The 60,948-nt window shown below is 33.8% G+C and overlaps 4 protein-coding genes across 6 annotated transcripts; all 4 read left to right on the top strand.

Annotated features, from left to right (window-relative positions):
* The first annotated feature begins 1,185 nt into the window (after positions 1–1,185).
* Positions 1,186–1,860, top strand: LOC132274995 (NAC domain-containing protein 83-like). The gene has a single exon (XM_059776379.1). It carries the CDS (start codon positions 1,186–1,188, stop codon positions 1,858–1,860), a length of 675 nt encoding a protein of 224 aa, XP_059632362.1.
* Positions 1,861–2,738: 878 nt separating this feature from the next.
* On the top strand, positions 2,739–17,229 carry LOC132301458 (hydroxyacylglutathione hydrolase 2, mitochondrial-like). Of its 2 annotated transcripts, none has more exons than XM_059798714.1 (8): positions 2,739–2,895; positions 3,985–4,167; positions 4,746–4,949; positions 8,086–8,209; positions 11,961–12,061; positions 14,807–14,881; positions 15,002–15,124; positions 16,858–17,084. In XM_059798714.1, the coding sequence occupies exons 1-7, from the start codon at positions 2,836–2,838 to the stop codon at positions 15,113–15,115; spliced, it is 861 nt and encodes a 286-aa protein (XP_059654697.1). In that variant the 5' UTR covers positions 2,739–2,835; the 3' UTR covers positions 15,116–15,124; positions 16,858–17,084. The 2 variants fall into 2 exon arrangements, with proteins under 2 accessions (XP_059654697.1, XP_059654693.1); XM_059798710.1 differs by having other exon boundaries at positions 2,740–2,895; positions 15,002–15,100; positions 16,858–17,229.
* A 2,933-nt stretch (positions 17,230–20,162) lies between these two features.
* LOC132301444 (3beta-hydroxysteroid-dehydrogenase/decarboxylase) lies at positions 20,163–32,429 on the top strand. Of its 2 annotated transcripts, XM_059798702.1 has the most exons (13): positions 20,163–20,524; positions 21,587–21,676; positions 21,782–21,915; positions 22,023–22,193; positions 22,636–22,752; positions 22,854–22,933; positions 23,494–23,692; positions 27,672–27,789; positions 28,611–28,785; positions 29,357–29,513; positions 31,420–31,486; positions 31,581–31,794; positions 32,010–32,429. In XM_059798702.1, exons 1-12 carry the CDS (start codon positions 20,287–20,289, stop codon positions 31,784–31,786), a joined length of 1,752 nt encoding a protein of 583 aa, XP_059654685.1. In that variant the 5' UTR covers positions 20,163–20,286; the 3' UTR covers positions 31,787–31,794; positions 32,010–32,429. The 2 variants fall into 2 exon arrangements, with proteins under 2 accessions (XP_059654685.1, XP_059654680.1); XM_059798697.1 differs by lacking the exon at positions 32,010–32,429 and having other exon boundaries at positions 31,581–31,960.
* A 3,375-nt stretch (positions 32,430–35,804) lies between these two features.
* On the top strand, positions 35,805–52,480 carry LOC132301435 (flowering time control protein FPA-like). The gene is made up of 6 exons (XM_059798686.1): positions 35,805–36,425; positions 41,573–41,818; positions 42,393–42,533; positions 42,896–43,905; positions 44,907–46,307; positions 52,201–52,480. Exons 1-5 carry the CDS (start codon positions 36,126–36,128, stop codon positions 46,285–46,287), a joined length of 3,078 nt encoding a protein of 1,025 aa, XP_059654669.1. The 5' UTR covers positions 35,805–36,125; the 3' UTR covers positions 46,288–46,307; positions 52,201–52,480.
* The last annotated feature ends 8,468 nt before the right edge of the window (positions 52,481–60,948 follow it).

Genomic DNA, 60,948 nt, shown 5'->3' with positions numbered 1-60,948 from the left:
TAAAGTTAGGATCCAAAGGTTTAAATTAGTCAATAATTTTTTATTTTTGAAAATTAAATTTATTTTTGAGAATTAAAATTTACGAAGGGGATTTTAATTTATGATTTTATTAAATTAGTATTGAATGAGGAAAGGTTTAAATTAGTTACTAATTTTTTATTTTTAGAAATTAAATTTTACAAAGAATAGGAATTTAATATTGTGTTTGGAGGGAATAAACTCAAAGTGACTTACCTTTTTTAGTTTTACTTTTAGTTAAGAAGTTTATTATTTTAGAATTTTTTAAAATAATCCTTTGATGTATAAAATTTAAACAATATTTCTTTACGAATCTAATATATATATATATATATATATATATATATATAAATTTTTGAGCTTACAATTTTTAAAAAAATAAAAAAATATTAAAATTACATTTCTATTATTTCAAAAATTATATAAATGACCTTTAAAATAAATATGAATATTGAAAACATTGTGTATGTATAAGCACAGTAATAAAATACAAGTGAAATGATTAACCATCTCTTTTAAATTGTTATTTAACTATACAAGTGGAATTTTGGTATTGGTCGTACGATGTCCACGTGAATTGTTCGCGTACGTCGTCGTAATGTCAACAAATTACTCCTCTAGAATTTAATTACTACATAAATAAAGCGTGGCGGTAAACTCTCTCTCTCTCTCTCTCTCTCTCAATTGGCAAAATAACAATTCAGAGTGTGTGCCATCAACTCACTCCTGCCTTCCTCTTTCTCTCTCTACAATGATCTCAAAATGATGCAGATGGCCTCAAAAAATCCTCTGCTGTCATCGATTCCTTCCCTTGTTCTAGGGTTTGTGTATCTATATAATCTATAGACATAACCTTATATGATAAGTTAGTCTTAATCCTATATGGTAATCTATAGACATAACCTTATATGGTAAGTTAGTTTTAATCCTATATGGTAATCTATAGACATAATCTTATATGGTAAGTTAGTCTTAATCCTATAAGGTAATCTATAGACATGGCCTTATATGATAACTTAGTTTTAACCTTATATGGTAATCTATAAACATAACCTTATATGATAAGTTATTTTTAACCCTAGTCCTTTCTTTTTATATATTCTCTCTGTTTTAAAATAATTTTTTTTTTTCTTTTTTAAAGTAGGATAGTAAACAGTTGAAGTAGATATGGCTAGAATACCATTAGGGTTTCGATTTGCTCCAACAGATCAAGATCTGATCATTCAGTATCTGCGAAGAAAGGTAAAGGGAGAATCATTGTCTTCAGATGTCATAATTGAGCGCGAAATTTATGACAAATCCCCATGGGATGTATTCCAGGCGAAAGATCCATGGCACACGACCAACAAAGACAAAAGAGAATTTGTTATCTACGCGTTCACGAGATTGAAGAAAATTGGCGCCAAAAAGAGAGCTTTGAGGAGAGTTGGGTGCGGGACATGGGATGGCCAAACCCAGTCTGAGAATATTTATAATCGACAGAAACAGCTTATCGGAGTCAAGAAGATGTTGGTTTTTGAAGCGAATGTGAATACACATGAGTGCTCGATTATGCCGCGAGGTCATTGGATTATGCATGAGTATTCATTGGACGGTGTGAGTTTGGATGGACTGGGAAAAGAAGGCGATCGTGATTACGTTGTTTGCAAGATAAAAAGAGACGATTCTAAATTTCTCAAGAGAGCAACAAAGCGTGTTCATGGGGGTGGTCATGGAAGAACTATTGATGATGATGATGATCATGGTTGCATGTCAAGTCTTTTGGGATCCCATGAAGAAAACCCTACTCATAAGAAGATGCGATATGTCAATGCTACTCTGAAAAAAGAAAAAAAAATTTAAAGTCATAAATTTTAATTTTGTTTAATTTGTGTTTGGGGTAGTAATTTTTCTTTAATTTCACAACCTTAGATTTTTGCACTGTATTTTTTTTTTTATGGCCAGTTGATTTGGAAGCTTAGGCCTTCCCGACTTTATTTTACAACTTTATTCTACTGAAATAATTTTGATAAAGATGATTTAACTAGTGGGTTATGTTCTGGATCACTCAATCACTCGAACCAATTCATGAATTTAATTGGGTAGTTTTTATTTGGATCCCTGAGTATGTCTATACGTCACATTATTATTTTATTGAAGAGCAAAAGCTAGGTAAATGTTTGAAAATTCAATTAGTTACTAATTTTTTATTTTTGAAATTAAATTTTAAAGATTAGGATCCACCAGGAAAAGATTAAAATTAGTCAATAAATTTTTATTTTTGAAAATCAAATTTATTCTGTAAATTAAAGTTTACAAAGGGGATTTTAATTTCTGTTTTTATCAAATTAGGATCGAATGAGGAAAGGTTTAAATTAGTTACTAATTTTTTATTTTTGGAAATTAAATTCTACAAAGAATAGGACTTACTCAAAGCTGACTTACCTTTTTTAGTTTTACTTTTATTTAAGAAGTTTATTATTTTAGAATTTTTAAAAATAATCCTTTGATGTATAAAATTTAAATATGAATCTAATATATATATATATAAAATTTTGAGCTTACAATTTTTTTAAAAATAAAAAATATTAAAATTACATTTCCATTATTTCAAAAATTATATAATGACCTTTAAAATAAATATGAATATTGAAAACATTATGTATATATAAACACAAGTGGAATGATTAAACCATCTCTTTTAAATTGTTAATTAAGTACTACATAAATTAAGCGTGGGGGCAGACGTTCTCTCTCTCTTAATAGGCAAAATAACCATTCAGAGTGTGTGCCAACTCACTCCTGCCTTCGTCTTTCTCTCTCTACAATGATCTCAAAATGATGCAGATGGCCTCAAAAACATCCTCTGCTGCCATGGCTTCCTTCTCTTGTTCTAGGGTTTGTTTCTCTCTCTTCCAAATCTTTTTTTTTTTTTTTTTTTTTCAATATTTCTCTTTATACGTACATATATATACTGTTTATATATTGATCTCATTCCTGGAAATCAGTTACCCCTCTCGATTTTGTTGGAAGTTATCTGAAACGTTTGATGTATGAAAATTTTGTACCCATTTGAAAAAATTGCAATATGAAGTGGTAGTATTGTAATTGATGTGGGTTTTAGGTTTGGGAGAAGGGTTGGTAAAAATGAATGTGTTGAAGGATTTGGTCTTGTGCCTTTCTAATTGGAATCGTTGATTAGAGGCTTTTATTCATTTGTTTATATATAATTTTTTTTTTTTATTTTGTATAATTTTCAGTCGTATACTTTGTACATGTTTTGCCTTTCAAAGAATGTCACTGTTGGCAGTTATGGGGTGTGGTAAAGTGTATGCAGTATGCTAATTTGTGAATTCTGAAAGTTTAAATTGATATGACCAATGGGCATTAGCCTAGATGGCATGATCTCTCCTCTCCAGAGGGGCAATATTGTGTGCGCGGGGCGTTTGCTTGAACTCCCAAATCTCTCTCCCCCCCCCCCCCCCCCCCCCCCCCCCCCACCCCCAAAAAAAAAAAAAAAAAGATTTTAATTTGATATGGTTTCTCTGTAAGGTTATTATTTCAGTATCATTCTCTGTCTACATGCATTTAGATCCCCTTTCTTAAGTTGGAATTTTAATTTTCATTGAATTTTGTATTTATGGTTATGCAAATGGTTCCGATAACGACTGTGACTTGGGCCTGTTTTTATGTGAGTTCAAAACTTATATTCATTTTATGATCCAAGTAGTGGGTTAAGGTGTGCTTGAGTTTTCCTCGTCATATGATATTTACCAACAGTGGCTTTTCCTGTCATAGATGCTTGTTTTCACACATGTTCTTGGCATAGTTGACAACATTTCATAGGAAAGTAGTTTTTACTTTAGCATTTTAGCTAAGCAATCCAGATTTTCTATGGTCACCAATTCTTTTTCTGATTTTTTGCCAATGCTAGTTCACTTTTTATGAATGAAATCTGAACCCTCTCCCTTTTTTCAATTGTGTTAGACGGGGAGGGAGCTTTGCATATGGCCAAGCATGAGGCAACTTTTCCTTAGGAAAAATCTCTTATATGGATTTGTGAAGTTCCTGTCGTTGCCATTCAAAACCTTGCGGGGAGTCGGTCGTTCCCTTGGAGTTCGTCATTTATGCAGCGTTATCAATGTTTCTTCTACGTTGCAAATTGAATTGGTGAGCAGATGTTCCTTCTTCTTTTTTTTCCCCTGGTGTATAATTAATGATTTGGAAACTTTGTGGCCGCTATATGATCCATTTTTTGAGGTGCTTAAATATTGGCAATATTTCTTTATAACTATTTTGCCATTCCCTTTATAATTTTCTGTCAAACTTATTTTTACTTTTGCAAATGAAAACGTTATGTGACATTAATTATGAATTTTCTATGCCTTAAACATTTTCAAGGATGCAATGCATCTGAGATATTATTATTTTTTAAACTAAAATAACTTTCCATTTGATATTATATGTTTTACAAATGCAACTGAATTTATGATTTTTTTTATCGTATTAATTTAATATGCAACATTTTCTGCACAAGTAGGGTAGTGTCTCTTGTTGTCTTAGATGTGTGCTTCCTTAATTTATTCTAGCTGAATTTATATAATTTCATCTGCTTGTGCATGTGTGTTCATATTTATGTAGAAACTTGCACACAATACAGAGACACACATTGTATCATCCCAGATTACGAGCATTTTGCATATGTTTCCCTGTCCTTGTTAATCTTTGATCAATTTTCCCGTCAGCAGGTACCATGTCTCAACGACAACTATGCATATCTTCTACATGATGTGGATACTGGCACTGTTGGAGTCATTGATCCTTCTGAAGCTGCACCTATTATAGACATCCTGAGTAGGAAAAATCATAATTTGACCTACATACTGAATACTCATCATCACAGTGATCACACTGGTGGGAACATGGAATTAAAAGAAAGGTATGGTGCAAAGGTATGGTGAATTTATCTTCAGGTACAATTTATATGTCAATATTTTATTTTTAAAAGGTATATGTTAGATATTTGAATGTTGCTTGAAAGAACAGTAACTCTAAAGAATAGAATTATCTCAAGTCCAATTATTGTTTTATTCGTTTTGTTGCTAATTAACCATGCTGCGTGGAGTGTTGGAACTTTTTGCTTTGGTCAATGTTACCCCCATCTGCACAATAATGCTTGCATGGAGGAAGATCTCGGATTACTGTTTATCTTGAAAAAAGTAACTGATCTTCTCTTACCCTTTGAATACGATAGTTCCCAAATTCTTCCAATAACAATGTACTACTCTGTGGCTATTAAAGATTTCAGAAAGATGATTAAATGCTCAATTAGAAAGATAAATACTTGAAACAAAAGGGGACGGTAACCTTAAGTGAGTACATTTGTCTTGGAAAATTTCACATGTCAATTGGTGTGATTTTCTCAAGTACAAAGCTGACTAGCAGCCTTCGTCTAACTCTTGTTATCAATTGTCATCTTACCACATATATGGTGACAATTAGTGTAAAGTGATTACCAGTTGTTATCTTAATTTTCATTCTATTAGAGTTAAAACTACACTTTAAGGCTTCTTTCTACGAGCGTTGCTACAATTTTCAAAAATTGACTGAGTTTTGATGCCTTGAACAGAAACTTGGTGCTATTAGAATAGTTTATTATACTTCCTTTACTTGATAGGTTTAAAGTACATTGAACTTTGCGTTCTTAATTATGATATTCAATTGATCAAAACACATAGGTTAAGCATATACATGGGTAACATGATGTTGATTATAGAAGACAGACCCTTTGGCCTAAATTTGGGGCTGCAGGGCAATGCCAGTAGGAGACATTTTTGGCTCAAATGAAGTAGACAGTGGTAATTGTTTAGCTTATTAGCTTTTGCAGTACTGTAGTTCTGACCTCTAATCTATGTTTTACCAAGAAAAAGTTATCTAGAATAGTATGCTAAACATGAGTCCTGTTACTTTCTAATGGAGTAATGTTTTTTTTTTTTTTTTTTTTTTTTTTTTTTGTTTTTTTGTTTTTTAAGTGGCATACATATTGCCACCTTAAATTAATACACGAGGAATAAGAAGTGAATATCCTTAGGGGCCATTGCTTGGTATTGGTAAAGCTTGGTCTGTTAAGCGTGAGAATGTTGGTTTGAATCCTGGGTGCATTTACTTTTTGCATTTAATGCTAAAGATTAGGTCTCCAGGCACCCTCGATCAATGGGGATCGCACTGGATAATGAAACTCTTAAGTAATTTTTATTCAAAGTGACACAAGAACCAAGAAAACAAGACTCTATGTATAACATTGTATTATCTCATTTAAAGGGATGTTTGGAATGAATGTAAATTCCTTTTTTTTTTTTTTTTTAAAGATAACTGAATAATTGGAAGTTAAAAAAGTTGTTTTTGTTTGTTTCTCATAAAATACTTTACAATTCTTACTGTTGAGAACGAGAGTATCTTTCTATGACTCTTTCTAAAGTAATTTTGAAAATTGATATGAAAACTGCATGTTTTTTGATAACATAAAAGGGTTATTGCTTAGTGCAATGTTAAAAACTCAGGCTAGCTCGCACGGGGACACAGTCGAATATGAGAGCGATGACTTTGTGCAGGCATGATTATTTGATAATGGCCTCTATTTACTTATTTTATGTTTCTAGAAAAGATCACAGTGATCTTTAGGGAAAACGATCAAAAATTACAAGATGATGTATCCTTTAAATTTCACTATTTCCAAGAAACTGTTTAAGAATTATTTATTTCCTTCCTTTTTCTTATTATTTTTTAACTTTCTTCTTCCCGATTGCTTTCTAAGCATTCTTCTCTTTGCTACAAAATCTCTATCTTCCCTGTTTGAGATAGATTATAGCTTCTAGGGTTTAAGTTGTAATGGATCATCTTAACTCCATGTCTATTGTCTATTGTTTCACCCTGAATGAAGGAGATGTACGTTTTATTGGGACATTCACCTTGATCTTAAAGTCTCATGCTTCAAGAGCTGTAACATATATCGAGGCCTGAACTATTTTGGATTATGATTTCCTAAACAACTACTAAGTATATAGGACTTAATTTCAAGGCTACCATAGTTTAAAAAGTTTATTACACCTCAAAATCTCTACTTGTAATCTAATAAAATTGTACCTTACTAAAATTAAAAAGGAAAATCCAGCAATATATGACCTTGGTTGGAACTTGGAAGTCTGCTAAAACTTGAACTAATCAAAACTGTATGAGATAGGGCACAGGATGGCCTCACTAGGTGGTGTTGAAGGGAGGGAGATTTGATGTCTGCTCCTAAAATTGAGCCTTAGGGGGAAGACTCCTTTTTTATCGTTGGTTTTTCTTAGAAGGTTAGTTTGCTTTCTATAATATATGCATAAGAAGCACGGAAACTTTCAAGAGAAAACCATATCTCTGTTGGATACTATCCTGTGTGGATACTAACATTCCTTGGACACCCCCAGATGTGTTCAATGCATTTGTGTCCTTTATTTGAAATCAGAATTTTTAGTTTTGGAGACATTGCCGACATTTGTTGGACTTATGCTAATCCGTTATGACTAAAAAGTGAATGTGAATAAGAACCAAAACAACCACACTTATGACTGAAAAAGCATCATCTAGTCCTTTCCATCCTGCTGCTTTAGTTTTGCAGATTGTGGTAGGTTATTAGTAGGTTGACAAGTTTGAATTTCTATGATGTATTTACTTTAAGCCTATATAACTCTCTGGAGGGCAAAAAATTGGACCAACTGAATCAGGTTTGATCTTGAAAAGCGCTTCACCATATAGTTTACTTAAATTGTGGTAAGGCTGTTTGAATTCCTCTTTAAAAAGAGGATATAAAGTTTAGTGGAACCTGGTTTCTTTGTCTAGGCAAATACACTTTAAGCGCGTTAGATTCGGATATTACAGAATATATTTGTTGATACAAACAGTTGCAGTGCATATTTTTATAAGTAATTTTTCTCTATTTATTTTTATTTTATTTTTACATGGTTTAGTTTACGTTTTTTTGGGGGGTAAGTTGGTTTAGTTTATGTTGCTTACAATTGCTTTGAAATTTTCTATTTTTGTAATTTTTAGGTAATTGGCTCAGGAATTGACAAGGATAGAATACCTGCCATTGATATAGCTTTGAATGATGGGGACAAGTGGATGTTTGCTGGCCATGAGGTGCTTATAATTGAAACTCCTGGTCATACTCAAGGTTGTTTTCGTTGCTCACCCATTAGATATTTATCTGGATGAAGTACTTGAGAACAGTTTTTATTTTGAATTTAGTAGATGAAAACATATCATATCATTTTTTTCTAAAATCATATTTTTTTATCATTATATCACCTTCACCTTGTTTTTTGTGACTAGCCACTGTTCAAACTTTATGTTTATAATGTGCAGCATGAAATATTCTAGGTCTAAGATCCTCTTTGCATAGAATTTTCATGTTCTTCAAATCATTTATTGCAGTGTTGAACATTTCTGTAGATTTATGGAATGCATCATAGGCGACTAGAAACGTCCACAAGTCATTTTTGTGATCATAACTTTATACACACTTATATAGCGAAAGGAAGATATGTGAGAGAAAAAAATTATTGGATTTTGGGAGGGTTGGATGAAGTGGTAGATTTCGAGTTGCACTAGGCAACTAGTGCATACTTTCCTAAAACAAGTAACTGTATTGTCAGACTCGTGCCTATGTTTTCTGTCAAGGCTGGATTTGTTGGACATCTGGGCAGTTTTTTTTTTTTGATAAGTAAGATTTCATTAAAGGCACCCAAGGAAAACAAAAGCCGCCCATGACAGTACTATAACTTAAAGCTATCCAAAATATCCAAAAGAATATCCATAGAGATACAATTCCACCCATTGACCCAAAAGAATAAAGAAGACAGTATATTGTGTTTGAGAGACCAAATAGGAGACTCCTCACCGTCAAGGATCTCCTATTTCTCTCGCGCCATAAGTTATCAAGCTTATACTTTGGCATAACTGAGTGGCGCATACTTGTCACAAAAAAAAAAAGAAAAAAGAACTGATTGTTGCACAAACTACCATTAATTAAGTTTAGTAAGATGATAACATCTGGTATAATTCAGGGAGATAGAAGGGAGCAAAAACAATAGTTGTCTAAACAGGCTCTCTCTCTCTCTCTATATATATATATATATATATATATAATATGTAATGTCTGTTAATTATTTTGGACATCATGTTGGTTGTGGTGTGGATTCACGCATCCTATGGATTATGTCACACCAACTCTTTTAAAGTACATGAGGTATCCATGTCAGACACATCACTCCGACATGGTTATGGAATATATATCCAACTCATTTGGTTAGACAAGCATCTAACAAGAATATCCAAGTATTCAGTTTTATTATTTAATTGTTGTAACGCTTGAAAGGCATTTGTTGAACACTATGTTAAATAAGAACAGTAATTTACTCTAGAAATAAATAAATAATGACCAAATTTTAAAAGTGTCCTTGTGGCTTCTTGTTTGGGGATTTCATACGTCCAACATTTACACATACCCACACCCCACATGCTTACCCAAGTCTTAGTAAAATAGCTGAAGGAGACCAAATGTTTAAGGGCAAATTACATTTACCTCCCCTCTAGTTTACTTAAACTCCAGAGACCTCACCTATGTTATAAAAAATGACAGAAACCTCCCAACATTTGTGTCCATATAACATTTTAGTCCTGTTAACGGTCAGTCAAGGTCAACGTGAATAAGTTCTGATGTCAGCCAAATATGTCATTATAATACCTATTTTGCCCTTAAAAAGTATGTAAAGACAATGGTACCCTCAGTAACTGCTCTAAAAAGACTAAAATAACCCCAGTTTGGCTCATTTGAAATTCCACATTTGTCCTCTCACCAAATTTTAATTTACTATTACATGCTTCTGTCTGATATACACTCTCTAAAACTCTTCTTCTCTCTAAACACGCACTTTTCTGAAAATAATCTATATATATATATTCGTAAGATAATAGCCTCATCGTCTATAATGTTCGGGACTGGTTTCGTTCGAATTTGGGTTTGAAACAGAGACTACAGTTGGAAAGGATTGTGAATTTTGGTTGTTTCGAACCCAAATTGTAAACTGTAGAATCAGCCAAAGATACATCGTCCTCGTCCATGGCGGAATCTTTGTGATGATCCAACGGTTCCCCCTAACCACTAACCCTAGAAATGTAGGGATCTGAAATGGGTTTTCTGGATCTTGGCTAAATGTGTTGAATTGGGCATATTTCCTTAAATTAGGAATGTTGTTAATTTGGAAGATGAGAAGATCTGGAAGAGAAGTGACAGAAAATCTCTTTTGCAGCAGAAGTGTGTATAGGATTTAGAAGAAATGAAAGGGTGTATAAACCAAGAAAGATCAATCAATCAACCTTCTACATCACTAATCCTTCTCTCAGTGTTAAATCCTTCATTTGACTCCATCATGTACCAAAAGTCCCTTAATTCACTTTTAATTTGTTGATTCAGTTAATTATGAGAGTATATGTAGATATTTAGCGAGAGATGAGTTTATTGCTTGGATTGGGTTTATATATAACTTATTGTATACACACACACACATGTATGTATAGTTATTGTGATTGTATACAAGAGCATAAACACTTACATGTATGAAGAGATCAAACGGATCTCTGATACTGATCAAACCGAGGGTGTATGTATAGGCATATATATGTGTGTGTAAGATTGGTTTTGTTGATCAAACCCATTCATATGCTTTTGTTTGGGTTTGCAAAAGAAGAATTTGACTGTTACTTGGTTGGATTTCTAAAGTGAGTTTATTATTATTTTTCATGCTTTAGTCACATCAAAAAAATACTAACAAATTAGGGTAAAAAATAGTTTTTTTTTTTACGAGGGTATAATAGTCTTTTGTTAACTCCGTTAATGCCGTAAGACAACATCTCACAGGAGGTCAGTGTCATTTTTGAAAAGATGAGGGAGGTCTCTGTAGTTTTCGTAAACTAGAGGGTAGGTAAATGTAATTTACCCACCATTTAAAAACTCTTCTTGTCCATAGTCTTTCCCCCTATGGACATAACATAAGTTCATTATATGTAACTTACCCTCTTAAGACATTTTTGGTTGGGGATTTTTTAGTTGTTCATAACGCTAACCATTTAAGTCAGAAGTTCTCTTTCATCCCTGGTGGTTGTCATCTTATTTTTGTCCATTGATGTGAATAACTATGCCCCTTTGGTATTTTTAGTGGCTTTGTCATAGAATTGTTAAAACATATATCAATGCATATTCCTTTTTATTTTATTGTTTGTACTTTGTTAGGGGATTTTATAGAAGTAGTTTATTATAATTATCTCATCATTATATATATTATGCATTGAAATTAGCTTAGAATTACAACAAAAGTAGTAGGATAACAAATATAATATAGGATTTATCATGTGTGTGATTTTTTAATGTTCTTGTCACGGAGTTGTGAACCTTTCAGTAACATGTGGTTTTATTTTTCATCTTCTTTTTATTTTTTATTTTTTTTATTTTTTAATCTTTTTTCTGTTTTATTTCAGATAATGTGATTCAATTTTTGTTTCTTGGGATAATTTGGTCTCTTAGAAAGTTTTGAAGGACTAGCTGTACAATTTAAAATAACAAGCAACGGGTGACGTAATTGTCAAAAAAATATATATATATGAGAATTTAAAAGAATTTTAGAACTAGTTTTATTATGGATTTTGCATAAATGAAATGTAGGGAAAAAAAAAAAAAAGATTATGCATAATGAGATTTTAAACTAACCAATTAACTTTGCAAGTAATGAAGTAATTAAGTTGGAAAAAAATTATTACTTTTGATTCACAAAGGACCTTGCACAATCCAAAATTCATCCCTTTAGATTTTAGTTTGGATTCGTGAAAGTTGGCACAAAAATTTTAGTGTTGATCTTAATTCCAAGCAGGTCATATTAGCTTCTATTTTCCGGGATCAAGCGCAATTTTTACAGGAGACACTTTGTTCAGCTTATCATGTGGCAAGCTTTTTGAAGGAACCACTGAGCAGGTAAATTTTTACTTTGGTGTGTTGTATGTTCTAGTTGGCTCTGAAAATTGGCTCTGAAAATTTTCTACTTCAAGCTTTAAACTGGTTGTATATCGTCTTTTGTGGTTATTTAAAAAAAAAAAATGTTGTAAATTGATTCATCCTTCTGCCCCATCTCTGCTGTGTACATGCTTTTGTGTTCTGAACTAAGAAGCATGGATACAGATACGGGACAAGGGTATGACACGACATGACATGGACACAACGACACGCAAATTGTAAAAAATTAGGATACGACATGGCGGCAACACGGCGAGTCAGCGACTAATAAATAGACCTCTTTACATATATGATCCTATATTTTAAGAGTAATATTATTTTTCATCAACCTAACAATGAAAAATTCACAAATTATAATAATTAATGAGCTAGAAAAATAATTAGTATATTGTCTAAAGAACTACACAATTGAATCTACTCAACAACAATAATATTAGTTGTTGGCTTGTAGGTTTCCTAGACTTTGTAGGATGGTTGAGGTGAAGCATGCGGTGGTGGCGGATTATTTTAGGTTAGAGAATGAGAGAGCTACTTGGGATTTGAGATTTCACAGAAATTTTAATGATTGGGAGTTGTTGGAGTTTACCGACTTAATGGGATTAATCTATAGCCATGTGGTGGAGGGGGAAGGAAGGGATGAGATGGTGTGGAAGGGGGATTCTAGTGGGGTGTTTAAGGTGAGGCTGTTTTATAAAAGTCTTACGAGTTTGATGAGCAATGGGTTTCCTTGGAAGGCTGTTTGGAGGACTTCATCTCCAATAAAGGTGGCTTTTTTCACGTGGACAGCGGTGGTTGGCAGCATTCTTACTTTGGATAATCTTAGAAAAAGACGCCAAATAACAATTATTGGTGTTGCATGTGTAAGAAGGCGGGTGAATCGGTGAATCATCTCTTGTTGCATTGTAGAGTGGCAGCGGATGTGTGGAGTCTGATGCTGAATGTTTTTGGGGTGGAATGGGTAGTGTCAAGTAATATGAGGAACATGTTAGAAGCTTGGAGAGGGAATAGAGTAGAGAGTCGGGTTAGGAAGGTGTGGAGGGTTGCACTTCTTTGTATTTGGTGGGGGTTGTGGCATGAGAGGAATATGAGATCTTTCGAAGGACAGGAATCGTCGGTGTGGGTTATCAAGGCGAACATTTTGCATTCTCTTTTTTCTTGGGTTAATGGGAAAAACTGCCCATCTGTAGATTGTTTTTTGGATTTTGTTGACAACTTACCGTTGTATTGACGCGTTTGCATTTTTTGGTTTGTAAGGTTTCGCTCCCCTATGAGCGTGTTTGTTTATACATCTTTACTTATCAAATAAAAAAATAGTTGTTGGGACAAAAAAAAAAAAAAAACTTGAAATATTATATGTTATGACCGCCATATTTTATTAAAAAATTTCTAAGAAGTCATCACTTTACACTTTAACCTATCTTTCTTTTTAAAACTTTCTTAAAACCCCCTAACGATACGGTACGCGTGTGGGACACATGTCCATCACGTGTCTGTGACGTGTCCACGGCAGCGTATCCAAAAAAAAATATATCCGAACACTTATTTTGACTGTCCATCATGTCTAGGGCCGTGTACGATGTGTGTCGGTGTCCAACACGGATTCTTTGGCCTGTCCATGCTTCCTAGGTTCTAAAAGGAAGGGAATGACTACCTTCCAAACAGTGATTGCTAAATCAAAGTTAATCTCTATGTTTCATTTCATATATAGACTTTGAAGGTTCCTCAGATGGTCAACAAACTCTTAACACCATGGTTATGCTCTGCAATAGTGTGTGAGACTATGTTACTTGGACTATTCTAAATGCATGAACTACCTGTGTGAGAAGTGTGATATCTATATGGTTGTACACAAAACTTTTTTTCTTAAGTTTAATTTGCTACATTTTTTGTTTAAAAAAGAGTGAACTGAACGCTTCTTGTCATTAAAATAAAAAAAAAATGAATTATATTTACTATTATTATTTGAATATTTAGACTTTATTTGTTTCGATATAAAATCTTTTCCAGAAAATATATTTTGCATTTTCCGGTATTTGGTTTCATACAAAGTTAGGAGAAACTTTTTACAAGTGAAATTATTTACGGTGTTTGCAAGTTTTCTTATGCATTCTCATTCACTGTTTTGGCAAAACCAACTGTGACATCAAGTCAAACCAACCAGTAAATACCACAATTATATTAAGGTTAACCTAATCTATTGAGTAGTTTTGAACTCTCTTCTTCAAAAATCCAATACTACCTCACTTGTTTTAACAATCCATCAACCCTGGTACTGGTGTCTCGAAACCACGGTATCCATCAGAGCGAAGTAGCACCATTGATCGACAACCTATGTAACTATGTTACATGGACTTTACACTATGCTACAAAAAGACGCTACGTATCCATCTATTCTTTTTGGAGTCTTGGTAGTGTTCTCCCCCCCCCCCCCCCCCCCCCCCCCCCCCCTCCTTTTTCTTTCGCATTACTGTAAAAGTTACTTCTGTCTTTCAGGAAACAGTGTCGTTTTGTAAAATTAACACTACACTATGCTCTTTACCGAGATATAATTATATGTAAATACTCAAATGACAACACCAGGGGAAGGGTTGAAGTTTTCTCGTCATAGTAACAACAGGCAATATTAAGCATGAGGGTAGTTATTTTGTCAATCAAAAAGAGAGAGAGAGAACAATATCAGGTCTAATAAATTTATTGCTTCTGCAGATGCTGTCTTCCATTAGAAAGATAATTTCATTGCCGGATGACACAAATATATACTGTGGTCACGAATATACTTTGGTAAGTTTTGTTTCCATCAGCATTTTCTGCTCCCTTTTTGATACCTGACACAATTGTCTTGAGCTGTCTTGAACTTCAAATTTTGTGAGAAACCTAAATATGCGAGACATGCTTTGACAGAGTAATTCAAAGTTTGCGCTGTCTATAGAACCAGGGAATGCAGCTCTGCAGACCTATGCTGCCCATGTAGCCCATCTTCGCGATAAAGGCTTCCCAACGGTAATTCCAGACTGACTTCCTTTTGTAATTGAATTCTAGTACTTTCTGAGCATTTAATTTTGAAAAATTAGCATTTTTATGTGACTACACATCAAGTACGAAAAGCCTTTAACAACTACAGTGGTAGTTTTTGTTTCTTAAACTTTATATCAGATTTATGTTCAACTGTCAACCCTGTGTCATAAGATTTTTTTATTTACTCTGTTGATGCATGGACTTGATATGTCATTAACATGTCTCACCTTTGTAGTCTTTGAGTAACATAGGCAATTACTATGTTTGATTCCGAAGTAGTGATGCTCTTAATTTATCAACTATCATTTACCAAAGTACTCTCGTCTCCGATGCAACCATGAACTTAATGGCATTAAGGCTCCGTTTATTTGAGCGTAAAATGTTTTCCTTATAAAATGTTTTCTATGTAACACTTTTTCATGTAGAATGTTTTCTTTATTCTTTATTTTCCTGCATTTGGCTAAGGTTTTGAAAATATTTTTCAAAAAATATTTTTGCTGTCTGACTTCTAAAAGTATTTTTGAATTAAAATTTAAATTTAAATTCTTATTTGAGTCATTGATTATTCAATTTTTCTCTTACTATCAATTGGTCCAATTATTTTTATACCAATAATAATTATTTGACAAGTAATATAAAAAAATAATCAATTGATTTTTGAAAAAATGATAAGGATACCCAAGCAAGTCTCTCTATCATCGAATGCAACAAGTGAGATTTTTTTTTTTTTTTTTTTTTTCTCCCCTTATACGTGTCACTTTTTAAGGTTTTAGAAAGTAATACTATAGGTTAATCACTAAGCCAATAATGATGACAAAAAAATATAATAATAAAAGCAAATTGAAGAAACCAAAAATAGGAAATTGTATGATTGTTGTTAAAGAAGAGATTGGCCTCATGCCTCTCGCCCCACAATAGGCATTGAGCATATTGACTCTTCTCTTAACAGTTATTTTGTTTCTGGTCACTATAACACATGTAAAAGGGCTCCTCTCGTTCTCTCTCTAAAAACTCTCTTTTTATTAAATGGCTCCTTTCATTATCTCTCTAGACGCTGTCTTTCTATCTCTAAACTCTCTCTCTAGACTACTTTTTAGCCACTATGTAACTCTTCCATGTACTTGATTGACGTTTTTTATGACATATGCTTTTGTTGAGGAGATTGAGAGTGAAATTGATAGGCTCAAAAAACGACTTTCGGAAAATTAATTGGTAAGTTGTTTTGGTTAAATTTTGGGAAATTATTTTCCTCTGTAAAAAATTTTCTTTGAATTTGGGACTACCAAACACCGGAAAACATAGAAAATATTTTTCAGAAAATGTTTTATGCTCAAACAAACAGAGCCTAACTGTCCCAAGAATTGGGGTTGTAGAGAAGTTGAATGAGCTTTTCAGCTTGGGTTGGACATACCTTATAGATATGTAACATGAGTTGCATGATGGCTATCTCAAAACTTACCCGGGTGGCTCAACTCTGGGTTGTTGAGTTGAACAAGTTTTCGGAGTGTGGCATTTGTTTGTTAACTTCTAATCAGACCTAGTCCATATGTCGGATGGGCTGAACTGAAAGCAATCCAAGCTGCACGACTCCATAGTAGTGTCCCATGGGTTGTTTCTGAATGACAAAGGTTACATTGTTTTCCAAGCTAATTTGGTTTGCTAGCATCGTTCTTTTATTTGTTCTTACAAATATGATTTACGTTTACCTTCACCATATGTGACTACTGTTTGTGGTGTCTTAGATTCCAACTACATTAAAGAAAGAAAAGACATGTAATCCATTCCTTCGCACATCAAGTATGGAGATCCGGCAATCATTAAAAATTCCAGCCACCGCAAATGATGCAGAAGCCTTGGGCGTCATCCGCAAAGCAAAGGATAATTTGTAGGAATTTTTACTATCCATTTCCATGTTGTGTATAGGAAGGAACCATCAATTTCTTAAATAAATCACCTGTTTTTTCCAATATATCTTTGGAGAAATCAAGTTCTTTTGCTTCTTTTTTTTTTTTTTTTTTGTTGTGTTCTCTTTCTTTGAAGGTAAGCTGAATATATTTGACAGTTGACACCAAACTAAGTACTAAATGCATTGTGATGAGCAATATTTGGTGATACTTGGGGACTTGGAGTCTCTACTAAAGTTGTAGTAGCTTATAAACTGTTATTAGTTGTACAATGGCCTGTTAAAATGCTTGGGACAAATAAAACTGTTATCAGGTGAGGGCTCAGGATATGAATGCCTCTGGTTTAACTCTGAATTGTGGGTATGCGATTTGTCATGAGTAGAAGATTAGGGTTATGTTAGTTTATTTCTTGTCAATCTAAAAATTAGAAAATATTCATGTTTTAATCCACCCCAAAAAAAATGCTATAAAAATAAAATAAAATAAAAATGCAAGTATGAATTTCAATGAAATATATTGATGTATATTCTAAGAAGCACGGACAGTTCTACTAAGGAGTAGTACTCGTGTCGGACATCGATACTCCTCAAGACACTCTTTGAATACGTGTCTATAAATAAAAATTAATTTTATTAATTCAGACACTTCGATGACACTTTTTGGACACTTTGTTAGCACTTCTTGAATATTTTTAATACAAGTCTACTAAATAATTTTGAAAATAAGAAGAATACAAAGTAGTGAAATAATGATATAAAAATTATTATAATAATGACATAATTTCATTCTCTAATTTATTTCATAGTAACTCTTAATATAGAAATTATAAATGAATTAAAGTTTTATAATATGTATAAAAATAAAAATTTATGTTTATAAGTAGTAATGGTTATGTCGTATTTGTGTCTTACATTTTTAAAATTTGACGTGTTGAGTATCTGTGTTGTATCGTGTCCGAATTCTTTGCCCGTACTCCATAGCGTGTATTGATCATAATTTTAGAAAATTGAGTTGGAAAAGTTGCTTTTGAATTTTTTTTTTCTTTTAAGGAAAAAAGAAGAAGGCAGATTTGAAAATAAACTCTTTTAGCCTATTGGACTGCAAGCTGAGTTACACCAAAAGAGTTTCCTTCTATTAAACTTAATAAATATATATATATATATATATATATATATATATATATAACCTTGTATCAGGAAAGATATGGAGTGGCTATTAAGCATTTGTTGTGAGAAGTTCAACAACTTTGTTTTTTTATGGTTGGAAAGTTCTATGGTTGATGGAATGGGTTCAACAAATAAAGTTACTTTTCATATATGATCTGTCTCTGTCCTCACTGTCATCTCATATCACTGTCCATTTAAGTTCAAAGGCACACTTCACAAGTCCAATTTTGTATGCTTGCCCACAATTACATAATTGACCTCCCTCCTTTACTTATTCTCAACCATTAATTAGATTTTCTTGAGGACTCTTTTGTCAAATAGATCACAATTTAACACTTTTTAATGGGGTCGTTTTCTTTTACTGATTGAGACCCTCGTAATGTACTGATATCATCCAGATCAGGTTCTTTCTTCTTGTACTGGAGAACTTTTTACATGAGATACGCGCCGACTAAATGATTCCGACTAAATATAAATGGACGCCAAAATAAATGTGTCAGTTTTATTGTACAATAATATTTTTTGTATTAACCAAATAAATATAGCAAGAAACCTATTGTATATGCTTTGCTCCAAATGTCTTGGATAATTAAAAAATATTCAGAAAATATGTTTTACTGTTTGTTTCAATAGTAAAAATGCACCAATTTTCTTATTTTTTTTTTTTAGATTATAGGAGCCAGATACGAATTCACTCTCTTTAAAGAGCAAAACAACTACGTCGATCTATTAAGAATTTCAAATTATCTATTTTTTCGTATTTTCAAAGTAAAATTTTACCAATTATGTTTTTTTTTTTTTTTTTTTGCCCTTTTGAACAATTAGGGAATTCTTATGTTGTTTGGGAGAAGAATTAATCCACCCAACGGATTACACTCAATTAGTAATGTTTTGAATAAGGATTTTTTTTTTTTTCGATGCATATGGTCAGGGCCAGAAATTAAATTCAAGGGCATAGTGTAAAAATAATAATAATAATAATCATGACAATAAATATAGATTTTATAAATTAAGACACAAAGAAAAAAATTACTCAAAATAATATGTCTAATATGTCAATCAATGAGTAATTTAAGAAAGATAAATAGTTAACAAAAAATTTAAAAAGGAAAGAAAAATGAAGAATTTTGAAAGGAAAAAAAATTGGAGTTTAATTCAAAAAGGAAAATTTGACTCTTTTTAAAGGAAATTAAACAAATTTAAAGAGTAATAAAGAAGAGGAATACAAAATTTAAGAGATAATTTTAGAAAATAAAACTTTTAGGGGACATTATATGAAAATTTTCATATACACGTTTAAATATATATAAATTTAGTATATATATTATTATAGTAAATAGGGCCAGGGCACGTGCCATTGGCATACATTGGCTCTGTCCTTGCATATGGGATGAAAAGATTGTGTTATGATAGTAATTTTTTTTGAAAAAAATGAGAGTTCACATCTCTTCTTATGCTAGAGTTCTTCGAAGAGCAATACTAAATGACTTAATAAAACCATGCAAGTGTCATATTGTTCGAGTAATTGAGTTGCTCCTCATATCTGGAAACCCATATTTGAACTTTGTACCCTCTTTCTCTCATATGTGATAGTTAATCGGACAAATAATAATAATAATAAAATAAAATAAAATAAAATAATCTAAGGGGAGGGTTAATTTCAACATTCTTATTCTTTTGATAAATATACATTATATATATGTATATATATATTGGACTGTGCTTTTCAGGCCGACATCGACTAAAACGGATAAAGAAGAGTACATTTGAGACAACAATGACCGACATCGACTTGAGCCGATAGAGAGAAGTCGCATGCGAGGCCCACAAACAATCGGCTCGACATCGAAAGGATTTGGCAATACAAGATAATGGACCATTTATCTGATGATCTGACTGATTCTTGGGTCCCAACCCCATTGGTAAAGTAGACCATTAAGACGTTTTGACTTCGGCGCCAAATATTCCTCCATTTAATCAAAACTCAATCGCATTTTCTCGCCTCCCAAACAAACGAGACTCTACTTGCACAACACAACCGCTCCCTCTCTCCCTCCCTCTCTCTAAAAACTGATCTTTCTCTCTCTTGATCTCTACAAAAATGGTGATAGGTGATAATCTCAGAACCTGCGTGGTCTTAGGAGGCCGAGGCTTCGTTGGAAGAACACTCGTTCTTAGACTCTTGAAACTCGGCAATTGGATCGTCCGAATCGCCGATTCCGCTCAGTCTCTCCAACTCGATCCCTCTGAGCACAATTCCATTCTCTCCGAAGCCCTCGCTACTGATCGCGCTTCCTATTTCCATGTCGATGTTCGCAATAAACCTCAAATCATCAAAGGTGTATATATATATATATATATATTTATAGTTATTGTCAATTTGTTCTATTTGTGATCGTTGTTATATGTTGAAGTTTCGACTGAGTTTGGGTTCTGTTTGGTTGGTGAGAAAAATACAAGAAAGGAAGTTAATGAGTTTTTCTTTATGAAGGACGCAAGAAAGTTGAATGGACCTTATTACAAACTGTTGGGGTATATTATAAGTATGAAAACAATTGAATACATATAACTATTGTATTTTCTTGTTTGTTCATTCGTTTTCTGGGCGTTTAGATAGAGGATCAGGGATTTGTAAATTCAGTTTGTTGGTAAATTTATTTATCTTCTTGAAACTATTCTTGAACTTTGAATGTAGAACTATCTCTGTCTCACTTATGGGGGTGAAGTTATGAGTGGTATGGTTAATTAGTCTCAAGTGCTTTCTGTTTGTGAATTTTACCCCTTCAATTTAACATATTTGGGCCACTCACCCTCTTTTGATTGCTGATAGATATTTGTAAAATTAAAGGAATTTAATTTTAAAATATTATTTGTTTCAACTGGCACAATGAACAACCTACCTCAACAATGCCTGATGCTTTTATAGGGTAGTTGAGTGGCTTATTTACTTCGATGAAAACTGATTTTTTATGATTTTGTTTCATTTACTTCTACTTCAAGATATATCAACTTCTGTTTTTTTTTTTTTCCCTACCATTTCCTCTCTTCCAAATGGAGTACTAACTAATTTAAGCAACAACTGCAGTAATATTTTATTATTTTTACCCCATTTTCATGATGATAAAAAAACCACTCCTTCCTTTTTTATTCAGTGTCCATGCATTTGGTGGTGGATCTATTTCTTTAAATGTGATGTGAAAGACAAGACTTTAGGTCATTAAAATCACACAAATGTAAGTAGATGTAATTATAAATGGCGTAGTTGGTTTGATGTTGCTTTCAAAATGTATAACATTGACTATTGTCTTACATTTTAGTCCTTCCTTAACCTTTGTTATGTGCTGTAATAAAAAAATTTGGGCTGAGAAACTAACTGCATGCATAATATTTTTCCTTTGCAGCTATTGAGGGTTCATCTGTTGTATTTTATATGGAGGCTACTAATTCATACACAAATGATTTCTATTTTTGCTACACGATCATTGTTCAAGGTAAATTCCCTTTCAGTTAAGAAAGTTAGCTTTACTAGAAGATTTTATTTGGCGCAGGGACCATTCATGGGAGATTAATATTGCTTCAATTGTGATTCTATTCAGGTGCAAAAAATGTTGTCAATGTTTGCAGAGAGTGCAAAGTTAAACGGCTAATATACAACAGTTCTACTGATGTGGTTTTTGACGGTTCGCATGATATACAGAATGGAGAGGAGTCCTTGCCATATCCTCGGAAAGTGCGTGTCTTATTTAGAGAGCTCCTCTTTCATGTGGTTATGAACATGTTTTGCTCTTTTCCTCACTAAGACTCCTTTATTCTGCTGATTTGTGTACACTAATACAGTTTGATGACATGCTGAGTGACCTCAAGGCCCAAGCAGAGGCACTGATCCTGTTTGCTAACGATATTAATGGCCTTTTAACATGTGCCCTTCGTCCTAGCAATGTCTTTGGACCTGGAGATACACAACTTGTACCATTTTTAGTGAATAAAGCAAAATCTAGTTGGGCAAAGGTTTGTATGCTATTTTTGTACTTCATTTTGATATGTGGCTTCATTTACTTCAACTGCAGTAATTTTGAATGCGCTAATTAGTTATAGGATGTGACAGTTACATGTTAAATTTTCATTGAATATAAGCTTTTATAGATGCCATTTGCTTATTTGTTTGTTTGTTTGTTTTAGATCTTCTTGCCCCTATTTAATATTCAATTCTTGTACGTATAGTCTATCTTGCATATGATGACTATCTTACCCAAAATAAAGGAAACAAAATGAGAAAAGCATTTTTAATTGAGAGTTTAGCTGCTACACAACTGAAATTTGCAATCATCCTTGGAACTGCTGCTGATTGCTGTTTGTTTATTCACATAGATTTTCTCAAATCATATATTGGAGTACATAGGACTTTCTTACTTAAGTCTCTTTGAATAAGTAATATGGTTTCTCATTTCAGTTTATTATAGGAAGTGGGGAAAACATGTCTGAGTTCACCTATGTGGAGAATGTTGCCCATGCCCATATCTGTGCAGAAGAAGCTCTATGCTCTCGAATGGTTTCTGTGTCCGGAAAGGTACTTACCGATACCGAACTCTTTTGGGTATCATTGATTATTTTTAAATATCTGTTATGATCTATTCATAAAAAGGATATTCTATCCTATTCATATTGTAGGCTTTTTTCATCACAAATCTTGAGCCAGTGAAGTTCTGGGATTTTGTCTCTCTCATTCTGGAAGGCTTGGGGTATCAGAGGTAAAGAAGACATCTAAAATTTTAATGTGAGAATTTTCGGTTTCAAACTGTTAGTTCATTTTATGGAAATTCATTCACGGATAGTTCGCATTCTTGATGATGTGATTGTGAAATATTTTACCAGCTGGCCCGCTTAATTTTCACTCTATGTTGACTGGAGTTAGTAAACCCTTTACAATGAAAGTTGAACCCCAGATTCCCCAATGCACTAAAAGTTGCTAAGGGATCCAATATTAGTGCCTTAACTTATTTCCATGAGAAGTTACATGATAACTGAGAACTTAGCACGCTGAGTTAATGCCATTGCCAATTATGTTAGTGATTGGCACTGCATCGCTAACTATTTTGGTGATTAACGGAAAATGTCATGGTGGCAAACTTTATTATTATTTTACCTTTATCTTACTCTTTTAGAAGGAGAGGAGCAAATACCAATGGGACCTTCCTTATTACTTTTTCATGATGAAGTAAGGGCAAACCTGTGTAGATATCTTTTTTAATGCTTGTACTGGATTATGTCATACTGCTCCCTGAAATTGTTTTTCCACTCTTGATTGCAGACCCATGATCAAACTTCCTGCATGGATAGTCTGGTATATTGTTTTGATTGCCAAATGGATGTATGCTAAGATGGAGTACAGATTACATGACAATTCTATGTCAGTTCATGGAATTTTTCAATTAGCTATATGCACTAGAACTTTTAACTGCGCTGCTGCTAAAAAACATATGGGATACTCACCAGTTGTCTCCTTGGAAGTAAGTTTCTTAGCTTTCCTATTTTTGTCCGTGTCTTTGTCATTTATAAGCTTTCATCTTCCATTGTTTTTTCCTACAACATTTTTCTTCCCATAAGAATGCTCTTCCTTTAGCATATAGATATAGTTTGAGAAGTCTACGGGGAATTTTTTCTACCTGAAAAATTGAACTGAATTCTTTTCCAATGATTTTTGGAAAAATAGAAATAGCTTGTATTATCTAATTTCTTGTAAGTTGCTACTAATTATTTCTAGCTTTGTATTTTCTCTTGATATCGGTAAAAGATCACTTTTCTGGATTTTGTTTTGTTAAACTCTTTCCATACTATTTGATGTCCAACCAAGCAGCTCCTCTTATACAATGTAGTAAAAATAAGCAAGGACACTTTGAAGAAGAAGCTGTGTCCATTTTGGATACTTCTCTGCACCAACACTTCTCAAGCATTCCCATACATGTGTATGAAGCATTTTAAATTTGTCCACATTTTAAGAGATAGATTATTAATTTCAAAAACATTTTAAATGAGGGAAGACCTTGAAGCAACGGTAAGGTTGCTCCATTGTGACATAGAGGCCACGGGTTCAAAATGGAAAACAGTATCTCCACATGCGGAGGTAAGGCTGCATACATTTGACCTTTCCTAGACCCGCAATGGCGGGAGCCTCATGCACTGAACTAGCCCTTATTGTTGACACTTCTTAAACACGTGTGAAAATGTGATCACTGAACTTAGAACATAGGTGCCTCTGGTAACTGCTTTTGTTTTCCGTTTTATGATGCCAAAATGAAAAAAAAAAAAATGAAGGAGAAACAGGAGCATAAAACACATTCGGTAACTGCACTTCTGCTTTATATAAGTTAAAAGCACCGTTGTGGAATTTGGGCAGCATCCAAACGATGCTGCCAAAATTCTGTGCTGCTGTTATTGGGGCCAATTTAAAAAAACGGGATCTCTGTTGTTTAAGACAGACCCAAATAGCAAACAAATATATCTCTCTCTCACTCATCTATCTCAACGAAATGGGATCTCTCAGTACTCTCACAGGTGTGTATTCATCTCTTTCACTCCTCTCTCACTCTCAGTCATCCCTCTCAACCTTAGATCTTGTTTCATCTCTCTCAACCTTAGATCTTGTTTCATCTCTCTCAACCTTAGATCTTTTGCGAAGCCTTGTTACACCATCAGTCTGTTCACTGCGACGCTGACGGATCTCTACATCTTGCTACCAATAGTCTCAAGAAATCACTACTGACAATCTCAACCTTTAGTTTTCGAGCATCTTTCCATTTCTGGGTTGATTTTTCTTTTGTCTGTTATATAAATTTATATATTTTCAATTTCTTTGCTTCGCTAACCAATGAGATTGTGACCGTGTGATTTAAACTAAGTTTTTGGAATTTTTTCTTCTGCCATACTTATCTGTTAAATCAATTCCAGTGAATATTATTTAAATGGTGCTATTGTTATGCTTTGTTTGAAGTTTGACACTTGTACATGCAGGAGATATTGGTTTCTATTATAGATTTTGAATGGGTTTTGGTTGGGGTGGCAATGCTTGGTAAGACACGGAATTAGTGGGTCTAGATTTGGCTTGATCGTGTTCGGGTTGTAATTATGATTGTTGACCCAAATTGACATGTTATTTAAACATGCTGTGTTCGTGTTTCACCTGCCAACCCGTTTGAGCCTCGCTCTTAACTTTTATCACGATTTAGTCTAAAATTCATCCATGCAATATAACTTTTAACTCTTATTTTGTTTGTTAATCATAATATTTTATAAAGAAATGAAACAATATATATAACATAAAAAATTATTATTTAAATTTATCTATGGACACATATATATTGATTTTAATACATATGTGCATTTATAAAAATATATATTGCCTTGTCATTGCGTATTCATATCCTATTTTTTAAGAATTTGTTGTATCGTTTAGTATTTTGTCCTTTTGCCGTGTTTGAATCCATGCTTCTTAGCTTGGCAACATCTCTTTAGCCATATAGCTCCTACGGTGCAGTCGCTATGGCCAGTTTTCCTCTGCACTCCCATATACGTAGAAATTGGGGTCCTACTTTATTGAACAAGTATTAGAAGAAAAGAAAGGACAGTGGTACGCAGGGATCTCCGTCATTGCTATTCCTTCTCTGTATTGAGGTTGCTTCAGTCTACACCCTGACCTAACATCATGGGATCTCCATTATTTTACAAGCGATAACCTCCATCTCCATAAACATACCTATATACATGCAGGTCCTACACTTAACAAGAATAGCAACTGTAATAGCCTCCTTCAAAATAGCATTCAGCAAAGCCGTAAGTCTTAAAATTGAATCCATCCTATCATTCATTATTATAAAAGTGATGTAGCCCTTCGGGCTCTTTGTGCCATGGATGTAGGCCCTAGTGGCTGAATCATGTAATATTTGTGTTTTCTACTCGTTTCATTTCTCTCTTCACTTCTATTTTATTATTTACAAAATGGTATCAGAGCCTAATTTCTCTTCCTAGGTTTGGACCACTATTTTGGGGTATTCCCTTGAAATGATGTTAAGGGTTTCTCAGTGCTAGTTGTGACTTGTTTGGGTTGCCGGCGTATTCGGTAGCATTGTTCTTTGCTTTTGCCATGTCTCCAGCAGTTTTTGTTGACTTGTTTGGGCTGCTGGTGTGTTTGGTAGATCGTCTTCATCTTTGCAGTGTCTCCGACAGTTTTATTGACTTGTTTGGACTGCCAGTATGTTTGGTAGCATTGTTCTTTGCCTTTGCCATGTCTCTGGCAGTTTTTGTTGACTTGTTTGGGCTGCCGATGTGTTCGGTAGCATTGTTCTTCGCCATCTCTCTTCTCTCTTCATCATTCGCACTTGTCATTTGTTGACCATTCATGCTCCGACTTGAGGGAGATTATTGAAGATTTGATGGAGGAATCAGTGGAGGAAAATCCTTCCACGTTGTTTCCTATTGAAGATTTACTGTTACTAGAGGAATCAGTGGAGAAAAATCTTCCTTGTTTCCTATTTTCTCTCTTTCCATTCTTATCATTTTTTCTCTTATATAGAGGAGCTTTTACTATTGTATTGTGTATGAAAAAGAGAGTATTATAAGAGTGATGTAGACATTTGGGCTCTTTGTGCTGTAGATGTAGGCTAGTAGCTAAACCACGTAATATTTGTGTTCTACTCACTTCATTTCTCTCTTCACATATATTTTATTCTTACGACATTCATTTAATCTAAACTCTAAGGTATTCATGGTGCCTTTATAGTCTCGAGATCAGAACAACTATGTGAAACAATAGGATCCTCTAAGCCTTGGAGACCAAGCTGATGGAAACTTAAAATAATGCTGTAGAAGATTAGATTTGTGCTGGGCTTTAGGTATAGAAAATTTCTGGAGTTAGGTTCTGAAAAGGTGGATATAAAATTTGTTGATGAAAAGTGGTTAATATTGGTTTTGATTGCGTAGTGATAGGTGACTGCCACTGGAAATTCATGGAAAGTATGTTGGAAGCCCTAGACAGCAAGTATTTGATACTCCAGTATAAACTATAAAGTAAAGGCCAACATGTAAGAGAATGGGTCGAGATTTATTCAGACATTTGGTACATGTAGGTATCAGGGCTAAAAGGGGCTATAAAGAGTAACTGAACTATAGCAACTAAGAACAGAAACAGTGAAGAAAGGATAATTTAGGAATCTTTCCTAGAATCTCTATGCTCACAATAGTTAAGTTACAGATACAAACACAATCCTATATTTGTATGATTCTATTCTATTGAAGGGAAATAATACAAGCTGTAGCCTGCTATGGTTTTCCTACTGAGTTCTAGACATACTAAGGTCTCTTGAAGATCCAAAGTTTATCTCAATGAAACAATAAAACAAGTGTGTACAGTATTGATGATTAACTTGACAGATCTGGAAAATGCAATCTTTAACTATATTCTGCTTTTTTTCTGCATTTGTTGCTGATTTACAGGAAGGGGTGAAGTTAACTACTGAGTCATTCTCACATTTAGCTGAAGACCCATATAGTAAGAGATGCATTGATTCTGATGAAGAATCAAAAGTGGAAAAGCTGCTAGGCAGTGGGAAAGGTTGGAAACTTATTTCATTATATGATGCCTTATTTTATTTTATTTTATAAGTTATATGATGCCTTATTTTGAGCTCTGCAGTGATAGCAATTTTACATTTTGTGACTGAAGTTTGTAGTTTGAACACTTCAAATGTGAAGAAATGTACTTGGGTGGAAGCTTTAATTACTTGGGCTGTTTGGTAGATTAATCGTAAACCCTGTCAAACCATGTTGGCTATACATATGAATCCGTTGGTTTTTGTCCTGGGCTTAGTTTTTTCCTTTGAATTAAATGTCCTTGATATGGGCTTACTGACAATAGACACGAGAAAGCACAATGACATGACCAGCACTGTCTTAGCTATTCATATCCCTGGGCTGTGGTTTGGTTTAGTCCAAATTCGATTGAATTTGTTAAAATCATCTGCTCACTGATGCATTAAATCCTATCACAATATATTAGCAAATAAAGGTTGTTTTTAATTTCATTTATCTGTCTCCTGAAACTAGGGTGAATATTTGTTTCTTGCAATTTTTGTTCCTGATAGCCACATGATCAATTTACCACAGTTAAAGACTTTAGTAAACATTACATCCATCAACTCCCACATTCAGATCAAGTAAATTACGCCAACAGATGATTATTGACAGCCACTTCTTTACAGTTTCTTGAACAATTCAACACAATCAGAATTTGTCTAGGTGATGGCATGATACTTTCTAAGAACATGCATTCAGATAGTCTTTTGCATTATAAAATGATAATACGTTATTTACTGGTAAAAAATGTTTATACATTCTTTTTTACTATAATATTGACCTTCAGTTATGTTAGTGCAGTTGCAGAAATTTTACTCTGGAGAGATGAGAAGAAAACATTTACATATTTTCTTGTCCTGGTTCTGCTGTTTTATTGGTTTTTCCTCTGCGGAAGAACTTTTGTCTCGTCTGCAGCTAAGCTTCTGCTGCTTTTTGCAATTTTCCTTTACGGATATGGTATTCTTCCTTCGAATGTGTAAGTATTGACAAATAACAAATATCTTTGTTGGGTAACTTTGTTTAGTCTTGAGAACACATATTTCTATGCCTGTTGGGTTTCGTGACATCATTTGACATCACTGCATCTTGTAGCAGATAATTCTTTTTTCCCAGCTTTCAGTATGCTTGCTTGATTTCTCTTGGACTTGGACAAATTCTTTTGCTTAATGCCCGTCTTATTTTTTGTGTATTTGTTTTTCTTTTTTATTGGGTGATGGAAAACCTACTACTTATTAAGGTTGCTCATAATTATTTGAATGTTGTAGGTTATGAACTCTTTATTCCTTGTTTTATTACTTTTTATGTGAGCTTCATAATATACTTAGCAGTTAGAATTTGACCTGTTGAATGACCCATATTATGGAGTTGATTGTCTATAACCTAAGCAAGCCTTGATATAGCATTGACACTTGTGCGTAAATGATTCTATCACTGCGCTTTTTCAAGCTTAATTTGGTTGACCTCTTAAGTTCTGCATGCTTGTTTAGTATTACCTGTTCGGTCCAAAAACTGTTTCAGGTTTATTGACTATGATACCTTTGCAACAGGTTTGGCTTCACAATTCCGAGGATATCCTTATCCTGTTTTCAGATCTCAGAAGTAGATATGAGAAATTCAATTACAAGCATAGCATATATGTGGAACAGTGTGATTCATGTAACAAGGTCATTGGCTCAAGGAGAGGATTGGAATATTTTTTTAAAGGTTTGCAGCTACTGAAATAGTGAAATTTTTGCTTGGTTCTGGATAAAATTGTTTGATTTGTGTTGCAATTAAAATTTGTATGCTTACTATTTTATTTATTTTATTTCATTTGAAAGTAAATCACAAGATCGAGTTCCCTCCATCCGAACGTAAACAGATGTCATACCACTTTGCTATGAGTTATTGCATCATTGACATTCTTTTAATTTGCAAATATAAGTTCAGGGTGTCCGCTCACCGTATACAAGTAGACACCTGTTCAAAATGATCTTCGTTTAACAATTGAATTCTGATATTGCAACTGTTTGATTACAGAGCTTTTGAACAAGGATTTCTCATGAGTAGGCGACATTTTTGATGCTATGCTTAAACCTCATTTCTTGTCTTCCACCTCTTTGTGGTACTTGATGAAATTATCTAAACCATCTTGATGTCCATAAATGCAGAAATTTTGCTTGCATTTTTGCTTAAAAAGTTTGGCGTGGTGCAGTTATTATTGTTTGGTTAGCAAGTGAAAAAATGTCAGTTTGCTTTGTGTAAATTAATGTTTAAAATTAGGTCTGTCTCTAGTCTATCCGTCCAATCACCCATATAGGCAGAATCAACACCGGGTAATGACATATTTTTACTAGAAAAATCTGAAGTGGTGTTAATTATTCTTTGCATTTTAAGGTAGGGGCACAATATTGCAATCTTTTTGCCAACTATTTAGACAGAATTTGAAATATATTTTCTGATAGGGGTGAACCATTTGCTTGGCTGATGGATAATTGATTCCTCAGCTGACGATACTGCTTTTGCAGCTGAAATAGAAGCGTGTCTGAGATGTTTGAGATCTTGTAGAAATGTTCTGCATTTCTGATGGATATTCTATTGTTAGATTTCCCAACCCCTCTAGATAGTGGACGACTCTCATTTAATGAGGATCAATCACTAACCCAGCTCCTATAGGAAATGGAGGACCCTCATTAAATGAAGGTCAATCACAATAAATGCAGGCCTCTTGTCAATCTGACATGCCGCCCTTGAGCCACGAGACTGTCAGACCTAATGCCCTGAACCCCTCCCAATCAGTCTCCTTCGCTCTTCCTTTTAGCTATAGTTGTGACAATTGCCCAGAGGTCCTTGCCCTTTGCCAAAGTAGCATAGAAGGAGCAGTTGATGTTCCTTTAAAGGGATTCACCAATCCCAGAGAGCTGATATAAGACCCCCAGAGAGAGAAAGCTGAGAGAAAAAGAACAGTAAGTCCAGCCTGAAACCTCATAACCTCGTAACCTCGACAAGTGATCATTTATAGTTCCTTGGCCTGTGGTGACAGCTCAGGTGTCCACCAGGTCCTACACTCACTGTGGGCCCACTGCACAAACATGACTCCTCGTTACGCTGAACCCCATACAAACACAGTGATTACAAGCAACAGCCTCGGGGAATATGATAATATTAATAGTGTCATGAACCATCATCCTTCTGGTACATTTCTAGGGACCAGGACATGCACTATGGATTGTTGCATGTCTAGTCAAGATTTCAAGACAGTATTGGTTTAACCTACTTTAAATTCAGCTAACTCGTATTAGCAGTTTCTTTTTAACTTAAAGTTTAATTGGAGGTATTGTCTGAAATCTGAATCGTTGACCCTTCTGTTGACATGTGTTTCAAATGCATTGATGTCTATGTTTATTTATATTTAGTTTCATAAATTCTTTAAATAACATAGTTGTTTAATCACAATTACCATATATATATATATATATCTGAGCTAGTATTAGAGCGAATTATTTGCTTGGACTCTCTGTCTGTGCTACTCCTGGTGTTAGCACAAAGTCACAGATATCAAAGGAAAGAAAGTTCTACTTGAATGCGGAATCAAAGATTTGCATTTCTAATAGTTTCTCAACCAATGCAGGTAGCGCTTTCTCTCTATTTCCTCAATTTGATGCTGTCGCAATACTTGACAGTTGCAATTGGTGCAGGTATGAAATACTGGTTTCCATTCAAGATATGTATTACATTATTCTTATTGTTGTTATTATAACTATTATTTGACTTTATTTGAAATAAATGCAGCGTTGGTCCTTGCATTCACTTCATTTTTTGTTTACGAGCAATATGAGGTGGAAATTGATGCAATTACGAAGGTCCTGTTCAACAGCACAAGGGAAATCATGGGATTATTGATGAGGAATCTTCCCACAAACATGACTTCATTTCTCCATAGCTATGGAACCTTGCATGAAAGGCAAAGGCCTGCTATGGCAAAGCATTTTGGATAAAAGGCCAAGTGAGTCAACACACCGCTTTTTTCTGTTCAATTTTCCACTGTAGATATTCAATTTGCTAACTGAACCAGTCGCTGTACAAGCTATGTAGTTGAGGCAATCTAGTAATAGTACAAGTTTCTTGCTTTTCTACTATCCTCCAATGCTGTATGATATCTTTTAATGTCATGGAACTGAAGTTAAATTCCCATTATTCACCAAATTGTTCTTTTCTCAGAAATGTATTATATCTTAGTGAGGAGGTTATGCTACCTATTGGATTAGGACTGATCGATCCAGAAAACTAGAGATGGTTGGGGGTTCAATGGCCAATTTTGTCCACGGGGAAAATTGAAAGCATGTGTGAATCTTTTTTGCAGAATGAGCCGGTCATTTCATTATTTGTTCTAATGTATTATATGGCTTCCATCAAGAAATAGACATCTGAAGTACGACATCAGGCATACAGGGACTACTTTTATGTTTCTGTTACGAGTATATAACATTGTATAGTTTTGCGTTCGTTTCGAAGTTCTGAATTTTGTTGAGGGATGAAAAGAATTTCCCATCTTTGAATTGGTTTATTCTGCAGCTGCAAAGGTACCATGAAACTAAAACGAGATGGTTTGATCTCTTGTCAATGAATCAAATTTTCTGCCATATCTCTTGTTTAATTGGTACCCACTTGGCGAAGCTTCGGTTTGCAGAAAAGTGATTATCGATGAAAGATTTGTTGAAAATGTGTTATTGATGAGTTGTGAAACGGTTTGGTTGTAAAAAGTGCTGTTTAACTTGCCGCTTGGTTATTAGCTGCAAAAGTTCTGTTTGATGCTGATACTAATATACTACGATTTCCTAAGTGATTGAACATATATTTTATTTGCCAAAAAAAAAAAAAAAAACATATATTTATATTAACGAGCCTTTTACACATTGAATGCTTTTATCAGAATAGAAAAACGAATCATGAAAAGTTGATCATTGACATCAAAGGGTGCTAAATGATCTAATGTAAAGAATAAGCCAGTTTGAGTTTGTAGCACTGTAAGGGTCACAGAAAAAGGATTCTGGCGCTGGTTCGGCCTGAATACTCGACAAATGGGAATGGGTCCCACTACTAATGTAAGTGTCTCTCACAATGGTCCCCAAAATTCTTACCATTTACTTTGAGTGTAGAGGAGATATTACTATGAAGACCTTGCTAGAGTTAATAGATTACAAAATACAAAATTTGTATTGATATGGACGTGTGAAATTGTTGCGAGGATTTATTAATATAATCAAAATAAAACTTGTATTGATTAATGGAAGATCAGTTGTATTTATTTGATAATTAATATAATACATAAATCATAATTAATTTATTAAAATATTACTAATATAATGACGCATCTTCTCTTATTGGAGACCTTAAAGGACCACCTAAATTAATTATAATGGATGACAAAGAAATACGTAACTAATATAATGAGATGTGAGGCTCTTGTCTTATTGGAGGTCCGATCGCCTTAATGGCTTTATAGTTGAATATATTGAGAGAGTAGATATTGTGCCATATATACCAAGTAATTTAGCATACCGACCAATGACCATGCATCATTTCAAAAAAATGTTTGTCCACTTACTTGTAAAATTATTCATAATGAAATAATATGTTATATTTAATTTAACTGGTATACTTATGATTTGGTATGCGGTATGTTTAGTGCACCAATAGACGTGGGGTTGTAGGGCCTTAAACAGATTGCCCTTGAACAGATTGCCTTAATTGCTTTATGAATGATTAGATTGCTCCTTAATTGCACGTGACACGACATGTTTCAAAAATATATATTTATGTGACCTATTTTTCTCATATATTTATGTGACCTATTTTTCTCATTGGATGGCAATGTTATATTTGGGACCTGAGGTATCCAACTCCTATTCTTAGTGATGGCAACGGGGCTGGTTTTGGACGGGTGTACTCTCTCTCGTCCAAAATTGACTAAACGGAAACCTTTTCACCCCATTTTCAGCCCGTTTAAAATTTTCACCCCTCGTTTAGCCCCAAAATTATTCTTCCTTTTTAATTTTTTTGCCTCTCAAATACATTCATATAACTATTAAAAATTCATTAAAAAGGCCCAACAATATTCTAACATAAAATTTAACATTACAAATACTGAATTATAATATGAGACCTATGGTTTCTAATGTTATGTATATATACTAATAAAATAAGGATAATTTAGTAATTTACCTACTTAAACGAGCAAGGCGACATTTCCTGTACCCGACCCGAACACGCACAGAGTTTTATTATGAAGAAGTAAGAACCATCTTCGCCCAAATATAAACTAAACAATCTCCCAAAATTGCCATCAGAGACTCAAAATGGACCCCAGGAAAATTACCATACCTACCTATTTTCAAGGAAAAATCACATGTAATATTTAAACTTGTTAAATATTTATTGTTTTATTTTCATCAAATTATAACCTATTTTTATTCTTTTAAAACTAATTCAAAATACATATGAAAAAGGAGATCGTAGAGATTAGAAACTGAACTTTAAAACTTGGGTTAATTATACTCGCACATTCTTTTGAGATTTACCTTAGTAACAGCTAGATGAAAATTAGACTCTTTTTTAACGGCAACACCTCTCATATTTGATAAAGTTAACAAAGGCATCCAATGCCACCTGATATATGATGAATTACCATTATTGTCCTTTAACATTTGAAAGTAATTTTTTTAGACCAAACTAACCCTCGCCTCCTCCTCCCATTCTCTCTCTACCCACCACTGCCCTCTCTATCTCCACACCTCTACCACCATAGCTACCACCGCCACCCCCTCAATCCATCACCACAAAATATATATATATATATACATACATATCTTTTATATATATATACACGCTCAAAACTCACAAAATATAACAAATTTTTAATTAATCAGGAGATAAATTGAAAATCCATCATATTAGGGAACATAATTTAGGGAAAGATAACTTATACCAAGTAACAGTTATATATAGAGAGAGAATAAACCCTATAATCAAGCAAAATAACCATAGACGATCAGAAGTCCAAAACCAAAATGAATAAACAGGGGAAAAAATTGAATTATGACATTCTTGATCGGATCACTAAAATTGAGTGAGAGATACAACTTCCTTGTAAGGATATATATATAAATATATATCCAAATCAATTTCTCACCTCCATGTATATAAGGATATATATAATATCAACAGAACTTAGCATATGTAAATATTATGTATATAACTAGATTTTTTGCAAGGGTCTTCAAGATTTTTTCTCCCCAAATTAACTTTGCCTGACGCCGCCGGTGGAGTTGGTGGCTCCGTCCCATCACCATATCCACCATCCAATGGCCTCAACAATTTGGTGATGGAGGTTTGTGCCGGCGGTGAGCTTTTCGATCTGATCATCGCCAAGGCACACTACTTCGAGCCTACCGTGGATGATTTGTGTTGCCAGATCGCAACTGTTGTGCACAACTAGCTGGTCTTCTGGTTGGGAGGTGGTGGTTCGTCGATGGGTGAAGGCCGAAGGAAAAGGGTAAGGGAGTTTGGAGAGGAGGGGTTGGGTGATGGGAGAGGAAGGGGAAAAGGAAGAAAGTCCCTCCATCTCGATCGGTATTTGCAATCAACGAGAGCAAGGTGAGGAGGGACTGATAGGTTAGAGAGAGAAAGTAGTAAATATATTAAATAATAAAGGGTAATTATGATGGTTGTTTTGGTCATTTTGCACTTATGATATTTTGTTATAATTAATGAATTAAGTAATGGAGGGTAATATGGATATTTTCGTGATTTTTTAAAATGAAAATGCTTACAGGGGGTGTTAATGTCCAAGGTTAACTATCATCTGCCTGTACCTCACGGGTACGAGTGTAATTAACCCTTAAAACTTCACCCCACCGTTTAACAACCCATAGAAAAAAAAAAATGACACGTGGTAATCAATGATTCGATCTCATTAAATTATATTATAACGCACGTACATCTGAAAACCCTCTCCCTCTATTATCATTATATATACAGATACAGAGGCGTAAAGCTTTCCTCGTTCTCGTCGATTCTCGCTTCTCTCTCTCTTTTGTTCTTATCGTCTTTGCGCTCTCTCGAGAAACTTCTCTCGTATATATATAAATATATATCTATATTTCTTCTCGCTTGTGTTTCCAATCTTTTGATCCTTCGCCCAATATTATTCCGATCAGTTTTGCCCTAATTTCTAGGGTTTGTTTTCTGTCGTAAACAACTTTGTACAATCTCTTGCGATTTTTTCTAATTCTTTCGCTATCAATCTGTAATTTTATTTTTTCGTTCGCAATCAAAATGCCCAATCCGAGCAAATCGAATCAGAATCCAAATCAAGTTCATGGCGGCAAAGATCCAGACGAAACTGTACCGCCATCGAATAACCTATGGGTCGGAAATCTGGCCAGTGATGTCACGGATCCTGATTTGATGAATTTGTTTGGGAAACACGGTACGCTCGATACGGTAACATCTTATGCATCCAGAAGTTACGCATTCATTTATTACAAGACCGTGGAGGATGCGAAGGCGGCGAAAGATGCCCTTCAAGGGATCGTGGTTCGTGGGAATGCGATCAAGATTGAGTTTGCCAGACCGGTTTGTTTTGCCTTCTGTGCCTCATTAGGTTTTTATCGTTGTTTAATTTGGGTTGTTTGTTATTCTTTTGAGGATGGGTTTATTTGTATCAAACATTATCATAGTGTTGTTTTGTTAGAAGAATTTTGCTGCCTTTTAAACGCAAGTTTTTGCTGGTGAACAAAATTTTGATTTTTATTGATTTATTTTTTTTTTTCCGCCTAATAATTTAGAATTTTGAATCCAAGCCCAAAATTCGAATAGGAAAATTCACGGATCTAGAAATTTCCGATTAAGTCTGAATATACAACGAGCCAAATTCCAAAATATTCAATCTGGAGTGCGAAAAAAGGATCTGTTTTTATTCGAAAAATCATAATTACAAATTTTAATTTGGATTGGAATTTAGAACTGAATGGAGAATCGGGATTCAAATTCAATCCATTTTGGTATGACAATATAATATTTTTATTTTTCAATTTTTAGTTTTATATGATGTAAAAATCCTTCATCAATCTTAGACACCCAGTGAAAATTTATAATTACAGATTTGACTTTGGATTGGAATTTAGAACTGAATGGAGAATTGGGATTTAAATTCAATCCATTTTGGTACGACAATATAATAATATATTTTTATTTTTCAATTTTAAGTTTTAATTGATGTAAAAATCCTTTGTCAATCAACTTCCAACCAAAAAAAAAATAATTCCTTCTCCAATCTTAAACACCCACTGTACTTTCACTTTTTGCTCCATCTTAACTGGCCTCCTTTCGTTAAGGAGTTTTGAACTACTAGTTTAAGTCACCTTACCTTCACACCAACATGAACTGATATTTTGTTGGAATTCGATCAAATGGAAATCAGCTTTAAAACATGTAAACAAATTGGTCCAGGCATTTATGTATTGTAACTAATATTAGAATTTATTATAGAAAATGAGTATTGGGTTTTGAAATTTGATACAAATCTCATTATGCAAGTGGGGGGCAAAGGGATAAAAACCCCTCTTAGCTCAAGGAATGGTTCGTTCTAAGTAGCCCCAAGTTTATAGTATTTTCACGAGGATCGGTCTGGATTTTAAACAGGACATTGTTATGTTGGATGGAAGTTACATTAGGTAAAAAAAATTGTGTCTAGACCCAACTTGATACAAGCATAGCTTTGTTATGTTAAAAAATGTTTAGCTAATTTGGCCAGAATGTGGATCACTTACATGGCTCTGCAAGTGGGAGAGAGTATTTGAGAAGTTTTAGCTTTGAATGAATGTGCAGCCCTGGCTTGGGTCATTAATTGACTCGTCTAAGCTCATTCTTAGCAAACAAGTTGAGCTCTGGTTTTTAATTTGTTTAAGAAAGTAGAAGAGACTATAATATCTGAGCCTTGGCTTGGTTAGCCACTGAACAAGTTCAGTGGCAATTATGTATAACATTAAACATATATGGCCATTCAATAACCTTGTTGTCGTGGTAACTTTCATTAGACCGATAAGAATATATTATAGCACAACGATCAACTTGGTGCCAAGTTCAGTTTTTATTGGTATTTGCTACGTCTCTCACAAGATAAATAAATTGAAACATAGGTTAAAGAATAGGTGGGCGAATTAGTGAACCTCAATGTTGGATCTTACATGTGCATGGGATGGCTTCATGGCATTATCATGTTGCATGTAGCAGTTTCTTATCTCCTGCAAATTCTTCCTTTTATAATTTACGTACTTACATACAAAGTTGTTAAAGGCACGCCTAGGCTCCAAAAAAGCCCTCGCCTAGGCTCGCCAAGGCTCCAAAAAAGTCCTAGGCTCAGCTAAAGCGTCTCAACCTACCATAGGCCAGGCCTATTCAATCAGACTCACATAAAGCCCTCAGGCTCACGCTCTTTAGTAGTCTTCAGGCTCAAAAAAGGCACGCCTTGTATTGTTTAATCATTTATTAGTATTATTTAATTTTTTACTTAATGACTACTAAATTAAAAGGTTCTACATCATATATCGTATTGTTTAACCTTATGAAAAATTTGTCAAAATTCGTAAATTTATGTTTACTACTAACATTAACAGCAATTATTGCTTGATTATGAGTATATGTAATAATATATGTTTAAATATGCATTACTATATACACGCGTCTTACTTCGATCTGGTTCGCGCCTTATACTGCGCCTTGCGCTTAGGCTCCAGAAGGCCTTTGGCACCTTAGTGTGCCTTGAGCCTTTAATTACAGGTTTGAGCTATCTTGCGATCTTGGTGAGTAGACATTAGTTAAGCTTTAAACAAATTTCTCAACTTGACTTGAGCATAAATAGAGCATGGATGGAGCCTGAAATTCCATAAACAGGTTCAGCTTGACACCTTTGTAGCTAGATCCCAATACACCAGTTCCAAAATCATTATTGAAGATGCATAATGAATGGAGCTGTGATGAAGCCGAGGATAGAACATTGCCCTTAGTTTTCTTCTTCAACCACTTCCAAAGGTTAGCTGAACCACTTAGTTCTTAGGTGATTTTATTTTATTTTATGTATTTATTTATTTTTTTTGATTTTTGGAAGGTACTTGGTTCTTAGGTTGCCATCCTTGCAATGTTCGTCTTTTTCCAAATCCTGTAGTGTGTGTGTGCGTGTATATATTTTTTAATTAAAAATAAAAATAAATAACAGACTGCTTACTTGTGAATGAAAGTCTAATGATTTATTGGAAATAATTTGTTCTAGCACATAATGCGATAGAATGTCCATTGTGATGTTGCATTTCCTCATGTTACGAAGGCCTAGTAGGCTAGTACCATAAAAGTTGAGCAATAGTTTCCTTTTATATGGATAAACAGTGAGAAGTGCTTGAACTGAATTGCATTCCCTTGACTTTGCAAGCTTTTTAATTTCCAAGTCTCGAGATAAAAGGATTTGTGTTTGTAAGACCAAATAATTGCCAAGCTATATTAAACTCCACAAACTATGAGTACCAATAAAATTATTAGCAGCAAAAGTGCCTCTCATTAAACTATTAACTGAACTTCAAGGCTCAATTTCGCAACACCCACCCCTTCCCCCAGCGCCCGCCCGCCCCAGCGCTATACAACATGAAAGTGTAAGAAGTCAATGGCCTATTGCAACCCAAACCCTCAAGTCTGACAAATACGTTAGTATATTGTTTTTGACAACAAATATGTTGGAGATATTTTAAAATGAGCGCTCTTCTATTGAGATCCTTAACATATCAGGTGCTGCATGCATGGCGAGGAAAGACTTGAAAAAACAACATTGTTTATTTAGAATGACCACTCTTCTTTTGTTTCAAATAATGTGTGTCAGGCATTTTGATTCTGAGGAAGTCAATTTAAAATACCTTCCATCTTGTGAGAGACTTTTTGGCAGTAACCACATGGTTGCTGATTGCAAGCTTGATTTTATATCTTCTTGGTATTACCATTTTTTGTAAAAATAAATAAATAATAATAATAATAATAATAAAATTCTACTTGAATTTTGTAACTATGAAAAATTAAAAAAAGTTTTTCGAAATTTTGAAGATAAGTATGAAATTATTATTTAAATATAGAGGAATTTGTACTCTTGGTATGAATAACTCGTCGAACAGATAATCACTAGTTGTGTGAGTGACAGGAGAGAAATAAAGCATCAATCACTGTTTTGAAACACTTAAAAGGGGAAACTTCATGGGTCTCCCATTATGGTTACATTATACTCATGAAGAGTGCCATATAAGACAAAGGAGAGAATTTTGTCATGTTGTGTGTAACCTTATAAAGAGACAAGATTTATTTATAGTACCCCCCTTTTCTCTATTTTAAAAGTATGATTCTATTGTACTGGATGAATTTGGGTAATTTGGTGGAGTTCATTAAGTTGGTTATATATTCATTATTGTTATAGAATGGTTTAACAAGTAACTAGGAGAGGGCATCACTCACTAAGAGCTCAAGTTAATAGTTGGAATAATTGCTGTCATATGCTTTTCAGTATGATATTATGCTTTCTACCATACTTTAGGTTGTTTTGAGCTTCTTTGAAGTCCTTTTTAATGTGAATTAGGAGAATTGTCTCCATTTTAAATCCACAAACTGGTTATGTTAGTCTAGTCAAAGAGTGCTCATGTGGGGTAAAGTCTTCCTCCACCTTTTTTTTTTTTTTTTGTTGAGTACAATACTCAGTGATAACCATTACTACTGAATGCCAAACTCCCTAGAACACCGTAGATACCAATGTCCGCCTCAAAGCAGTTGCTCACAATAGTGTTTTTAGCTTCTCATTGACAGTCATGGTCCTCATTGGTCCCACTTCATTTTGTGTCTTCATCTGTACTTGAGTTCAAGTGTTGTACAATGACATGTAGAATTATTAAGTAATTGTGTATGAGACAACATGTTTCAGTTTAACTGCTAAAGCCATTACCTGGTATGATCCTTGTTAATCAAGAGTGGTGGGAGGGAGGAGGAGATTGGCCACAGACCTTACCTATGTCATTATCTGCACCAAGTGAGTGCCTTAAACTTAAAGTTTCTGTCTTGTGATTGACAGTCTCATGGATTTAAAAAAAAAAAAAAAAGTATACGGAAGGAATATGGAATTGCTAGTAAAAATAGAGGGGACATGCTTTTTATGAGAAATTTTGAACGACAGCCCTAACCTTTGGTATAATTTCCACAACTTTGTAGTTGTTGTAAGAGCAAATATGATATCTTGCTGGATTACTTATCCCTCTTATTAAAGCTATTGCAAGTGTTGCTTAAGATTTTTGTCTCAACTAGTACTTAATTTGTAATTTAGGTATCTAATTTATTTATTGTTATGTACTAATGCTACGAATTCGTTTAATGCCATTGCAATTTTTGTTGTACACTGCATAGAATAGTTATAAAAGATTGACAAAAAATCTATATATGCTCCCAGAACGAAATAGACATTATCTTTATCTGCCTTCTGTAGCATAGAGGTTGACCTACAAACGTAGAATATGTGGCTGTACATATAGCTTTCTCAACTCAGTGTGATCTCCAACACCTATATATATGGGAGTGGGCTTATAACACTTAGGTGGTTGTTTTTCATTAAATATGCTGCGCTATACTTGTTTTGTGTGTAATTGCATGAACTCATGCAGTTTTGGAATGTTATTTTTGGAGTTTTTACCGAATCTTATTTGCAGGCTAAACCATGTAAGAGTTTGTGGGTGAGTGGAGTTGGCCCATCTGTTTCAAAAGAAAAATTGGAGGAAGAATTTCTCAAATTTGGTAAAATTGTGGAGTTCAAGTTCCTTAGGGATCGCAATGCTGCATTTGTTGATTATTCTAAATTAGAAGATGCTTCTCAATCACTAAAAAGTATGAACGGGAAGCGAATAGGTGGTGGCCAGATACGCGTGGATTTCCTCAGATCACAACCTTCAAGAAGAGTAAGATTTAAAATTCTAAAAAGCTTAAAGAATATTTAAACATAGCTCCTGCGGACTGGCTGATTGAGTGAGTCGCAGTGTTAACTGGGGCCTACATGCCTGAGCTGTATGTCTCGGGTTGTTGGCTATGGTTGTTTTCTTGTCATGCTATATGTCATAGAATAATTTTACTAGTCACTTAAATGACTAACAAACGCAACATTTTGTAGTCCTGTAATGGAAGATTGGTAATTGAGGCTGTTTGTTGATATGATTTTTAAAATTTACCTTCGGAGAAGTCTTGGGTAGTTGTACTAAGTGACTTACTGCCACCTTCAGTGGGGTTGGAAAAAAAAAAAAAATTCTAAAATAATTGCCTTTGACTTTAGTCTTTCTGGTTTGGTAGCAGTATTTCATGTACACCCAACTGAATAGATGCAATGGCAGGGTTGTCTAATAATGCATAAATAATGCCTAATGTTAGGTTTGTCTTCGTTTTTCCTACCATCTCCCTTGTAGGCCGGACATACACTGTGATGCTATTATGCTTATTAACTTTCTGTTTTTTTATTTGTCAATTTTCTCATATTAACAGGAACAATGGGCTGACATCCATGATGCAAGGGACACACAGTTTCTTAGCAGGAGCATGGCATTCTCTGATTCACCAAGGATGCCACAAGATTTAGTTAGAAACTATTCTGAGCTTATGCATTCTGGGTCCAAAAAGCAGCAGGTAAATTAACTGTCAACTCTTATCTTATTTAAGTATTTTAGAAGTTGTAATTAGTGAAAGCTTGGATGCTACAGTTGTTTTTTGAAATTGCCATTAATGGTGTGTCAGCTGTTCATTTAAACAATAACAATGTGACTTACCTGGTAGCAACACATGTGCTTCCTATAACTCCATGGCATTCTAGTTGCAGACCAGATCAATACTTAGCTGCTGGTGATTGTCATTTTGAAATTTGTAAAGTACAGTTGACTGCTTCATTTTTTGTTTATCATCTGTGAGCCTAAATATTAGGTCCTAGTTTTGAATTTTTTACTCTAGCAGGTTTCATGGTATCTAACTTCTGCTTATTGTGTTTGTGACAGCAATTTCAATCATTGGGAGTGCGAAAGGTGGATGGACAACCAACTAATGTCTTGTGGGTGGGTTACCCACCTTCTGTCCATATTGATGAACAAATGCTCCATAATGCCATGATTTTATTTGGTGAGATCGAGAGAATTAAAAGTTTTCCTTCAAGGAACTACTCTTTTGTTGAATTTAGAAGTGTAGATGAGGCACGCCGTGCCAAAGAGGGATTGCAGGGGCGGCTTTTTAATGATCCTAGAATATCGATAATGTTTTCAAGCAGTGATCTTGCACCCAGCAAAGATTTTGCAGGATTTAATCCTGGAATAAAAGGACCAAGACCAGAAATGTTTTTGAACGATAATCCATTTGGAGCTGCACAAATGGACATATTTACTCATAATCGCCCAGTGGTTCCAAATAATTTTCCTGGAATTTTGCCACCTAGTCATGGATCCAATATGGTAATGAGGCCTTTTGGTCCTCAAGGTAGCTCTGAACCTCCACTTTCAGGCTCAGATTTCAATGATTTGGATGTGCTCCATAAACTGCCAGACAGTAACCCCAACACTCAGATGGGTGGCCCAAATTGGAAAAGGTCATCTCCTTCTGGACCTGGGATTCACCATTCTCCTGCACCAGGCATGAAACCACCCATCAGACCTATGTCTGGTGCATGGGATGTATTTGATTCAAACCAAATTCAAAGAGAATCTAAACGATCGAGGATTGATGGTTCTTTGCCTGCTTGTGGTTCGTCGTTTCCTCTAAAAAAAATGGATCATCAAGGGATGAGTTTGGACCAGTTATATGGGCTTGCTGCACAAGATGGAGGTGCTTTAGGTTCATTTGAATTAGTTCAAGGAAGGAATCGCCTTAGTCCGGTAGATGCAAGATTCAAAACTGGTGGTGCTGGTCTGGGCCACCCTGATCCTGATTGCATATGGCGTGGCCTTATTGCTAAGGGTGGAACTCCAGTTTGTCGTGCTCGTTGTGTTCCTGTTGGTAAAGGGATCGAGTCTGAGATGTGAGTATATTTTGGTTGTTACCTCCAATCTCTTGTTTGATTACCCCTCTTATTATCGGATGTTTTGGATTCTTGTTTTAACTGATATACATTGCACATGCTGACATGTGGATTCTTGCATGACCTGATCTTTACATTGTTAGGCCTTTTATGCATGATATATCTATATATGTTTTTATTTGTTCAGTCTAAAATTCTATATCGGTCTTTTGGTTAATCTGTAATTTTTTTTGTTATAAAGCTAGATTTACAGACTCATAGAAATTTCAAGATCCAGCTATAATAAATTGTAATTTTCTTTGAATGAAGTTTTGTAATTTTATCTTGTATATTAATAAGTCATGAAGTATGCACCAGTCATCCAGTATGATTGATATGTTATGTTTAGAGTATAAGTAATGTTCTCAATAATATGCCAACCATGTAATTATTTCCAGTTTGTTGTCACTTTATGGAATTATTACATATGCTTCAATGTAGAAGCCCTAAACTTTATCACTTGAACTAATGTCATCACACAGTTAATCCATGGTTATTTATGTATCACAAAGTCTAAACTTTATCACTTGAAGTAATGTCATCACACAGTTAATCCATGGTTATTTATGTATCACTAAGTGGGAATAGTTATAAACTATTAAGACTTTATTTTTTTGGTAAGGATGGTTTGGTTTGGGCTCTTGTTGAAAACATTTAGTAATCATATCTCCACCCACCCATTTTTTAATCACTTGTGTATGGAAGAGAGTATTACCTAATTTTTCCTTTATCAAAACTACACATTTGAACCTATCTTTCTCTTCATTTTGGAATACTGGATTATTTTTAAATTAATGACTTGAGAATTCCTTTGAGTATGACAGTTTCACAGTCGAATTTTCAAATTTTGTGTTTTCGCACTTGATGAACTCAATAATTTGCCATTATCATATGGTAGATTTAGAATACGAGTATTTATCCTGGTATTTCTTATTCTAATGCCGGGATTTTCTATTCTGCAGTCCCGAGGTGGTTAATTGCTCTGCCAGAACCGGTCTGGACATGTTAACTAAACATTATGCTGAGGCTGTTGGATTTAACGTCGTCTTCTTCTTGCCAGATAGTGAAGATGATTTTGCTTCCTATACAGAATTTCTTCGCTACCTCGGTGACAAAGACCGGGCTGGGGTTGCCAAATTTGATGATGGGACCACCTTATTTTTGGTGCCTCCATCAGATTTCCTCACAAAGGTCCTGAAAATTGCAGGCCCTGAACGTCTCTATGGGGTTGTTCTGAAGTTCCCCCAACATGCCCCAAGTGGCACATCGGTGCAGTCACAGCCACTTCAGTCTCAGTACATTGAGAGACAGCAGATTTCTTCTCGAACTGATTTTAGTTTAGTGCCTCAGAAGGAAGAAATAGTTTCGCATTTGGATTATAATAGGGTTTTACATGAGGACCCAATGGCCACACAGAATTTTGCTCTACCAACTAGTAATTCTCCACCTCTTCAACCAGTTACCTCAATTAATACTGCAGCAGTATCCCAAGCTGGTGTTAGTTTAACACCTGAGCTTATTGCCACACTAGCTTCTTTAATACCTGCCAAAGAAAAGTCTTCTGGTTTAGAAAGTAACCAACCTCCATCAGTATCTTCCTCCTTGAGGCCTTCATTGCCTTCTAATGCTGCATCTGATAAGATAATTCTGTCACAGGGTTATGATCATCAAACCTCCGAGCATACTGGTTATCCTTTGCAACAGTTTGGTACTCGGTATAATCCCGAGTCACAAATTCCTCAGCTTCATACTTACCCAACTGTCTCAAATTCACTTAACCATTCTGCACAAGGGGTTACTGGCAGCTCTCTAGTTCTAGATCCCGCTTTCAACCTGCCACAGCAAGCTGCAATTTCTTCTAGGCCATCAGCTAATTACCCATTCCCTCCTCAGAGTGGGCAGTTTGCAGGTTCCCCGCAGGTCAATCAGCAGTATCAGTTTGATGTTCCTAGGAATACTCTGAAGGGCCATGAGATGGCACATGGAACAGATGCTTCTGGTTCATATGGTCCATCAGTCTATCAGCAATCTACAAACTCCTTTCCATCATCTAATCAGGGTTATGGTTCTAACGTTTCCCGGCCTGATACTACAATGCCACTGGCGACTGAAAAAGTGAATTCAGATCTTTCGAGTCAGGTTCAGCAGCTTCAGTCTGCACTCTCTGGAGCAGGTCAGGGGACATCGGAGATGGATGTTGATAAGAATCAGCGGTACCAGTCAACACTACAATTTGCAGCTAACCTCCTCCTCCAGATACAACAGCAGCAACAGCAACAGCAACAGCAGCAGCAGCAGCAGCAAACAAATGCTCAGGCAGGTCAAGGACTTGGGAATCATTAATGAGCTTTTCCTTCGATTAGGTAATTACTCAAACCCATTATTATTTGTTTCTTTTTTAGTAATTGAGTTCTTCCAGAAGTAATTGGCATCATCATCATCATCCTTGCCTTTATCCCATATGGATGGGGTCGGGGCATATGAAATCTCCTTTTCCATTCTTATGTCTTCTCTTAAATTTAAGTTTTTTAAGTCGTTTTTAGTTACTTCATCTCACGTAAGATTTGGTCGGCCTAAAATGAGGTATCTGTTTAAGGAGGGTACTTTTACTATAGTTTTTGCAGATCTGTTATTCTCGTTTAAATCTAGCATGTTGGTGTGTTTAATCTTGGTAATTTGGGGAACATACGGAAAAGGGAGTGAGATGTTGTGGAAGCTGCATTGGACTTATACTATCTAGTGTCCCTTTTTGAACTTTATTTGGATGTTGGAGGAATTGAACTGTTAGTTACTTGATGTTTCTGTATGTTACGAGGCGTACGAGAGGGAATGACTAATCTCTAGATTTCTTTAAGAAACTTAACTTTGTGGAAGTGTTTTTGGCTTGGAAGGTTAAAAATTTTGGTTTCATTATTAGCTATGGGAATTTGATGCTGATTGGGTTTCATTTATTAGCTATGGGAATTTGATGACTGACCGAAAGAAGCTGAAGGGTGTTTACAGGTGTAAAAAGGTCTCTTGGATCTATAACCTGATTTATAATTGGTAACATTTGCCTTAGGCAAGCCTGATACATGAGTTTGAATTGATGCTATTCATCTTTTGTAGCCTCTTAGTCAAGAAGTTTACTTCTCAACATTCTTAGTGAGTCTTCATGTTTGTTCACATGCTTGGAAATTAGTTTCAAATGAGAAAGTGATTGCATCAGATGAAGGAACAATGTTAATTGCTGCTGCTTAGATGGTACAGATAATTTTTATCTTGTGAGATATTTTGAAGTTTGTGATTCTGGAATATGTGCACATAGACTTGGAAATGAAACATTGGACATTGTGCCAAAGTAATATAGAAATTGGGATGCCGCTGTGTATGTGTATTTTTTGTACTTACCATACATTAGAATTGTTTCTATGCGTGCACGTGTAAGGATTGCAGAGGAAGAAATAGTGAAGAAAGAACTCCTAATGGATTTAGAACAAGAAGGTAAAAGAAATTGGGAATGCCGCTGTGTATGTGTATTAATGAGTTATTTGTACAAGAGCTCAGAAGAGTAAAAAACATTTTTTTTTTAATTTTTTATTTATCAAAAAAATGCCTTTTGCTCTTCTGAGCTCTTGTACAAATTGTTGGGGCATCAAATTAATGCGTCTTACTGTGACACATTGGCAGATAGTGGTTGAACAACTAAGACGTGTACTGAGAAGACTAATAGAATTTATAATGTGAAGAATGAAATCATCATATGGTATTTGTAGATTTTAGAGAGCCTATGATGGGGTTCCTAGAGTTATAATATGGTTGGTTTTAGAAAAATAAAAGAGTCGGAAAGATATATATTGACATGATACATATATTATATAATCGTGACTATAGTCAGGTCAAGTGTGGGAGAAACCAGTTTCTGTAGTAGAATTAAGAGAATTTTCAAGGAGTAGTAGTAGATTTAAGGGAATTTTAGATAAGTAGCTGTAAAACTGGATAATGAAATGTAACTTTTGCACTACTAGAAATAGAATTAGGGATGTAGTGAATTTTGAGGTTTGAGATATAACGAAAGGTCTCAAACCAAAAGGTTATCATTTTTGTTACCTGTTCTTGTTAGTTCCTTATCCATCTATGTTTCCACACTTTTACGTTAGCACAAATCTGAGCTATACAAGTCCTCTAGTTGGGAAGTTTAGAACGGATTGTCACCTACTGTCAGGTTACTCCTTGGTTGCCATGCACTAGTATTTGAGTGGGCAGTGGCAGCCATTTGTTGGTCATTCTATCTGTCCACTTGGACAGTAATATTAGCTTGGGAGGATATGCAGGATGAATTTATATTCATGGTTTGACCTTATGTTGCCACACCATTTTATTACACGCTAGTTTGTGTGGAGAAATGGTACGCAGAACTAGTATGTATAATGTCTTAATTGTTATTTATATGGTTAGTCATTTGGAGGGCCTTAATTTTATTGAGAATCCATCTCTATAAGGTATCTGTTCAATGAAACCTGTGGAATTCTTATTGCAAGATTAAAGATTTTTGTGAGATATTATGTGGACTAAGCAGCAATAATATATAGTTGGATTGGTATCTTTTACTGTGATATGGAGTTTTTTAGGAATTTATCCAATACCCCCCTTCCAATGCCCTCTTAGGCAGCCATATTGATAGTACCTTTCTTCGTGACATCTGAGATGTGGGTCTTACAATATTAAGACGATTTCAGCTTTTCCATGGTAAAACTGCTCGGATAATTGCATTGTAGTTAAGTTTGATTTTTTTAAGATGGAGTTGAAATAAGGTGGTGGATTAGCAGTTGCAAAATGTTTTCTGGAGCCCATTTGTGCACAAGTGTTCATTTAGCTTGATCAGATCTTTTAACATGTTGACTCATCATCCCGTTGGATCTCTTCCGACTTTATGTTGGTTCGTGTCATTTCAAAGTTCACGTGTTTTGATATTTTCTAATATTTATGCATATATGCTTTTAATTTTCTTGTGCCTGCTTAATCCTCTGTTTCTAGATTTACCTCTCGCTACTGATGTGCTTTCATTTCAATTACTAGATTAGTCATCATCTCATTTAGTATCAATCATATAGAGCTCACTGTTTCATCACTCTGGGGAAGGAATGGTCTTTTCATATATTTTGCTTAGCTATTTACCACCCATTAGGAAAACCTTCCATAAACATTGGCAGATGTAATTATGTATTGTAAATTGTCTTGTCTATTTTTATTTTATTTTTTCCCTTGCCAAAAAAATTATCTCGAAAGACTCTGGATGTTGGTGATTTCATATCATCAGATAATAACAATATAGAGCTCCTCTGGAACCTCTTTCTCAAACTTGGTAATGATGCTCATAATAGATTATTAGTAAGATCAATAAGAAGTTAAACCAATTTTAATATTTTAAATAGTTACATTACCTCCGTTTCGGGGTACAAAGTGGCCAATTGATGAGGCATCGTTCATAGATTCTGGTCAACCATCCAAAATTTTCAAGTAAAAGAACACTTTACATGAATAAATTACTGTTTTGGAGTATAAAAAGTTATATAATCAAATATTGGAGTTGTCTTCACATCTCTATCTATGCTTTGGGTTACGCACAACGTTTTTGTTCCTAAAAGGCTCACAAGTTGATTCCTCTTAGGCAGTGCCACGGCGCTATTTAGAACCACCTCTTCACGAAATGATGAATAAAGATAACAAAAAAACCCACGAAACTAGATTATTCTATATGCTCCCTGGGTATTCTATTATGTCTTCAAAACCACCATTTTAAACCATTCAATTTGATGGTGAACATCTATATAGCACTAGGCTGCCCTTCAGCCCAAAAACAAACATAAATAATTAATTAATAAGAAAGAAAGAAAAAAAAACAAATATATATATGTACGCACCTATATATTTGCATAGGCCTGTGCTGCTCGCATTTAAACGAATTTTATATGGTACAAGTTACAATAGATTTTTCAAACCCATGAGAGTTTTTCAATCCATCTACGGGTATCATTTTTATCATTTTCAAGTTTAAGATGGTAATAGTAAAACTCGTCAATATCAAGCATTTGAGAGGGATGTGAGGTAGAGGACGCAGAACCAACATTTCGTATCAATCATCTAACATCCTGAATGATCTATACCCTCACCTCACCCTAGAAACTCAATCCTTACATTTTAATCTCGAAAATGTTTACAAATTACTATCTTCACATTTTAATCTTTGATTACAAACTACCATCTACACATTTTAATCCTGAAAATGTGTTTACATATTTCATGTCGCTGTAAAGTAGTTAATGGTATTGGTAATGTGAATATCCGCTGTTCATAATTCAAACTGGTTTCTAAAATTGGTTTATCAAATGAAAAACAATATTAATAATAATCTATGTAGCACGGATACGAATACGTTAACACATAAAATTTTTAAAAAGTAAGACACGAGTACGGCGTGAACGAGTATACTAATAATATAATTTTTTTTTATTAGTATACATCTATTCAAGAATAGTATTATAAAATTTTAATACATTTATAATTTTTGTATTAAAGTTGTTCTGAAGTGAATTAGAAAATGAAATTATGTCATTATTGTAATAATTTTTATATCATATATAAAATTATTTCATTACTTTGTTGAGATAGTATTTATATTATTTTTTAGATTATTGGGTAAACTAGTATTACAAATATTTGAAAAGTGTCGGCGAAATGTCCGAAATAATAAAATTAATTTTGAATGTTACATGAAGTGTCAGACACACACATATCCGAGGAGTGTCGGTGTTTGACACTACTACGATAGACATATCCGAGGAGTGTCGGTGTTTGACACTACTACGATAGAGTATGGAATTGTCCGTGTTTTCTAGATAATAATAATAGACAATTAGTGGCATTGGAGGGGTGATGATTGTAGTGAAATTGCACAGGGTAAGGTAGGTGGAAGGCAATAGTGGGTTAAGATGGTACGGATAATTACTGGAGACCATTATTTGGGACCCATTATGTAAATAATATTGTCCTTTTTCTAATATTTTAATTACCACCACACGCAATTTGGGAAAGGTCCGTATTCATGTTATACGCTGAACCGAACCGAATTAAGATCATGTTTTTTTTTTTTTATTTGAAAGCGGAAAAAAAAATATATATATTCAAAAGTTTTGGTTCAAAAACGTCAGCGGAATTGTGACACTTGGTACTGGAATTTTTTTATTTTATTTTATTTTCTTGATGCAAAAGTTAGGCTTTTTGATGTCACCATCTTTCGTGAACAAGGTGTGGTCATTCCTGTTGTGTTATGTGGGTCCACGAATTTAATACTTCTATCAAGAAGACTTGACAGGAACACATGACAACATAATAAACGAGTTGAGATTTGATGCTTCGCCGGATGAGTTAATTTTTTTTTAGTTTTCTTCAAATCATTTCTAGTTTGAACATGACAAAACGTTTAGGTTTATTTAGTTTTAATTTTTTTTTTTGTGCAAATAATAGTTAAATATGTCATTTATCTACACATTAACCTAAAGTTATCGGATTATTAAAATTAATATTAATAAAAAAATAAAAACTATATCTTACGTCCCCTAAAAGTAGGTAAAAAGTTAATATAGAAACAGATCACAGACCCGAAGAAAGAGAAGGCGGCGGCAAAAGTGGGTAGAGAGCTAAATTATGCTAATCATCCCTTAAATGAATTCAAATAAATTTTGCACTCTTTGAACACATCATCTCTCTGAACGTGTTAGAATGTGTGCGTGACATTCCTTTGTTTTTTTTCATTAGAATAAATTTTCATTTGGATTTTGATAAGTTGACTTTTAGAAATGATGCCTGTCATATGTGGGGGAACTATGAGCCCAAGCTAATGCGTGTCTGGTACATGGTCAGTCAACTTTTTTTTTTTTTTTTTTCAAATTTTCTTTTCTTCCAAAAATTTAAAATACCCTCAAACTCACAACTTGCCACAACATGCCTTTTAGCTGGGCTCAAGCCTTTTGAAACGGAGAAATTATATCAACTGGACTAGTTAATTTAGATAAATTTTTTGAACTAATGGAATGATAATTTTCTGATTTTGTTAACAAATTGGTATAGCAAATGTCAGAGAAATTGAATTACTTTCGAACGCTACATTATTTAATTGATACTTAACAAGCCAACTTTGAATGGTACGGACAAGCATTTGTGCAACCTTGAATGAACAATATTTAATTTTTTTTTTTTTTTTAATTTAACTGGCAGAGCATGAAGAAGTGAATGACCATGGCCGGAAGTTACGTTTGGAAGAAGAATGGGTTTTCAACAAAGATATATGTAGACGTCCGTACTTAGTCATGGGATTGGAATGAATGGCTTGTGGGGAGATCTCTGTTCAATCAAATGTTTTTTTTCTTTTTCGAACAAGTCTTGTAGTTTTTTCAGTTTTGTTTCCGTCTTCAACCAGGAATTGTGTTTGTGTTAATTAATTGTATTACTTATGTTGGTTTTCCAATTACATAATCCTTACAATTTAAATTGGTTTTGAATGTGTGTTAACCTTTTTTAATTGTTTCTAAACTTTTTGTCTCCCGAACAAACACAAATACTAAAAGGGTTTTAAATTCGTGTAACATTGGTGTATAACGATTTAAATGTTTTAAAAAATTAAAGTATCCTTTAATAAAAAATAGATTAAAAAAATAAATTAAACGTGTGTAGGTACTAAAATTTTAATGGACTTTTGTTGTGACAAATTGACCTATCAAATATGGGTTCAATGTTTAATTAAATTATTTAATTGGTTCAAACTTTGTTTACTTAAATTATTTAATTAGCCCAGCCCAAATGATTAAATGAAAAGATAATTATTCTTAATAAAATATATTTGAAATAATTATTTTTATGGATAATTATCATAATATAATCGGCCGCCCGGTTATAGATAACACGTGTCATTATCCTATTAATTTAAGAAACCTATAAATAAAGGTATGGAGGAAGGGGTCCAGAAATTGAGAGACTTAGAAATCCAAAGGGAGAGAAATTGAGAATTCTAGAATTTTAGAGAGAAATACAGAATTTCTACCGACATTCATCCCCAACATCCAAACCTGAAGGTGGAGAGCAACAAACACATCAAATCGTACCGTTCTTCATCAAAATTCTATAGTGATCAACAACAAGCACATCAAATCGTGTTGTTTTTCATCAAAATTCCACGGGGATCAATAACAAGTACATCCAAAGTCGTGCCGTTCTTCACCAAATTCAACAAATTTTCTCTAAATACGAAGAACAACAAGCACAACCAAAGCCGTGTCATTTTTCCACAAATTCAACAAATTCTCTCTGAAGGCGAAGAACAACAAGCACATCCAAAGCCGTGTCATTCTTCCTCAAATTCAACAAAGAATAACAAGCACATCAAAATTGCGCCTTTTTTTTCCCTACGATTCAACAAGTTTGAAGAATCATCAAACAACACTGTTCGAGATCAAGCTTCGTCAGCCCTCAATTAGAAATCATCAGCGATCTTCCTCAACTACAAATACTTGAAGAAGATTGTCAACAGCCCGATTCAAGATCAAGCTCCAACAGTCCTTGGATCTAACTAATAAAGGAGATCGAATCAGAGGATATGTTCTTTCTTTTGTAAAGAATATCTCAAAGGATTGTATTCAAATTTTTATAAAGTAATAAAATTCTATTTGCTCTCTATTTTGTTCTTTTATTTGCAGTCTACCAAATTTGTGTATACAAATTTTTGGCACACTCGGTCGGACATCCTTTGCCTCTCATCTCTTTCTCCTTCATCAAATCCTTACCAAATTTATCGTCAGAATCTATGACTTCTAACAAGATTCAAACGAAGAGTAAGAATACCAAGGATATCGCAGTCGTGACGGACAACATCATTACCACCACAAAAGGTGGCAAGAAGGTTGCAACTTCATCAAATGGTACAAACATATTTGCAAGCTCAATGATGTGGAACATAGTCAAAGTATCCGTTCCTGCCAAAAGACAGTACAATGAGATGAGAGTCGATTCCGCCAAATCTGTCAGAGTAGTAACTCAAGCTCATACCGCCTTCACCTCGCTGGGGGCAAGGAGGAATATTCCTACAACCTCAAAGGTTGCTCCAGTCACAAGTTCAAGTTCAAGGTTGGTCCACCCAAGGCCAAAGATTTTTTCTGACTTCGTCACTATGCTAGTTATGATGGCGAGTACTACCTCGTACGAAGAGCAATTGACGAGTATTGTCCGTGCAATTGAAAGATTATAACACATTCTCAAGGAGCAAGATTTGAAAATTACCTCGTTGATAGAAAAGTTAAAATTGCGCGACGACAATGCTGAGTCAAGCAAAGGCCGAATTCCTCATTTTAATTCCATGCCAGAGACCACTCCAATTGATGATCAAAATGACATCTCCACTAATCCAAGAATTGAAGTTGCCTCCGTCACCTCACTTTATATCCAACAACTTCAAGACATGATAGTGATATGCATAAGAAAACAATACAGTGGCGTTCCTCAAAGTGCTTGCATGTACTTAAAGCCTTACACAGAAAGAATTGACATCTTAAAAATGCCAATTGGGTATCAACCTCCAAAGCTTCAACAGTTTAACAGAAAAGGCAATCCCAAGCAACATGTCACACACTTTGTAGAAACTTGCGGCAATGCTGGTACAGACAAAGATCTCCTTGTCAAGCAATTTGTTCATTCCCTTAAAGGGAATGTATTTTAAATCGAAATTGGGTCATTCTTGAGCTCAAATTCAAGAATTTTTCGTCTTCTTTCCAATGGTACCAATTTCATTATCAGATTCCCATCCTACTAAGAGATATTTATGTTTTAGTGAGAAAGTGTCGGAAAACTATTTAAACCAATATGGAGTATTTAAAGGAAACTATTTCTGACATATTTAGTTGCACTAATTTGTGTAAATATAATAAATTAATAATTTGTTATGGAAGGAAGTGTATATATATATATATATATATATATATATATATATATATATATGTATATTGATTTTAAATAATTAAGGATTATTAAAGAAGGTGTTAAACACATATATACATTAAATAACATATGTGTAGGTATATATATATATAAATCATTTAAGATGATTAATATTATCATTCTTATTTGGTATATCTTAATAGGCTGGTTGTTAAATTAATGATATGCGTATAATATGCATGTGATGGCTATGTATGATTTAGCGTATTGTTAATTTTAAAGTTAATTCATGGTTAAAGTGTGGGCATGGATGAATTGTCAAATGATTAAATATATTACCTAAATATTTGTATGAATAGAATACATATATGGAAAGCATGGATGAATTGCTAATTAAATGTATGAATAAATATACCTGTGGAGGCATGGTTGAATTGCCAATGTATAAATATACATACACGGAGGCATGGTTGAATTGCCAATGTATAAATAAATATACTTATGGAGGCATGGTTGAATTGCCAATATATAAATAAAAATATTTACAATGGCATGGTTGATTTGCCAAAGCATAATTACGTTGTTATGTGTTAGATGATTAAAATATCATCTATGGTTGTTGTATGTATGGATTGGATTAGGGTTAGATATTCTTAAATGAGAATAGTTTAGTACTTACTGGTTAGTGTATTATTTTATATTAATAAAATAATATTGGGGAAGACGTGGATGATTTGTCAAAACTTGGATTTTGGATATGTGATTTAAACAATTAAAATCATTATCGGGTTGGGATTAAATAGAGTATTTCTTTTATTATAATTTGTTGTTTAAATGATTAGACAACTGACTAGGATGGGATTAAGGTCAAATGAGTTTTTATAAAATGAAATGGTAGATTGGTCTAGGTATGAATATTATTTTAATAATTATTTAATAGGTATGGAAATTTAATAAACCTATTAATGGATGTGATTAGTATAGTATATATAATTATATATAGACATGTATATCGTGCTTTATTAAAGTTAAAACTTTATTAGGTTTGGTTTTGATCAGAGATGATCTGCTTATTGGTTTTCAGAGGCCTGGTATAGTGAACTTGCTCGTAGGGTTTAACCCACGATTTATTTTTCAGGTTATTAGAGGTTCTAGTCTCGAGGTTGAAGATTCGCAGCTGGGAGACTGTCATTCGTTTATTCATCTTGTGTACTTTTAAATAGTATTGGATTATTGGATAATGTTTTAAGGGGTCCTTGAGTTATGGGATTTCCGAATTGTAATTGTTGGAGAATCATTAAGTAATATTTATTTATTAGTTTTCTTCAGCGGTTTATTTATTCTTTATTATTCATCTTTGTATTCTGTGCTTGTTAAATACTTAAATTGTTTTGATATCCCTTGATTTTGTGCACGGACTTGATCAACCTGTGTTCCAAAATTAGGGGGTATCACAGTTGGTATCAGAGCACTCCAGGTTCAAGTGTCCCTAGGGTGTCTTTCGTTGTGTGACTTCCGCGTTGTGTACTCTTTTACTTAGAGCTTAAGTTTATGATTCATTGTATTCTATATTCGGTCCGTTAGTGTGTCCTAATGGTAAATCATTGAGTCTTATCAGGAAAATGGTAAGACACCGATTTAGAAGGTATTGGTAAATCGTTGAGTCTTCCCCTAATTTTGAAGTATGGGTTTTATGGATTTATGCACCAATAAAATAATATGGAGGTATTTTAGGGACGGATTAACGGAATAGTTAAGTCCTACCTATTTATTTATGAATTGTATGGTTTAATACACCGGTATGGGACGGTGGCATTTCAGGGACGGATTAACCAAAGAAATTAAGTCCTACCTATATATTTATAAGGGAACGGATTAACCACAGCGTTAAGTCCTACTTATTCGTGTCAGGTCAACGGAATAGTTGGATGGTATGCCATTGAAATAATATGGTTGGATAGTTTACTTTTATGTGGATATAATGGATTATATATATATATATATATATATATATATATATATATATATATATATATATATAGCTTATATCATGGCCCATATATGTGTGTGTGTATGTGTATATATATATATATATATATACACATACACACACACATATATGGGCCATGATATAAGCTTGAGTCTCAGGATCAGTGGTTAGGATGGAGGCGTATATTGCCGATTGAGATGGGTAGCTGGGTTTAAGGATGTGTGGGCTCTGGTAGAAGGAGGACTCGTAACCACCTTTGTGTGCGTTTTACATGAGATACCCACTATCCGGTTGAAACTGCTTTAGTCCAGTGAGAGTCTCTAGTGTGTACTTATATTTATCAATTATATAAATATGGAATTAGCTAATTACGTGATGTGTCTGCTAATAATGAATATGTGTGGATGGGTTAATTTCCACACGGATAAAAGGAATAATGAAATTTGAAATTAAATAATCAAAATTTTTATTTCATGGATTTGTGAATTCCGAGGACGGAATTCCGTTTGTTAGGGGGGAAGAATGTAATACTCCGATAATTTTAAAAGATTTATTAATTAGGATTAATTATTTTATTTTATTTTTCAATGATTTATTTTATTTTATTGAGTGCTAGATTAATTATCTTATTTTAATTAAGTTATATTTCGTGATTATGTATGATGATTGATTGTTTGTGTGGTTGATTATTGATTGAATTATTGGTGTGTTGATTTTATTGGTATTATATGACTTAGTTGTAAATTCTTGTTTGTTTATGTGCTTCATGTAATTAGTTATTTTAATTTCTGTATTTAATTAATTATCTTATTTATTTAAATTAATTGGATTGGGCTTAAGGAAAGTTGGACAAAAAGATGTGGTCTTGGGCTTGTATGAAACCTTATTGGGTTAATTAATGAAGGTCCGTGGTTATTTAATTATTTAAATGATCACTTTTGTATCAATTATTTATATATATATATATATAATTATATATAAATATAATTAATTAATAATTGTTATGGAAAGATATATATATATATAGATATATATTTATTGATATTTATAAGTATATATGATTTAATTAACTAATGAGTTAATTATGGAAGGAATATATATTTATATATATATATATGTTTATAGATATAAATTATTTAAAGATTATTATTTTAATTCATAATACTAGTTGGAATAGGATTTGGAATTTAAGGTGTATAAAAATACACATAAGGCTTTAGGGTTAAAGGTTTTACACGTTAGAAAAATAAAACAGACAGAGAGAGAGGAAGAAGAAGGGCTGACAAGGAGGAGGTCGGATCTGAAAAGGAGGACGTCGGAATTGGAAGAGATAATTAAAGCTTAAAGCGTCGGTTTCGTTTCGAAACCTTCAGGCGAGTTTTCTCTAACTTTCCTCTTAGAACTCATAAGGATTTCACCTTGAGTATCAATGCTTTAATTAAATTTATTTGTTTAAAAATTATGGTTAGATCGGAATAATTAAAAAGTATAAACTATTATATTTGATTTTTAGATTATTGGATTTTAATTGATATATATAGGTGTTATGTATATTTTAAAATCAATCTATAGGTGGATTTGTGACCCAAGAGAGTTAATTATGGTTTCTTTATTTTCTAGAATTGTTCTGTAATTTTCTGGAATTTTTCTGATATTTTTAGGAATTTATTAGGATTTATTTTCCTATTATTTGTTAGGAAAATAATTATATATATATATATATATATATATATATATATATATATATACTAGGTAACGGCGCATGTGGAGCGGCGGCACAATAAAGAATTGATCCAGTGCGGCGCGGTGTAGGATAATAGGGTGTATACGCCAATTAGGGCCATTTGATTAATTAAACTTATGTGAATTGATATGGTGCATCGCGGCGCATAAAACTTTGGTGCGCATGTGTATCTGGACCATAAAAGTGGTCTGGTCAACTATGGGATTATTTGGTGTATTGCAGACCATGAGAAGATGGTGCACTCGCTGATCTGGACCTTAGATCTATTATAGTTAATAGAAAATAATCTAGTGTGAGCGTGTTCATTTGCGCACTCATTTATGACCATTGGATGCGGCATAAAGGAAGTGATGGATTCAGTGTGGTGAGCTCACGGTAGCTGAAAGAGCTTAGCCAATACCAGCACACAAGGAGGCTTGAATCCAGCGCGTGCAAGTGCATAGTAAGCACGTGGGCGCACGTGGGAAACTATGTTGGCCTAATTCGACACTAGAAATTAAAACGGTCATAACTTAGTCATTTTAAATCGAAATTGGGTCATTCTTGAGCTCAAATTCAAGGATTTTTCGTCTTCTTTCCAATGGTACCAATTTCATTATCAGATTCCCATCCTACTAGGAGATATTTATGTTTTAGTGAGAAAGTGTCGGAAAACTATTTAAACCAATATGGAGTATTTAAAGGAAACTATTTCTGACATATTTAGTTGCACTAATTTGTGTAAATATAATAAATTAATAATTTGTTATGGAAGGAAGTGTATATATATATATATATATATATATATATATATATATATATGTATATTGATTTTAAATAATCAAGGATTATTAAAGAAGGTGTTAAACACATATATACATTAAATAACATATGTGTAGGTATATATATATATAAATCATTTAAGATGATTAATATTATCATTCTTATTTGGTATATCTTAATAGGCTGGTTGTTAAATTAATGATATGCGTATAATATGCATGTGATGGCTATGTATGATTTAGCGTATTGTTAATTTTAAAGTTAATTCATGGTTAAAGTGTGGGCATGGATGAATTGTCAAATGATTAAATATATTACCTAAATATTTGTATGAATAGAATACATATATGGAAAGCATGGATGAATTGCTAATTAAATGTATGAATAAATATACCTGTGGAGGCATGGTTGAATTGCCAATGTATAAATATACATACACGGAGGCATGGTTGAATTGCCAATGTATAAATAAATATACTTATGGAGGCATGGTTGAATTGCCAATATATAAATAAAAATATTTACAATGGCATGGTTGATTTGCCAAAGCATAATTACGTTGTTATGTGTTAGATGATTAAAATATCATCTATGGTTGTTGTATGTATGGATTGGATTAGGGTTAGATATTCTTAAATGAGAATAGTTTAGTACTTACTGGTTAGTGTATTATTTTATATTAATAAAATAATATTGGGGAAGACGTGGATGATTTGTCAAAACTTGGATTTTGGATATGTGATTTAAACAATTAAAATCATTATCGGGTTGGGATTAAATAGAGTATTTCTTTTATTATAATTTGTTGTTTAAATGATTAGACAACTGACTAGGATGGGATTAAGGTCAAATGAGTTTTTATAAAATGAAATGGTAGATTGGTCTAGGTATGAATATTATTTTAATAATTATTTAATAGGTATGGAAATTTAATAAACCTATTAATGGATGTGATTAGTATAGTATATATAATTATATATAGACATGTATATCGTGCTTTATTAAAGTTAAAACTTTATTAGGTTTGGTTTTGATCAGAGATGATCTGCTTATTGGTTTTCAGAGGCCTGGTATAGTGAACTTGCTCGTAGGGTTTAACCCACGATTTATTTTTCAGGTTATTAGAGGTTCTAGTCTCGAGGTTGAAGATTCGCAGCTGGGAGACTGTCATTCGTTTATTCATCTTGTGTACTTTTAAATAGTATTGGATTATTGGATAATGTTTTAAGGGGTCCTTGAGTTATGGGATTTCCGAATTGTAATTGTTGGAGAATCATTAAGTAATATTTATTTATTAGTTTTCTTCAGCGGTTTATTTATTCTTTATTATTCATCTTTGTATTCTGTGCTTGTTAAATACTTAAATTGTTTTGATATCCCTTGATTTTGTGCGCGGACTTGATCAACCTGTGTTCCAAAATTAGGGGGTATCACAGATCGTTTGTTTGAAATTTTTGCAGTTGAAGCATGTATGCAATGCATACGTTGGGAGCTTCTTTACATTTTACAAGGGATTAAGCCTCGCATATTTGAAGAGCTTGTT

The sequence above is a fragment of the Cornus florida genome, unplaced genomic scaffold (genome assembly GCF_030987335.1).
Source record: "Cornus florida cultivar Cherokee Brave unplaced genomic scaffold, ASM3098733v1 CherokeeBrave_3.0.0_Hap2_Chr01, whole genome shotgun sequence".
Taxonomy (NCBI): domain Eukaryota; kingdom Viridiplantae; phylum Streptophyta; class Magnoliopsida; order Cornales; family Cornaceae; genus Cornus; species Cornus florida.
The sequence above is the reverse complement of the archived record's forward strand: the minus strand, read 5'-3'. Positions and strand labels throughout refer to the sequence as shown.

What these genes read in the sequence shown, in the direction of transcription:
- LOC132274995 (XM_059776379.1), top strand. Translation starts at nt 1,186, where the DNA reads ATGGCTAGAATACCATTAGGGTTTCGATTTGCTCCAACAGATCAAGAT.
- LOC132301458 (XM_059798710.1), top strand. Translation starts at nt 2,836, where the DNA reads ATGATGCAGATGGCCTCAAAAACATCCTCTGCTGCCATGGCTTCCTTC. An exon ending in AACTCCTGGTCATACTCAAG is followed by an intron (nt 8,210 to 11,960) that starts GTTGTTTTCGTT and finishes AATTCCAAGCAG; the next exon opens with GTCATATTAGCTTCTATTTT. An exon ending in TTGAAGGAACCACTGAGCAG is followed by an intron (nt 12,062 to 14,806) that starts GTAAATTTTTAC and finishes TTGCTTCTGCAG; the next exon opens with ATGCTGTCTTCCATTAGAAA.
- LOC132301444 (XM_059798702.1), top strand. Translation starts at nt 20,287, where the DNA reads ATGGTGATAGGTGATAATCTCAGAACCTGCGTGGTCTTAGGAGGCCGA. An exon ending in CCTTGCCATATCCTCGGAAA is followed by an intron (nt 21,916 to 22,022) that starts GTGCGTGTCTTA and finishes ACACTAATACAG; the next exon opens with TTTGATGACATGCTGAGTGA. An exon ending in CAAAATCTAGTTGGGCAAAG is followed by an intron (nt 22,194 to 22,635) that starts GTTTGTATGCTA and finishes TTCTCATTTCAG; the next exon opens with TTTATTATAGGAAGTGGGGA.
- LOC132301435 (XM_059798686.1), top strand. Translation starts at nt 36,126, where the DNA reads ATGCCCAATCCGAGCAAATCGAATCAGAATCCAAATCAAGTTCATGGC. An exon ending in AGATTGAGTTTGCCAGACCG is followed by an intron (nt 36,426 to 41,572) that starts GTTTGTTTTGCC and finishes TCTTATTTGCAG; the next exon opens with GCTAAACCATGTAAGAGTTT. An exon ending in CTGGGTCCAAAAAGCAGCAG is followed by an intron (nt 42,534 to 42,895) that starts GTAAATTAACTG and finishes TGTTTGTGACAG; the next exon opens with CAATTTCAATCATTGGGAGT.